Source organism: Poromitra crassiceps, assembly GCF_964638095.1.
Source record: "Poromitra crassiceps genome assembly, chromosome: 30".
Lineage (NCBI taxonomy): Eukaryota > Metazoa > Chordata > Actinopteri > Beryciformes > Melamphaidae > Poromitra > Poromitra crassiceps.
Window position 1 is genome coordinate 6,874,061 of NC_139652.1, and position 72,089 is coordinate 6,946,149.

The 72,089-nt window shown below is 44.0% G+C and overlaps 2 protein-coding genes across 2 annotated transcripts in view; one reads left to right on the forward strand and one right to left on the reverse strand.

Moving 5' to 3' along the window:
• Positions 1-13,273: 13,273 nt before the first annotated feature.
• Positions 13,274-32,156, reverse strand: LOC310800691 (forkhead box protein P2-like; the record flags this gene model as incomplete). The annotated part of the gene is made up of 15 exons (XM_083663306.1): positions 13,274-13,403; positions 14,768-14,913; positions 15,252-15,318; positions 17,437-17,558; positions 17,677-17,778; positions 17,889-17,959; positions 20,027-20,210; positions 21,636-21,776; positions 23,176-23,263; positions 23,409-23,513; positions 23,919-24,078; positions 25,294-25,387; positions 26,400-26,483; positions 28,531-28,635; positions 31,992-32,156. The coding sequence occupies 15 exons, from the start codon at positions 32,154-32,156 to the stop codon at positions 13,274-13,276; spliced, it is 1,764 nt and encodes a 587-aa protein (XP_083519432.1).
• Positions 32,157-65,719: 33,563 nt separating this feature from the next.
• Positions 65,720-72,089, forward strand: part of samtor (S-adenosylmethionine sensor upstream of mTORC1) — a gene marked incomplete at both ends in the record, with an annotated part of 15,309 nt that continues 8,939 nt past the window's right edge. Inside the window, one exon of the mRNA XM_083663182.1 lies at positions 65,720-65,882. Within this exon, the coding sequence (XP_083519308.1) occupies positions 65,720-65,882 (163 nt within the window). The remainder of the gene's footprint in view (positions 65,883-72,089) is intronic.

The following is a 72,089-nucleotide window of genomic DNA, read 5'->3' on the forward strand; positions in this document are numbered from 1 at the left end:
CGCTCCTCCATGGCTCCATCTGCTGCTGTGGGATTACAGCGATATTGTCAGGAGACCCTGCAGCTCTTCTTGCTATTAGCTGTAAGAGGGGGAGCATGATGCTCCCTGCAGGGCATCTATCTCAGTCAGGGTGGTTCGAGTCAAAAGTAGGTCAAAAGTAGAAACTAGGCAGGAGTTGTTGTAGTTAGCGAGCCTGCCTGCATGTAGGTGAGGTGACAGTGAGGTGGAGGAAATAATGTTGCAGTTCTGTCTAAATGGACCGATGAAGCTGATGAAATGCTCTGACTCTGTCCCCCGTCTCACTGACTCTGTTCCACTTGAATGAAGACGATTTGTCGTTCAGTCAAAGCCCCAGTCGAGAGTCACACATTTCATATTGGCCCCTGCTCGGCCGTACAGGTGACTCAAGGTTTCCACTTACTGATAATGAGGTCAGAGGGGACAGCGTTTCCTCTGGAGGCGTGACCATGTGTGGAAAGGATTTCCTCTGCCGAGTTTAAAGACGCACCACCTTGAAACAAATCAAAAGTCATGTTAGTATAAAAGCAACACGATTCAGACATATCAAGTTGATTGAGAAATGATAAGTAGCCTATTAATAACAATGTAATTGTGCGAGGCACAGCGAATGCCCCACATGTAGGGTTAGACTGATATATCGTTTTGTAGTTATATGTAGCATCGGATATCAGCTGCAATGATTCATCGATTAGTCGTCAACTATTAAATGAATCGACAACTATTTTGATCATTGATTAATCTGTTTGAGTACATTTTTAAGGAAAAAAAGTAAAAATTCTCTGATTCAGCTTCTTAAATGTGAACATTTTCTGGCTTCTTTATTCCTGTATGAAACTGAATATATTTATGTTGTGGACAACGCAGGTCATTTGAGGACGCCATCCTGGGCTTTGGGAAACACGTTTTTTTTTCCATTTCATTACATTTTATACACCAAACAACTAATCGATGAACCAGAGAATAATCGGCAGATTAATCAATAATGACAATAATCGTTAGTTGCAGCAGCCCTAATATCAACCAGTCAGTCTCTGACAGGTCAAAGGTCAAAGCTGCATCAAAACAGCCTGTAAACCCTGCAGTGAATTAGTATTTGTCATGATTAGGGTTATATGTATTCCTTTGATTGTGCAATCATGTTCTTCTAAATGAATTCCTCACTTCAAGGCAGTCATGTATCCAAGAATGTATGAATGTGTGTTGAAGGTGCGGCGGGTCCCTGCCTTAAAGAGCTGCTCACCCTAGAACAGGGGTGGGCAACTATTTTTCATGGGGGGCCACATGAGAAATCCAGATTGTTGCCGGGGGCCGAACAAATATTGTCATGCCGTAATGGATGGGCAACTTTGATGATGAGAGGGCCACAAAAAAAGTCCTTGCTACCAGATTTTGCTGAGGGCTGAACGGCGCCAGCGCCCAAAAATTGAGGCATTTGAAGCCAGGTTTAGAGGAATAACTCATTTTAAATTAACAGTTGTGATGTCATTATTCAGTCTTAACCACCAATATTTGATCCTTTTCTCACTCACTCCTATGTCACCACACTCTCCCTGCAGGGCTTGAAATTAACTTTTTTCACCACCTGCCAATATGGCTGCTAGATTTTAAAGTTACCAGCCAATTAGAATTTCCACTATCCGAAATGTTTTTCTTGAAATAAACCAGAATATGAGTGGGTTAATTTAAGCATAAGTATCAGTAAGTGGCCGGGATTCTCAAAGCCTGTGTTGAGGGTCACACGAACATGCACTCTTGAAGCTAAATAAATCCAAAACCAACAAGTTAATTATTTTAATTTCTACCTCAATGTAGAACAGCCATTTCTTACACATGAGATTACTTTTAGCCTTTTAGTCATAAATATTATTGAAAGATATTCCATATTTCAGACTGAAATGCTATAACAGAAGAGTATTTCCCAGAATGACATGAACATTTGGACACTTATTCAGCGGGTATATTGCATGTTGCGTTCAAGTGCACTGTAAAAAAAAAAAAATGTTTTTTGCAATTCCATCGCGGGCCACACAGGGGGCGCCCGCGGGCCGTATGTTGCCCATGTATGCCCTAGAAGAATGTCATGAGTCTGGGCAACTTTGATGACAGAGAGGGCCACAAAAAAATGTCCTCGCTACCAGAGGGCCAGTTTGTGACCGTGCACTTCCACCAGTAGCCTACTGTAACACCATCACTCCCAATTATAGCTACTCATTTGATGAAAAGGACTGGTAATCCAAGTTTATTATACCAACATTTATATTTTTCATATTCAAATTCAGTAATTCTTCCATTCATAATGGTAAAATGGCCTGCATTTATATAGCGCTTTTATCCAAAGCACTTTACAATCAGTAGGTACATTCACCCATTCATACACCGATGGCGGCAGGCTACCACACACAGGGTGCTGGCACACCATCGGGAGCAATTTGGGGTTCAGTATCTTGCCCAAGGACACTTCGACATGCAGACTACAGGAGGCGGGAATCGAACCACCGACCTCTTTTATCTAAAGCGATTAATGGACGACCCGCTCTACCTCCTGAGCTACAGCCGCCCCCGATTCAGATGACACCAGAAACTTTGCTCTAGCTAACAGCCCGCTACAGCAATTTGATGGGGTACATCACCCAAATATGTCATAATGTGCAATGTGCATCCTGGATATAGTTTGTTACAACAGCGTTAGCTCAAATGCTAATGTTAAACAGTATGTGGATGGACAATGCTAACACCATTAGCGCCATGTTCTGGGATGTACAATAAAATAAAAAACACAGATTTGGGTGGTAACCTAACCTAATCCTAACCTAGTCCGCCTTGTAAAAAACAAAAACAAAAAAACAGGGGCCACACTGGGTGAGGTTGGGGGCCGCATGCAGCCCGCGGGCCGCCAGTTGCCCACCCCTGCTCTAAATGCTTCAGAGGCTTTTATACTCTGAAAAGAATACAATTATGCCCCCATACAACTTGGCAACCACTGACTCCTTGCTATTTCTTCACGTGAGAATGGTCCAATTTAAAGATATTTAAAGTCAGCACAAAATATCGGCTATCGGCAACTTCCATTTAAAAATATCCGTCACATTTTGCCTTTACAATAAGGGTACATTAATGAATGGTTAGCTAGTTAATGATCGATAAACATTAACTGACCTGCTTAATGGTTAGTTGATGCATTATAAGCATTAAAGGGATAGTCCACATTTTAGTCTAGCCCGATTTGCTACTTACTAATGATGTTTATTGCTCACTGAAATGTACTTTGTGTGACACTGTGGATGAGATTTTAGTGAGCTTCAGGCAGCTTGTACATGAGCGTGAGCCCATTGACCGTGCATTAGTTTTTGCCCAACTTTCCAGAGCTACTATGAGGAAGAGCATGGAGTGTGCTGAGAAAGAACTCTACCAATCAACACCATCATCGGTAAGTAGCAAATAGGGCTAGACTTTGAAAAAAAGTGAACTATCCCTTTAAGTTGAGTTAATGGTTCAAAGAATGAACTAACCCATAATTAACAGCCTTGACCAGGTAGTTCTAACCTTAACCTCAGTGACTATAAGCCTCAAACGAACCACAATACATTAGTTAACATGAACACCATTAAATTATTACTAGACACACTAATTAATGCACCCTTACTGTGAAGTATTACCAAAATATCTGTATTGATATCAGCCTTCAAAAGCCACGCCCCTATCAGTCAACCCATGAGTACCCAGATAGGCTGTTTTTATTATGCAAGTCATTCTGTGATACCTAAGATGATTAAACGACTTTTACTGCTTTCCCAAAATTGCAGAGTACATCTTAACATATTTACAAATGTTTCGGGGACTCCATTGTAAAACCTACAGCTCATTTCAGGGGAGATGGTTGCCACTTGCCTTTAGCCAGGTCGCTTGCTGCTTCTGTCCCATCCACAGGTAAGCCGTCTCCTGGTAACATCTCTGAAACACATGGCTGTTCAGTGTCCACTCGCACTTCATTCAGCCGCTCACCTCCTCCATCTCCCTGCTTCTGTCCACATCCAGATACACCACCCAACTGACACGCTGCTCAGCACAGCCAGATACACCACCCAACTGACACACTGCTCAGCACATCCAGATACAGCACCCAACTGACACGCTGCTCAGCACATCCAGATACACCACCCAACTGACACACTGCTCAGCACAGCCAGATACACCACCCAACTGACACACTGCTCAGCACATCCAGATACACCACCCAACTGACACGCTGCACAGCCAGATACACCACCCAACTGACACACTGCTCAGCACATCCAGATACACCACCCAACTGACACACTGCTCAGCACAGCCAGATACACCACCCAACTGACACACTGCTCAGCACACACTGAGTTGTGCCTGTGTGTTATTTTGTTGTGACTTAAGAACACTCCCCATCCCAGCAAGCCTCTGTTGGGCGGCTCTAAACAGACTGATCACAGAACAGCGTGGACAGCAAAGGCCCCGTTGTGTGACTTTAGGTTGCCTTCTCTGTTCTGCATTTAGTCACCTAACACAACAGAGACACATACCCCATAAGTGTGTTAGCTGAATATGTATTCCTCTCTCTCTCTCTCACTCTCTCTCACACACACGCACACACACACACACACACACACACACACACACACACACACACACACACACACACACACACACACACACACACACACACACACACACACACACACACACACACACACACACACACACACACACAGTTACACACCCCAACACTGATAACAACCTGTCAAAGCTGTTGCAAGCATTCATTATGCAAATAAATTCAACTACAGAGAAAAGTGTATCATCTTTTTTTTTAAAGTTGTACCAAATGTTTCATAGGCTATAGATGATTTAATGCTGAAGAGCCTGTCTGTATTTCCATAAAACTGACTGGAGGTTAGTAGGTGTTTGGGGGAAAATATGACAATATGATCAGCATCATCATTATTAGAATCATGAATTGCATCGCAGAGCACCGCTGGGTAGACAGAATGTGTAAGTGAATAGTTTTCTCTGGATACACACAGCTCAGCTCGCTGGGCGGTTGCTTCTTCATAAAGGTGTCACTTATTAGCAGAGAAACACAGCATCAAAGCAGAAGAGGCCACATCCCCTCCCTGTTAACAATGCTGCTTAAAGTTTCACAGTTGCTTAATATTTTTGCGCGCATCATGTCAACAATTTATTTGCGACAACAAATGAGGCACAATCCATCGCTGCTGTGGTTCATTTCCAGATGTGACGGCGGCATGAAGGTCCTGTTGACTCACATGATGAGATGTTTCTAATGGAGAGAGGATCTGATGTAAAGCAGGTAGAAAACATTTTCCAGCAAGTTAGTGAAAACTTGCTAATCCCCATCCCCCCCATGTCTAAATGTAGTTTTTGATTGTTGATTGATATTTGAATCTCATGGTTTGGTTATGTCATTACTTTATTTGACCTTGTAACACTATGCTCTTTTTTATCCATTTCATGTAAAGCACTTTGAATTGCTTCTGTACTATACACATCAACTTTCCTTTAAAAAAGGAAGAGGAGCTATAGTATGGTCATGGTCATAATGTACAGTCATTTAAATGGTAACATTTTATAATAACGTTCAGTAGTAAGCAATTTATAAGCTAGTAGTTAATGATGAACTAACGATGTGTAGATGATTAAGTTGTAAGTCATTCAAAGTGTTCATATTCAATCCAGCCTGTCTCTATACACATTTGTTAATCATGAACAAACGATGAGCAAATCATTAGTAAATGAAAAAAATCATGAACTAATAGCTTATAAATGACGTACTACTGAACGTTATTATAAAGTGTTAAAACTGAACCTGCAGATCCACAGTCAGACAAAATCAAAATCTTTCATTAAACCTCTTTCTGTTATCAGAAATAATCAGATTCTGATTCTGATTCTGATTCTGATTATTTCTGATAACAGAAAGAGGTTTAATGAAAGATTTTGATTTGGTCTGACTGTAGATCTGCAGGTTCAGTTTTGAATCCTTTCTCCGTTCAAGCCTCTGTCCTGCTGAAGGGCCCTTGAGCAAGACAGTGAGGATCATTGAAATTGATAGTTCAACACATCATCAATAAACAAAGTATCACCTTTTTATTTGGTGGATGTTGTTTAGTTTATCCAAAGTCCTTTTACAGAACCATGAAGGTGCATTCTTTTTTGCATGGTTCACCCTATAGGGAGTCAAACCACTAATTCCGACAGTTGAGCTATACAGGACCAAAAATATCCGCCACTTAATAAATCAATAGGGGTGTCACGATACACTAATTTCACGATACGATACGATACACGATATTGGGTTCACGATAACGATACGATACTTTAACAATATTTTTTTTAACAAAAGTAAATAATTTTTATGTATTTATTTAACCATGTGAGTCCCGTTGAAATCGAAACCTCTTTTCAAGGGAGCCCTGGGAAAATACTGGAAAAATAGTCTTTCATTTGAAATACACAAAATACAAAACAAATGCTGTTTTTGGAAATTGTTATTATAATAACTAGAAAACAACATGGAAGATAATGCTTCTCTTGCAATAGAATGTGTCACACTGTCACAAACTAAATGTTTGTTGCATGGTGAAAGAAAAATAAAGTATACAATCTATTTCTTAAATAACTCAATGCTCAATGGTCCCTAAACTTATGTAATCTTATGTACCCCTTGAGCTGTTTTGCCATGCCAGTAGTCGTCTACCCCCTCACTCATGCGTGTTGCTTCTGCTAAATCTGTTCTATTATTATTCAGGAGCAAAATTCTTCTTTTTTTTTTTTACGATATCATTTTTTTCTGACCATATCGATATCGTGACGTTTCGATATCGCGATATATCGTGCGACGAAATATCGTGACACCCCTATGAATCAATCATCAGACGTTTATTTTATATTGTTCTCTCAGGAGCAGTTTGGACACAACGCTGCAGTATCATTGTCATCATTACACATTGTGATGAGGAGATGAGCAGAGAGGCTGTTGACTCGGTGCTGTCAGACTACTGTGTTGGAAAACATGTCGAGTATATATGGCACATCAAAGCAACACATGAGCCAAGCTGTTGAAGTTGTCTAGTGAGAGAGAGGCAATCAGGAGACGCCACCTAATGGCCTGACAGCATATCAAAGGAAGCCAAGCTAAAGCTAGAACTCCTTATCAGCGCATGACAATTACTGACATTAGTCAAAACACAGAGCTGAAACTCTGGGGGAGTTGAAACGGCTTGAAAAGCGGAGTCCTTTGTTCTGTGTTTTATAGTTGTGAAATCTTATCTGCTCCTCGTCACGCTGATCATCAGCAGATGTGAGGCTGTTGGAACCGTCTATCCATGTCTTTTCTATTAATATTATTTCTATAGTATTATAGGCTGTTGTAGGCCACTCTGTGATAGAAAGTGGATGAAATTCAACTTGGTTGCATGTTGGGCAATTTGAGTAATTAGCATGATGAGCTAATTAATCGCCAAAACTGTACATTAGCATAGATTATGTAGTAATAGTGAGGCTGAAACCAGGAAATTGTTATACTGTATTGCCAATTTAGAAAGGTGATCTAGAGTCTGACTATATGTTTGGATTCCAGAAATTAATCTCTTGCCATAACTAAGTGTGTTTAACTATTTCTAATTTGACTAAAAACTAAAATATAGGCTTTTCCTCATTTTCACCTATAGCCGAACACTTCAAGAGTCACACGGTGAGAAAGACAGCAGTTCCAATCTGGGCTGCATCACAGAGCCTTGGATCGTGTGTTTGTTGAGGCAGCAAAGTTATTTGTATTGAAATGAAAGTGGATATAGGCTTCACAAACCTCTTTTAGTTTTTTATTATGATTCTAATTAATTTGAGGATATTAAAGTGTTAAAATAAATCACGTCAGAAGAGGCACCCTGGTGGCTCACTGAGTTGAGTGTGTATCACGTAAGTGTCAGTCACACTGAGCACAGTCACAGTGAGCCAGGTTCAAATCCGGCCTGCAGCCATTTGTAGTTTTTCTCTCTCTCCCACACCTCTGTGTCTGTGTGAGAAAGACTGTAGTGACTATGTCTGTTAATAAAGTATAAAATGCCTGATTTTCTTTTTAAGCATGAAGGAAAATCTCTTATTTGCATGTTAAAAAAATCAATAAAACTTTATTATTTACCATTAAAAGTTTTCAGTGACTTTTTGACCCCCTCCCCCCCACACACACACATCTATTTATGTTGATTTACAGCTGAAATGTAAAAAAATAAATAGCCTGGCTTTCCTGTGGGTGAGAGAGAGAGATAGGTGTAAAACAGAGAGAAAACGGTTTGGTGAAGAGCCCGCTGTAAAAGGTTAAACCAGACAGGTCAAACTTTTTACAGTGGGATCTTGGGTCAACTCTGTTTTCCTCTCTCACTCTCTCTCATCTGTCTATGTCTCTCACCCACAGAAAAACCCGGCTATTTTTTGTAATCTTTCAGCTGTTAAAATTTTCTGAATGTTAAACACACAGTCTCTCTGTGAAGTCTCTGAAAATTGTTAATGGTAAAATAAATAAATGACAGTGCAGATAATCATAGTTTTGCAATAATAACATCACTAAATAATAAATTCAATTAAATTCACACTAAAGTCAGGTGCCTTATTCATCACATTCTTTATCGACTATTTTCCTTTAACTTGTGCTTTTTTTTGTCTTCCATCTTTAATTAAAAAAAAAAAAGTATTCTCAGGCATTGTGCCTTATTGACAGCTGTATGAAAGAGATGCTAGGACATGCAGCAACGGGCGGGATTCAAACCCGGGTCTCTGCAGAAAGGACGGAGCCTGATCGCACAACTCTGCAACCAAGCCAATCTCATCTGCTAAACTAATGACTTTCAATAATCCAGGAAACCACATTGTTGGCATTCATAGCTGTAGGCCATAGGGATTTCCAGTAAATATAAGTATCTAATTAGCATACATTTACACATGGTACAGTATTGTAATTGAGTAGCTTTTTGTGTACTTTTCAAAGTCAGTAATTTTACTTTTTTTTTTTTTTATGTAAATGAATACAAGTTAAAGGTGCATTCTAATTTTTTTATTTGGCTTGAATGCTGAAACACTATTTTTTTTTAACATCAAGACAATGTGGTACTGTGTGGACCGATCCATCCATCCATCGACGTCATGGATAAAAAAATATGATATGGCACGTTTAGATTTATTTATTACATTAGATTTATTTATTACATTGTAATAACACATTTGAGAAATACAATTACAAACACATTTTGATAAATACAGTGTTGGATGTTACTGTGTTTAGCATATTGAAAGCCTAAAGCCTCAAAATGTTAGAAAAGTGGATTGTTTTGGTACTTTATTGAAGCTGAAACACATGATGCCAGTTGTATTAAGTTACACACAGGGACGGAGGAAAACACAGAGAAAGACATGAGGGGCTACTGACTGCTTCTTTTTGGAAATGGCTAAAAACTGACTTTAAAGAGCATGGTGCAGGTTGGAGACCACATTGCATTCATATGTGGAAGGGGTATATAGCAATGGGATTTGGGGGATTTTTTTTTCCAATCACACATAGCTGCATTTAGACTAGTTTTTGTAACCTGCAGGGGGCACTGGTCAATTTCATGGAACTCCCACTTGTGATGTCACAGGGATGCAAACTAGTCACCTTTAGGTGACATTCACATTTTCCAGCCCAAAATATGAGGATTTCTGAGTGGTTTTATGTCTGCCCTGGTATCTGTCACCTTTTTTCACTCTCCATGACTTTGCATCCCTGTGTCAGCCCCAGCAGAACATTCTCCTCTTGTGATGTCACTCCTGTTGTTATGTCACACGCCCATTTATAAAATGCCACCTTTTCCTCCATATTTATACCCTGGGGGCCTGTGGGGGAAAACATATTTGTCTTTTTTGAGTATTTTCACTGTAATCATGAGACCAAAATGTACAGTAACTTCAGATTGTTTTTTTTAACCTGCTCCATGCTCTTTAACAAGTTGATGTATCTTACAAGGAACGCCTAAAGCGACGACAACCGAGAAGAGCCACGGCACGAACTGTACACGTTTCCAAATATGTCAAGAACAGAAAAGGTTCACCATACAACACAACACTGTATTACAACTTAGCTGCAACATGACATTCCCCCGCTACACTGTTTAGTTGAGTTTTAGCATTAGCATTAGCTGCAGCAACTGCTGTACTGTAGCTATTCTTACTAGTCTGGGCGGGGTACACTGTCATTTGAGCTTTTAGAGCTTGTAAACTATCACATTCATTCTCTCAATTGTTTCACAACACACATTTCTGCAGTTCATTTATATGAAACGAGTTTAAAAACCCCATCTGGGATATTTTATTTTAATATATCAAACATAACATCTTAAAAGGTAAGATTTGGTCATGATGTTTTAATTTTCAGGTTTTATTTTATTCTTGCCCGTGTACATTATTGTATGTTTGTTATGAGTTTGTTCTTTCTTGGCTAGGTCTTTCTTTAAAAAAAGATTTTTAATGATCTTCAATCTTAAAATCTGGGTAAATTAAGGTTGTGTACAACAAACAAAACCAGGAAACATACCAACTTCCAAGTGTGAACAAAAAAAAATACAGCTTGTTAATACTTAATAAATACTGTACTGTAGCTGTTAGTCCTTGTATCATGGCATCATTCAATTGCTTTGAAAATTAAAAGTTTTCAGGTTGATCAAATTGGCATGAACAAAGTGTGACACTGGAAGCACAGGTGGCACTCTACGTCACCTCCCCCCTTTCTGCTTTAAGGTTGTCAGACCGCTTAAAGGAGAATTTTGGTATTTTTCAACCTGGACCCTATTTTCTTTTGTTTTAATGTATAACTAAGTAATGTGAACAGACATTTTTGAAATTGGTGCAGTATTGACCAAGATCGCTTCAGTTGGCTTCAGTTTGCCTACATGCCCCTAGTGCACTAAACAAGCTTGTTGTTGTTAGGGGTTCAAGCCCTGAAGGGGCTGAAACCCTATTGTTTTTGTGCCGGTTTATTCTTCTTCTTCTTCTTGTTGTTCATCTGCCTCAACGCAAATTCCCGTGAGTTGGTAAATGGTAGAGACCTGAAATTTGGCCCAATGGCAGATATTGTTGGCAGGTAGCTGCTCAAGAAAGATTTTTCGAATCGGCCTGAAGGTGGCGCTATAATCCATGGTTTTACTTTAAAGGCCATAACTTCCACGCCGTTGGTCCGATTTTCAAACTTTTTTTTTCCAGATGTTCAGGTGAACCTGCTCTACAAGTTTGCCATAAGGACCCTCAATGTCCGCCTGGAAAGTTTTTGAGATATTTGGAAAAGTTTGGAAAACACATTTTTGACATCTCCTCCTAGACCGTTGGACCGATTTGCACTAGAATCGACAGGAAGCATCTATGGAGCAAGCTCTACAATCGTGATTTGTGGATTTTTGTAATCTACTTTAGTTTCGGAGATATTGATCGTTAAAGTTGTGAGAGGGCGTGGCCTCACAGCTAAATTGTCATAACTTCATGACCGATTAAGGAATCTTCACGAAACTTGCAGGAGGTCTTCGGAGACCATCCTAGACCATGTGTGTCAAATTTTGTGCAATTCGACCAAAAGGGGGCGCCATAAACGCCAGAAATGGGCGTGGCTTAACATAAAAAAGGCTGTAACTCCACACCTGTTTGTCCAATGATCGCGAAACTTGTCAGATATATCAAGGAGGATGTCCTAGTCAGAATCAGAAGCTTTGTCATCTGCGCAAGGCTTGAACCCCGCCCATCGCCGCTTGCGGCTATATTTGTTGTTGTTGTTGTTTTTACCACAGGATCAGATTATTTCATCATGACATTATTATAGACTAGAGATATATATAAATTACCTTCTACTTGATCCAAGTCTCGTGAGAGTCTCACGAGAGTCACGTTGTTTGCCGGAAGTCAGCTGTGGTTGTGCAAGCTGGGAGCTGCCATGCTTGGTTTAGAGACTAACAGATAGCGTAGCTGAATGAGGCATTTGAATTTGGCCGCCCGTATTTATTTGAGCCGGACGAACCTTATACAGATTACAAACTGAAGAGCGGGGGGGGGGGGGGGACGGGAGCTTCTTTCTCTACAAATGTGATGGACAGCAGGCAGAGAGAGAGTGCACACGCGCTCTCTCTCTCTTTTACAATACTGTAACAATCCAAGCCTGTCCGTTGCAAAAACGGTGCGCGTTTCCCCCGTGTGAGTACACTACATTGTAGCCATTGCAGCTGCTGGCCGACTGATGCGATCTTGCTCAATACTGCACCGATTTCAAAAATGTCTGCTCTGACTAGTCCAGGTAAAAAAATAAAAATAAAATAAAACGAAATTCCCTTTAAAGCAAACTAGTCATTCAGTCTACAGACAAGAAATTAAGACTCACCCACATTGCAGTTTTCAAGTAGGCTATAGAATGTGTTTTGGATTTCATTGTCATCGGTAGTGTATAGTGATAAAATAAACAATGGGTAAACTATTGACTATAAACTGATAGAAATCAGGTGAAAAACTGTCAACACTATAAACCAGGGATACTCAACTTGCTTTGCCCGGGGGCCAGTTTCGTGAAATGATAGGAGGCCAGGGGCCAGTTAATAAACAAACAATATAATTTTTTCTGTAGCAGATTGTAGGTTTTTGGGGTGTCAGCCTGAGTTTAGTCTGACAATGTTGTGCACACCGGATAGTTAGTTAGGTTAAGTTAGTTAGGTTAAGTACATACAGTACATAAGTGCCTGGATAGTGAGCAGATGGCGGTATTTGACAATTTAGCTGGAGCTCAGTCAAACTTTATTTCATGTTAGTTTTTATTGTGAATTAGATTCTAATTCACAATGAAAACTAATGTGAAATTATTAGAGAATGGTCGGGGGGGGCCACTCTGCACCCTGTCGCGGGCCGCATTTGGCCCCCGGGCCGCAAGTTGAGTATCACTGCTATAAACCAAAGATTCTCAGTTTAGTTCCATATTGATGTGTATTTGTCAATCTGGATGAGAATCTTCTCATAAGGCTTGCGAGACACACTGAACACATGTAGATTTACATGAGCTTGAAATGGAAAGTAAATTCTATTTGACAAATAAAAAGATGAATCTGTCTTGTGTGCGCTGCGTCCCTGAATGTCAACATAGGCAAGTCTTTTACTCATCTGCTTCATAACTGTTCTTTTTCAGTCTGAGACCTGTGGGTGTCAGGTGTCATTCAAGATGGAACCACGGCTCCTCATCGTTTTCTCTCTCGTCCTGCTGGAGATCAGCTGGTTCCACCGCTGACATCAGAGACTCTGGGTCATCTAGATTCACTGCTTCTTCCTTAAGAAAGAGACACCTGCAAGAGGTGAAAAGCAGGGGCATTTTTCTGTAGGTAAAACATGTTTTTATTATTTTTTAGCAAAAAGAAGTCGGCAGTACAAAACACTGCAACAATAAGAAACGGCAGATGCTATTTGCACCCGGGTATAAATAGTCGGTGTGACTATTTGCACCCCGATTCAGGAAATGATTGGAATGTATTTTCTATTTTAAAATTATGACTAAATGTTCCTAGAGCACAGGGTCTAAAATCTATTTTGCAAATTAGGGGGTTATTCCCCCCTTATTTCCTTCACATGGGGGGGATTTATAGAATTTGGGGGGATTTTTAAACTGGGGAGAGAGGATCTGGGGGTCCGGTTACCACAGGGATCTTTGAGGGGCTTCGACAGGGCAGGGGTCCCCAAAAAATTATTAAACGTCACCATTATTTCATTTACAAGAAGCTAACAATTAGAGAATGTAGAGAAATGGCTATTTTGATTATAGTTCAGATTTTCAGATTGCCCAAGGGGGCAATTGTAACACTGACTTATTGTCTTAAATTCAATATTATAGTGTTGTCCTTCTCAGTGAAAATATTTCAATTTGCGCACATGGCAGGGTTTTCCATAAGCCCAACGTTGTACTGTAAACAGTCTTCTACACGCCATTTCATCATTTTGATGTTAAATTAATATGACTTTCTGAAACATCCCTGAACTGAATATGGCAGGCAGTGTTATGTCCGGATTTAAATAGTTATGCTCAATTTAAAAAAGTTAAAAAAAAATCAACACAACCGGGAGTTGAACTCAGGCCTCCTGCACAGCAACGCTGTAACTTCCTGGGTGAGCTATCTGTTTGCTATCAATCGGCGCCTTGGATATATATTGCTGCGTTGCCGCGCTAACCTCACCGCCTCTGCAACACCACCACAGGTACATTTTGATTTAATAATGCACAATTGTAATCACATGTGCTTGTTCCACACGCACAAGAGGGAGTCTCTCCCTCCCCCCCTCTCTCTGCTTGTGTGCATACCTGCTCGTCGGTGGCGGTGTGCTTGTAAATAGGGGGTGCAAATAGCATATGCCGCCCGGCGTGTCTATTTATACCCGGGTACGAATAGACACTCCGGGTATAGGGAAGGGGGACAAACAGACAATTACAGGTCAAATATCTTCTACTTGGATGCCATTACCTAGATTCTAGAAGATACAATAAAATCAGAAATATTACATGTAATATGTAGTAATTTCCATGTATCCACAGTTGTTTTGCCTTGTTTAACCAAGATTTACAATGTTTTGAAAAGGGTGTATCCCTATCATTTTCATGCATGTCATTGGTTTTTAATGATGTGTAGTATTTGCTAGAGTTCACTTGAAGGAAACTCACTGCTGGCCTGGAGGAGAGGCGTCTGGGTTAGTGTGGCTGTTGTTGCTGTCTGAGTCCAGTGACCTGCTCTGCTGTATTTGACTCATCAATCTTCTGCTTATGCATTCCTTCTTGAATCCCGGGAGTGATGCCTCAGCCAGCGCCGTCTACAAAGACGATTGTCAAATATCAAATAATATAATAATATCATATAAAAACCTCAACCAGCTCAACCCACTGTGATCAGTAAAGACGTAAGAAGCCTATTCCTGCCGATGAATAAAATAAACAACTGACATTGTCTCTCACAGTTCTTCTGACTTCATGTCTCAGATGTTTTTTCCCCTCACAATTCTGACTTTTTAATCAGATACATCACAACTTTTTATTGATTTTATTAACTTTTTATTATTAAAAAAATAATGAATTCTGAGACACAAAGAATGGGCTTCCATAAACTAGGGGAACACGCTTGAGAACTTGCACTGAGACATCCTCCTCTCACCTGTAAGCTAACGTTCAGAGCCGTGCCGAAAGCCATGGAGGACATGTTCTTCATCAGAGATGGGCTCCTGCAGAATAACAGCCAGAACAGAAAGTGTCAGAATGCACCTCAGCCATTTCAAATTCATGGCAATACAATCAATACCTGGTATGTATTCCAAAACTCTCAACCCCGGGACAACAGGCGTAGTTAGAGGCAAGGTCGGTGCTGCTGCTGACGAATAATACAACCTGATCACTCTTCCATTAAAATGATGGGAATAAAATTTCAGATGAGCTATGGGAGGAGGGTCTGGAAAGAATAAAATTATGCTCTATTAATGCTAGACTCCAACTCATTCAGTTTAAAGTCATACACCGGCTGCACTTTTCTAAGACCAAACTGAACAGAATCTTTCCTTCTGTCTCTGCTCTCTGTGACAAATGTAAATCAGGGGATGGGACCCTGGGTCATCTATTCTGGTTTTGCCCTAAACTCAAACATTTCTGGGAGCGTATTTTTCAGTTGTACAGTGAAATCTACAGTACAGATTTCATTCCAGATGGTCTTGATGTGATACTGGGTTGCTCTGAACACTCTTTGACTCTTCCTCGAGCCTTACAACAAGCCCTCATGTTCGGTATGGTCATAGCAAAAAGGGTTATTCTGAGAGAGTGGAAATCAGTTTCCCCTCCTTGTTTCAAGAAGTGGTTAAATGACATGGTGTCCTGTCTATACCTTGAAGAAATTCGGTATACTCTGTCCAACACTCACCATAAGTTTCTCAGAATATGGGGACCATTTATTGAACATGTTAAAAATGAGAGGAGGAGTCAACCTGTGGCTTAATTTTGCTCTGTTTTGTACTGAAAGTTGAACTGCTGGGATTTAATCTAACCTGAACTTTCCTACCCGGTCTCTGGACTTTTCTCGACTCTGCACGGATATTTGGTTCTGTGGACTCATTCTCTGGTCTTCAACAAATCTGTGGACAAACTGGACTTTGCACTACTCTATGGACTGATATGCATATGAGCACTTTTTTGATATGGCAGTTGTCTTGTTGTTGTTTGTTTGTTTTTTTGTTTTCCTTGTCTTGTCTTCTGTCTGATTTTGTGTTAAACTCAAAAATGCTATAAATAAAATACATAAAAAAAAAAAGATGGGAATAGGACATCCTACTGGAGCCTTGAAACGGTTGGCATATTCAATTCAGCCATATTGATCATACATTCATTCATGTACTCTGATATTCAGGGAACAAATGTGTGTGCAATACTGTAGATGCACTGCTAGGTTCTCCATTTTGTCCTCATGCTACAGTATAATGTGTCTTACGTTTTAACTTAGTTTTGATTCTCACTGCTTTGATTTAGTGTTTTCGTTTCTTTCATTTCTGTTCAGAAAGGAGGATCTGCTTTTGAAATGGCATCCTTGCTTAAATCTGGATCATTTTAAGCCTTTCATTTCAACTTTTTATTTTCATTCCCCATTCGTTTTACGTCTCCACTTTCCTTTTTTTCTTCTTCTTGTGTTTTAAGTTTTGTTTGACCCGTTTGTAATTTTGGCACCAATGAAAAAGAAAGCCCCGCCCTCAATGTGTTTTCTGACAACTAAATAAAAGGTTGTATGAATGAATGAATGGTTATGACCAGTGTTGGGCAAGTTACTTTCAAAATGTAATATACTACATATTACTAGTTACTTTCATTTGAAATTACGGTAATAAGTTACTTTACAATATTACTTTCTGTGTAGAGTAACTCGTTACTTATTACACTACTTTTGCATTACTTTTACCAAAACAACAGCGGCAGCAGAATGACATCGCCGCCCCGGAACCATCTCTAAATATAATTTCAACCACCTTGAAGTCAGTGTAAACAATCCAAAATTCGAAATGTTATTATTTTCCTTTGTTACTGTCATCTATAGTGGTTATTTGCAAAAAAAACAGACAGTTTGATTAGGAAATTATTGTATCTTTTTTAAATATGTGCTTTGATTTAATAAAATGTAACTTAATTTGTAACTTGAGTTACTTGACAAAGTAACTGGTATAATATTACTCAAATCCTATAAGTAATAAGTTATATTACTGAGTTACTGCTAAAAGTAATATATTACATGTAATATGTTACTTTTGTAATGAGTTACCCCCCAACACTGGTTATGACATATAGCAAAGCCGGCTGACATCCCGCACCCTGTGATCTTCTGGGACCTCCTCCTCTGGTATTCCACCTCGTCCACGGTCCACACGGCGCCCTTCACGTTCTCCACGCGCACAAAACACTTGTGCAGGCTCAGGTTGTGGCGCACCGCGTTCTGCTCCGGAGAAAATCAGATTGAAGGACATCAACTGAACACAACGTTGTAACGTTCCGAGTGTGTGAAATGCACTGGGAGCAGGAAGTGAATTGGTGGGCGGGGCGGTGATTGATACCTTCCAAGTCGCAGCGTTGCGTCTGAAATAAGCAAACGTGCGCGTGAACCAGCTGTAGATCTCGTTGAGCGTGAGCTGCATGTCCGACGCTTCCATTATAGCCTGGACAGGTGGGACAGAAGACAAAAGAGTGGCACATTGTGGGGGTCAAATTGAAGTCCCGACTGCGAGAGACAAAACCATTCGGTTGTAATCCGAGTCACTGATCATACCTGTCTTATCAGCGTTGCATAGGTAAACGGTGGTCTGATATCAGTGTTCCTGTAGAGCGCATATTCACTTTCTAAAACAAAGTAAAACATCATCAGTGGAACATGGAATGTCTAGTGTCCAATTAGCACTTCAGTCTGTCTTTCCCCGTTTATATCTGTCTACCAGACCAGGTCGACCTTGCTCCGGTCCCAAGTCAGTCTCAACTCAAGTCTTCAGGTACAAGTCTCAAGTCCAAGTTAAGTCAGAACAAGTATCAATTTAATATCTTGAAAGAAAACAAAAAGATATTGGATTTTTCAATGCAATATGGTTTTACTTAGAATAAAATGTACACGTCAAGTCCCGGGTCACCAGAATCCACCAGAAAGTCAAGAAATCAGAATCCACCAGAAAGTCAAGAAATCAGAATCCACCAGAAAGTCAAGCCGAGTCTCAAGTATTCTCTTCATGCGTCAAGTCAAGTCTCAAGTCATTACATCTCTGACTCCAGTCCAAGTCATGTGACCTTGAGCCCCCACCGTTGCTATCTGCTGTATGGGCGTATTCTAAAAGTGTCTGTAATATAAGGTTTACCTGGGGACAGAGAGTAGACTAAACGTGTCTGTAGTATAAGGTTTACCCGGGGACAGAGAGTAGACTAAACGTGTCTGTAGTGTAAGGTTTACCCGGGGACAGAGAGTAGACTAAACGTGTCTGTAGTATAAGGTTTACCCGGGGACAGAGAGTAGACTAAACGTGTCTGTAGTATAAGGTTTACCTGGGGACAGAGAGTAGACTAAACGTGTCTGTAGTGTAAGGTTTACCTGGGGACAGAGAGTAGACTAAACGTGTCTGTAGTGTAAGGTTTACCCGGGGACAGAGAGTAGACTAAACGTGTCTGTAGTGTAAGGTTTACCTGGGGACAGAGAGTAGACTAAACGTGTCTGTAGTATAAGGTTTACCTGGGGTCAGAGAGTAGACTAAACGTGTCTGTAGTATAAGGTTTACCTGGGGTCAGAGAGTAGACTAAACGTATCTGTAGTATAAGGTTTACCTGGGGTCAGAGAGTAGACTAAACGTGTCTGTAGTATAAGGTTTACCTGGGGACAGAGAGTAGACTAAACGTGTCTGTAGTATAAGGTTTACCTGGGGTCAGAGAGTAGACTAAACGTGTCTGTAGTATAAGGTTTACCTGGGGACAGAGAGTAGACTAAACGTGTCTGTAGTATAAGGTTTACCTGGGGACAGAGAGTAGACTAAACGTGTCTGTAGTATAAGGTTTACCTGGGGACAGAGAGTAGACTAAACGTGTCTGTAGTATAAGGTTTACCTGGGGACAGAGAGTAGACTAAACGTGTCTGTAGTATCAGGTTTACCTGGGGACAGAGAGTAGACTAAACGTGTCTGTAGTATAAGGTTTACCTGGGGACAGAGAGTAGACTAAACGTGTCTGTAGTATAAGGTTTACCTGGGGACAGAGAGTAGACTAAACGTGTCTGTAGTGTAAGGTTTACCTGGGGACAGAGAGTAGACTAAACGTGTCTGTAGTATAAGGTTTACCTGGGGACAGAGAGTAGACTAAACGTGTCTGTAGTATAAGGTTTACCTGGGGACAGAGAGTAGACTAAACGTGTCTGTAGTATCAGGTTTACCTGGGGACAGAGAGTAGACTAAACGTGTCTGTAGTATAAGGTTTACCTGGGGACAGAGAGTAGACTAAACGTGTCTGTAGTATAAGGTTTACCTGGGGACAGAGAGTAGACTAAACGTGTCTGTAGTGTAAGGTTTACCTGGGGACAGAGAGTAGACTAAACGTGTCTGTAGTATAAGGTTTACCTGGGGACAGAGAGTAGACTAAACGTGTCTGTAGTATAAGGTTTACCTGGGGACAGAGAGTAGACTAAACGTGTCTGTAGTATAAGGTTTACCTGGGGACAGAGAGTAGACTAAACGTGTCTGTAGTATAAGGTTTACCTGGGGACAGAGAGTAGACTAAACGTGTCTGTAGTATAAGGTTTACCTGGGGACAGAGAGTAGACTAAACGTGTCTGTAGTATCAGGTTTACCTGGGGACAGAGAGTAGACTAAACGTGTCTGTAGTATAAGGTTTACCTGGGGACAGAGAGTAGACTAAACGTGTCTGTAGTATAAGGTTTACCTGGGGACAGAGAGTAGACCGAGGGGGGATGTTGTCGTCTTATGGCCCCGGCACATGAAGTTCGACTGGGTGAACCTCCTCCAAATCCCTGGGCCTGGGCCTGGGATGGGGGGCTGACGGGGGACATCTGGACTGAGTCTGGGGGACTCCGCGAAGGCAGGGCCACACCCGGCGCTGAGCTGAGCTGCGCGGCGCACAAAGAGACGATCCACGTTAACAAAAGGAACGAGAGGGGATAGGGAACGCAAAGGAAACACACAGAGGGAGAGATATTCAACAACAAGAGTGTAACGGAGCGATTCGATTCGCCTCCTCCAGAGGTGATTCCACTAATATCGCAAGAGGGGAGGAAGCCAATTATGGTTCATTATAGGGTGAAATTGTTTGGCGAGTGCTGCGATTATGGCGCAATATTTGCCAGATTAACAAATGATTAGCGTCCCCAATTATCAGCAGTGGCGTGTCGGTTGTCTGACAGCCACTGGCGGGCGTCTGGTGCCAACAGCTGGGCGCCGAGAGAGGAGAGGAGAGGAGAGGAGAGGAGAGGAGAGGAGAGGGGAGGAGAGGAGAGGAGAGGAGAGGAGAGGAGAGGAGAGGGGAGGAGAGGAGAGGAGAGGAGAGGAGGGGAGAGGAGAGGAGAGGAGAGGAGAGGAGAGGAGAGGGGAGGAGAGGAGAGGAGAGGAGAGGAGAGGAGGGGAGGGGAGAGGAGAGGGAGGGGAGAGGGGAGGAGAGGAGAGGGGAGGAGAGAGGAGGGGAGGAGAGGAGAGGAGAGGAGAGGGGAGGAGAGGAGAGGAGAGGAGAGGAGAGGGGAGGAGAGGGAGAGGAGAGGGGAGGAGAGGAGAGGAGAGGAGAGGAGAGGAGAGGAGGGGAGGGGAGGGGAGAGGAGAGGAGAGGGAGAGGAGAGGGGAGGAGAGGAGAGGAGAGGAGAGAGGAGGGGAGGAGAGGAGAGGAGAGGAGAGGAGGGGAGGGGAGAGGAGAGGAGAGGGAGAGCAGAGGGGAGGAGAGGAGAGGAGAGGAGAGAGGAGGGGAGGAGAGGAGAGGAGAGGAGAGGAGAGGAGAGGGGAGGAGAGGAGAGGAGAGGAGAGGGGAGGAGAGGAGAGGAGAGGAGAGGAAGAACTCAGTGAGTCACACAGCAGGGCTTTTCAAACTGGGCTTCAGAGGAGGGACGTCATCTACATCAAATAATAGTGTAAAAAAAAAACACACCTTTGGTCTTCATTTGAGAAGGACGGTAAAAAAAAACGTTCAACCATATTTTCGCCAGAAATGCATTTGTGATGGGATATGAAAGCATCATTTATCTGACCCTTATCCCGCGCAGGTGTGCCATGATCCCAGTAATCTCTGTGACGTTACCATGACGATTCTTTGTTTCTCAGAAAATGACTTTTGCGGCTCATCCAACTGTAAGTGCTCGACAGGTCACAGTGCTAACCTCCAATCACAGGCCAACAGCATCTTCATGGCTGCACAAGTGAGCTAGAGAAGATGAGGAGGCGCGCGCGAGAGAGCGGTTATCTTCTGTCGTGTTGCTTACAGCTATAAAGCGCCGTGCAATTTACAACTGATTTGGCTCTGTTGTTCACACAGCTATGGCGGCGCACGCTACCTGCGGTCCGCACGGGTCAGTGGGCGCGTCGGGCCGGGGCGACTGGACGCCCGCGGGGGGAGAGGGGGCCTGAGCGGCTTGTGAAGGTGGCAGATGCAGGTGAGCCATCATCGCTTGTAGACGCTCCCGTTCTTTAGAGAGCTGTTAGAGAGGAGAGATGGAAGCAGGAGATGCTTTTAGAGGCGAGAGGCCGTGTGAGCGTCGCTTCCTGCTTCAGCACTGTACCAGAGATTTTGTTCCTCGATTCGTTTTCCCGTAGACATTTCGTAAAATGCTCATAAAAAATAGTTTTACTCGGTCCAACCCAAACGGTTCGGCTATATTTAGAATCGGGAGAGACCATCGAATATTTCACTAGGACCAAAGCTAAAAAAATATATAAATTTTCTTTTCTTCTTTTTTTTTTAACGTTTTGGTCTGAGTGAAATGTTATGCGATCTCTCCGGTTTCTAAATATATCTGAACCGTTTGGTTTGAACAAGTCAATTCTTTTTTATAAGCATTTTAGGAAATGTCTATGGGAAAATAAATTGCAGATGAAAATCTCTGGTACAGTGCTGATGAAGCAGGAAGTGACGTTCCACTTTGGCGCTCTCTATAAAACCGTGGAACACAGCTTACTGAAATGAAGTTCTGGGGACCAGGCAAAGTTTATACAGTTTATACCGTGTCAATGCATGAACCACGAGCTAGGAGAATTCAAGAAATGAGCATCCAATGTTGCAAAATTGCTTCTATGGAATTTTTGGGGGCATTTTTGCCGCATGAGAGAAGGGAAGGACAAGGGGCTGATGTCACACTTCACACGGTACACACCACTAAGATGCCCCAGAGGAGATGCTGCTCTATTCTCCCAATTCTGAAATTAACCTCAATTAAATTAAGTCAATTAAATTCTGAGATTTAAATCAGAACCGCCCCCCCCCCCCGCCCCCCCCCCCCCCTTCCCGGGTTTTCTCCCCAATTGTACTTCGCCAATTCCTCTTGCCAAGCTGTCCTGGCCGTTGCTCCACCCCCAATTCTGAGAAGAAAGTTAGAATTCTGACTTTAAACTTAGAGGGCCCGATCTCACGCCTGGTGCAAGGGCAAGCATTGTCATTGCTAGTGTCTGGCACTCAAAATCAATTTTTCTTATTCTTTTAATTACCACCAAAGGACGTGTTTCAGACCGGGTCAGTACATCACAGGGCGTGTTTCAGACCGGGTCAGTACATCACAGGGCGTGTTTCAGACCGGGTCAGTACATCACAGGGCGTGTTTCAGACCGGGTCAGTACATCACAGGGCGTGTTTCAGAACGGTTCAGTACATCACAGGACGTGTTTTAAGCGATTCCGATTTTGAGTGCTAGAAACTAGCAATGACAACGCTTGCCCTCCCTTGCACCGGCCCGTAAGCTAGGGCCCAGAGTTCTTTTGCCAGCTCCCCATATTGTATCGCGGTGTCCGGAGGAGCTGAAGTTTGCCTGGTTGCTAACACCGATCCAAACCTGCGCCTCAAACTTTTCTGCCACCTGACATCTTCATAGGAAGCACGCCTACCTGAAGGTTTAGTTGCTGAACCACCTGCATCTGGACTCTGCACTGCGCTGTGCTCCTGTCATCCAGAGTGTGTTCACTGTCCATGTGCCTGACAACACGGGTAGCAGTGGTCAACTCACAAGCACAAACATTCACACAGTAAATACTCACACATACACACACACAGGGTACGAAAATATGCCTTTCTGGGGAAGATTTTTTTTTTTTTTTTTTTTTTTTTTTGGAAACCTTACTTGATAAATTGGCTGACGTTTTCGCAGACAGACTCACATCCTGGCCAATTACACACGCCATGACTGTGGAGAACGTGCGTCGCTGCACGATCGGCTTCAACAGCACTGGAGGAGGAGGAGACATGATTATAAACCACAGCAGCAAGAGAACACCAGAAGAGGAGGAGAACAACAACAACTAACAACACAGATATAAGGTTGTTTTCACAGAATGACAGAGAGAGAGAGAGGTGGAGGGGAGCACTGATAAACAAATGAAGACCTATTCACTTTTGATTTGGGACATGAAGTCATGTAAACTTTCCCTTTAGCAAACAAACAAAACAAATCTATATTCTCCCGAGGGGAATCAGAAGTGAAGCGTCGCTGCGAAAGCAAACACCTCGCGCGCCCCGAGAGAGAAGAATCAACGCCTACAGAGATGACATAACTCTTTGATGTTGACGAAAAGACAATATCGTCTGAGGCTTCACACGACCGCACAAACGGAGAGAGAGAGAGAGAGCGCACCATTGTGTCTTGTGAGGAGAGGGAGACTGGTCACTCGTCTGTCCTCCTGTGACTTTAGCTGGGCTCATGTTGGTCGAAGCAGAGTCCAGGAACTCCTTTGTTGTGCTTTGGTCTTCTGTGATTCCGTTCGTCAGCTCGTTCCACACCTGCTGCACCTCAGCTACAACACACATGAAAACATACAGCGTGTCAACGTCTATGTCAGCACCTGCTCAAGGGCCAATACCTGGTTTCGCAAGTGGGGGGGGGGGGGGGGGGGGGGGCGGGGGCACAATAGAATTAGGAGCGGCGACCCTCTAGGGGGGCCCGGGGGCATGCACCCTCGGAAGATTTTTCTTTTACATTTTAAAGTAAAATGCATCAATTTGGTGCACTCTGAGGGCAAAATTAAGAGGCTAGATCTATGAAGAACTACACACATCACTAAATACATGCCTTTTAGACACCACCTCCTCCAACTCATCAGAGCTCTGATATGAAAGCAGGTGACATGAACAAGGCATAGAACAATACTGATGTGAAAGCCAGAGCCATATCGAAATCACGTTGGTTGTATTATTATTATTATTATTATTATTATTATTATTATTATTATTAGTGTACTTTATTTTAAATTCAACCATGTTCACTGCTTACCATGTTAACCTCCTCTCATTATCAATAAAGAAAAATCACCTAACCCTTTATACAGCAGCACCATTTATTATTATTATAATTATTATTATTATCTTTTGGAGTAGCCTATACCTTATAATCAGCAACTCAATTCACATTCTCAGCCAGAATATGATGGCTGGTCAAATAGTAGGATATTAAGCATGATTTTTTCAGTTTAAAAAGTGGGGGGGACAGAATCTAGGTTTTGAAAAGTGGGAGGGACCCCCTGTCCCCAGTGGAAAATACGCCCCTGCACCTGCTGCACCTCTGCGGTGCTAGAGCCAGTTACAACACACATGAAAACATACATACCGACCAAATCAAATATTACAATATTTTAAACTGAACTTCAATATCAATACTGTGACAATGTTTTTGGGATGAGTATCTGTGCTTTCATAAGATATTTGCAGGCCTTTTATTATTATTATTATTTTATCATTAGTAACGGTGAGTATTCAGTAATGTGTAATCAGCAATAAGTAATGTGGATGGATGTGTGATGGGCAGACTGTAAAGCCAATCATCCGAGCAACATTTAAGTTATTTCACAATATTACGATTCTAAATATACTGTAGCTGAATCGCTTGGTTTGACCAAGTAAAACTATTTTTATAAGCATTTTACGAAATAGATATGGAAAATAAAACGGCGGATGAAATCCCTTGGTTGGTATGCCTAACCCTTTGGCTCTCTATGAAGTGATGGAGGAGTGACCTGGAGAGGACAGGGCAGGTCTCTGCACCCTGAGGAGCTGCTGCTGCTGCTGGAGCTGGAGGAGCTGCTGGAACACATGCTGCTGTGGAGAGAGCTGGGAGGCAGGAGGAGAGGAGAGGAGAGGAGGAGAGGGGAGGAGATGAGAGGATAAGAGGGGAAGAGAAGAGGGGAGAGGGGAGCAGAGAGGACAGAAAAGGAGAGGAGAAGAGAGGAGAGGGGTGGAGAGGAGAGAGGACAGAAAAGGAGAGGAGAGGGGTGGAGAGGAGAAGAGGAGAAGAGAGGAAAGGAGAGGAGCAGAGATGGAGGAGAAGAGAGGGGAGGAGAGGAGAGCAAGAAGATGTTGAAATCCTCTTTTCAGCTGGTGCGTCTAAGGAGCTGCTAGGGAGTCAGTTTCTTGCTCAAGGACACTTCAGCTGGGCGGATGCTTGCTCTCATGAGGTCTTGGTCCCTGGCCTTTTGGCTGAAGATCATTACAGCTGGAAGACTAAACTACACTCTAAACTACACTGTAAACTGCACTGTAAACTACACTGTAAACTGCACTGTAAACTACACTGTAAACTACACTGTACACTGAAGAATTTAAGTGTCATTCCACATTGAGATACAGCGTCGGCCTTTAAAAAGATGTGACACCTACTTTCACAACATTGTTGCTGGCTTGACGGTAAGGTTGACTATAGAACGTAATTCAAGTTATTAGCAAAATGAAGACCTTTGCTTCTATATGAATATTAAAAGGTTAATGAATATTAACAGGGGCTGATATGGATGTAAATCAATGCCAACGACTGACTTTGTCAGGTGCCACTCTAAATAGCTGCTTTAGCCTACTCATCTCAATTGTGAAAATGTGAGTCTTATTTGTCTAAATTACACTGTAGGCCTAAGCTGTGCCAGAGAGTTTGTTGCAATCCCCTTGTTGCTGATAGAGCTCTATAAAAGTCTTTGACTACAATAACATCAGACATTTTCTTTGACTGATCAGTAAATGATATAGACAATTTTAATCACATGAATTGTCTAGATCAATAAACATCAAGACACTTTCCTCCTCGCAAATAGATGTAGCATTTCAAATAAAAATCAAGACCCACATAGCCTACCTCTTTGACTTTCTTTACTGGCTGTTGAAACAGCTGTATGTGGAGCTGTTGCTGGTGCTTCTTGTAAAACTCTTTCAGGTGTTGCTGGAACAAAAAGGAGATGCAGCATTATACATGTTCACTTATAATATAGACATTTAGCTGACTGTCGTACAGAGCGACATAAAGTAATGAAGTGAGGTCTCTAGACCATATTTCAAGCAGAAGGCCATTCGTGCATAATCTAATCCGATCACCCCCTGACTTCAGTCAAGGTCTAGTATGACGTGGTCAGTCAAAGTCTTAGTATGACGTCTGTAATGACGTCAGATATGACGTCAGATAATTCTCATATATATAGCAAGGGTTCTACGTCACCTCTCTCTCTCTGGCCGATCATAGCAGCAGCTAGCTTCACGGCAGTCCATCTCCCCTGAAGCCATCCTCCGAAGCGTTGTTTTGCCCCACCCACCTCCCCAGTCCGCCACCAACGAGTTGTGACTCCTGATCCCCCACGGGGGGGGGGGGGGGGGGGGATCTCCTAGCCTATGCAGATGCCCTCCTCTTGCCTCAAGAGCAGCGCCACTGGCTAATGGAGTCATGCGCCAAAGTATTTGCCATGCATGCCGATTGCTAAATAAAGTTTGTTAAATCCTACCAACTGGCCTCTCATGATTGAAGTACAGTTACAATATGCTAAATTCGATCAACAGCAGCACCTGTCCGTCTGGCCTAATGTGTATCTGGAGGGCCTGGATATGAAAGCATGTGGGGACCGTCGTGGGAGCTAGGCTACAGTGAAGTGCTTCAAATTAGACTTTCAGTTTTTCCAAAGTGTCTCCAAAGGCAAAGCTGCCCTGGAGACAGAGTGGGCGGGGCCAAACAACGATGGTTTTTAAGAGCGAAAGTTAGCAAACTGGCGACCTTGAATAACAAAGAACAAACTCTGTTTCAAATGTAAATAGAAATGGCAATGAATCTTTTTTTCATTTCATAGATGACCATGGCATTGTTGATGTTGGAAGGTGAGCAGGCTAACGTTAGCTACTAGCTTAAAGGAACACTCCGCCCATTTTCAACCAGCTTTGTATCATTAGAACATCAGTAGTATATCAGAAAACTGTAAACTGTTTTGAAGTCTGTCATTTAATTTGACAGTTATTGAGTGTTAAAGTGTGGACCAGTAATGTCACTGGTCCACATTTCAGTGTGTATTCTGATATACTACTGATGTTCTAATGATACAAAGCTTGTTGAAAATGGGCAGAGTGTTCCTTTAACTTAACATTACTCAGAATGATAACTACAGGCTAACGTTAGTATGGCTATTTTGAACTTGGGAGGTGTCGGCTGAACTGCTAACCAAGACAACAAAATAACTTTTCTCTCTCTCTCTCCAGTTAGTAGCAAGAGTGCTAGCTTGATAACAGCTACCTCCTCTCCACTCCTTTGTGGCTTAATTTCTAACATTGCTTAGCCAGAAAATCTCTCTGTGATTATTTTACTCCACACATTGAGGTTTAACTATGTTTGCCTCTAAGAAATGTTTGTAACTAAAATGGCAGTTTAGCCAGGCCCGGTTTTACACGGGTGCAAAAGCACGCATTGCACCCTCATTTTAATTGTCAGTTGAAAAGAGTGGTAAAAAAAAAGAAGTCATAATAATAAAAAATAATGTAGCCTAGTAGAGTGTTGTATGTTCTGAAAGACTTATGTTGCAATATTCTTTGCTAAAACACTTTACAGCATTTAAAGAGATGATTTGGTCTTAACCAAAGGTACAATGAAATCTCCATGCTGCAGCTGCACACTTACTGTTTAAACTTGAATTATAATTGTTGTTTTTCTTTGTTCTTTGATGAGAATGTATGGCTTTTTGGCACCTATATGTAACCTTTTAAGGTTGAGATAATTGTATTATCATTATATGGTCCAAATATTTCAGTAAGGCACTTGAAACACTTGAAATATTCTTGCTTGGCTGGTATCATTCTACCTGAAATGATGGTAAAATGCATTATTTTTAGTAAAATAACATGTCAAGTTTTTCGGGGCGGCCCGTGCATGTGCGCCCCTTCCTATCTAGGATGCATCCGTAGTCATCTTGTTCTGGAACCGGCCCTGCAGTTTAGCAGGTGCAGCGGTGTCTTACCTGCTGGAGCAGAAGGGCTTGTTGCTGCTGGTGGATCAGAGCCTGCAGCTGGCCGGGCGACAGGAGCTGCTGCATCTGCTGAGGAGCCATCATGGCCAGGAAGAGCTGCAGCAGAGAAGAGCGAGGGAACATGAGAGACGTTGACTGAGTCCACAGAGCCACAGGGGGGGGGGGGGGGGGCGAGAGAGAGAGAGAGAGAGAGAGAGAGAAGAGAGAGAGAGAGAGAGAGAGAGAGAGAGGTCAAGTGTTAAACAGTAATAACCATCAAATGGGAAGTCTTCCAATCCAATTGCAACACAACGCTGTCAACCCTTTGTGAACATCATCAGGACAGATTGTGTCATTGACCCTAAATGAGATGGGAGAGAGGTTGACCAGTTAATTAGCAAAACAATTACATGCTTGTTGTGATTCCTAATAGCAGTGGATGGATATTAATAAAGGCAAACACTTGCAGAATAATAACTGATCTGTAACTGTCACCGATTGAGAGACAAATAACTGAATGGTATTGCAGCAGAGGCTATATGGCAATTTGCCATGACTGAATTATTCCAAACAAGTCCATTTAGTCTGAAAGAATATCAAAAGCCAGTAATAAATTCAAATAATACCCTACGAACAATACTATACAACAAACGTGACTGTTGCAGATTGATTATTGCAAAGAAAATACAATTGAGCAATTGAAGAGTTTTCACATGCTCTATAGACGGTTTTAACCTGACAACAAAAACATTATAAATTGAACCCCAGCTCACTTCCTGTTGCAGTGTTTGCTATGGACGGCGGGAGCAGAGGAGGACTGACAATTATGTGAAAACCATCTATAGTTTGGGGGGGGGAGGGGGAAGGTCATTACCTATAGTTTATCATTCACTATGGGCCATATCTTGCACCCAAGTGCAAGGGCAAGTATTATCTTTGGTAGTTTCTAGCACTCAGAATCCCCCCCCCCCCCCTCTCTTCTAATCATTACCACTGGGTCGCTGAAACATGTCCCTTGATGTTTGATTTGATATTGCAATTGCGAATGGTCATTTTTGAATTTCATTTTCATTGGGATTTTTTTCTTGGTGATGTGATTTTTACTGGGGTCTATAAGTTATGTATATGTTCCCTTACGTCTCTGGGGAATATGATTTGTAGGCTGAGGCATCTCTGTAGCACCACAATGACTCATTTAATGCTACTGTATGTTGTTGTTGTGACATATTTTAAACTTGCAGCATAAAGCATAACTTGCAGCGTAAAGCATAACTTGCAGCGTAAAGCATAAATTGCAGCGTAAAGCATAACTTGCAGCGTAAAGCATAACTTGCAGCGTAAAGCATAAATTGCAGCGTAAAGCATAAATTGCAGCGTAAAGCATAACTTGCAGCGTAAAGCATAACTTGCAGCGTAAAGCATAAATTGCAGCGTAAAGCATAACTTGCAGCGTAAAGCATAAATTGCAGTGTAAAGCATAAATTGCAGCGTAAAGCATAAATTGCAGCGTAAAGCATAACTTGCAGCGTAAAGCATAACTTGCAGCGTAAAGCATAAATTGCAGCGTAAAGCATAACTTGCAGCATAAAGCATAACTTGCAGCGTAAAGCATAAATTGCAGCGTAAAGCATAAATTGCAGCGATTTGGATGTTGCACTTGGCCATATTGCAATTTCGACAATATTTTATAATTGCGCAGCCCTAATCTCAACTGCTGCACTGTCACCCTACTGTACAGGCATGTATGTGCAGGGGGCTGTGACTAGATGTTCCTCTTGGTGGGTTTCAGAATGCCCCCGTGTGTCTGTGCTGGAGTAATATCTCAGCTGCTTGCAGGATGTAATGAAAGAATAACACATCTGGGACCTCAGGTTTGTCATCCTCATCACCACCACCACAGTCCTTTGAGATAATCCCTTCACGATTTCCACCACGCTCATCCATGAGAACTCAAGTTTTCCGATTGAAAAGTTAAGAAGGAACAGAAACATCAACGTGAAGGAAGGGTTTTCTGTTTGGCACAGGCTCTATAATGAGTTGCTTTTTCAGCCGCGATTTTGGTCTCACACTTGATGCGTCCTCGATTCACTTCGATTCACTGATTATAAAGACGCCATTGATGGCCGGCTTCATTATCGTGCTATTCAAACTACTGGCTGAGCATTTTGTGCATCGTTGATTGGATGCTGCAATCACAAAAGAAATGCATCCTTCTCTTGTATTATGAGAGAAAAACAGTCCTCACCATCAATAGTCTTCATTTGATTATTAAATTAAAATTATTAAAATTATTATTTTGAATGGAGTGGCACACTGGCAGCCAGGCTGCACGGATGCAGCGGTAGTGTCGTTGACATTAGTACTTGTTGTAATCACTTTGTTAATAGAAGGTTACACCAAAAAAAAGAGCGCTTGACATTATTGACCTCTCACACTAGTGCAGCACTATAGAGCCTTTTCACTGTGGGAGGTAGTGATGCACATTTTTATCAATTTCCTTACTGACCCATCAGTCACGTCATCAATTCATTGATCATCATTATGTAAAAAAAAAAAAAACAGCTTTTGACATAGAAAATACAAAATGCTGTCTCCACGTCCAAATCAACAAGTCAATCAACCAAGCAAACTTGTGTTGTATTTCAACATTCTATTACAATGTTATTACAATGTTATTACAATGTTTACAATGAACATTGTTGTCTTTTTGTGTGTAATTCTCCTACACTAGAGTTTTTTTTTACCTGCTTGCTCGCTTGGCTTTCTTTTTCCTCTGTATATGTAAGCAGTGAAAGTTAAATTGCGCCCCTTGTGGTGGTAAATAATTTCAGCCAAAATCATTACTGTAACATCTCGAGTGGGGGGGGGGGATCACTTTTCCCTTCATTCTGACATGATTCTGCAGGCTCACAAGCTGAAGGCCAGATGTAGGTTTTGAAATCGAACGAAGAAAAACAAGAAAGTCTGAGGAGATGAGATAACAGAGCGAAGGAGAGGCGGGGGGTGGGGGGGCTTTGGGGTGACCATGCATCCATAATCTCAGTCGTTCCATTGATCCCCTACATTAAGATCCCCAGCGAGGGAATTGTAACAGACGAGCATAACATGATGTTGGGCCATGCTTATTTGCCTTCCGCTTGCATCTATTTGGCCTTCGTCTTGTGGACAATTATTTCTCCCCGGCCCCTCAACTCACAAACTAATAATGAAGGACAAACAAGAGTCCTGTGTGTCAACTCCCAACCCGGATCAGATCTCATATGAAATCGCTGGCTACTGTGTCAACAGAGCTGCAGGCACTGGGGGGGGTTCGCTGTCCTGTCAGAGGGACGTCCAATGTGGAGTTGACGTGCAGTATTTCTCCTGACATCTGTTTACCTAACGCTGTTCTATTTCCCGCTTGTGAAGAGGAGGAAGAGAGGAAGGACGAAGAGGAGGGTGAGGGGGAGGACGGAGGAGGAGGATGAAGATACCTGTTTATGCCGGAGACTCTGCCAGTTTTCGGCACTCACTCCGCTGCAGGAGTCCCCATTAGCCGGTGTCTCTCCTGCGCCGGTGGCGTCTGTGTGACTGAGGAGGCTGCTGGCTGCTGCCGGGGTTTGACGGGCTGCTGCGGGACTGAGAGGAGACTCAGGCATTCCCGGCTCTCAGGTCCTGTAGGGGGGGAGAAAAACAGTCATCACGCACGCCCCCAAACGAGCCGTAAAAGACTCCCAGGAACAGTCAAGTTTCAGCATTAGGAGACACTGATTACATCCTGTTGGAGCGTTGCGGTGAAGACGCGACAAGGCAACAAATAAAGTATGAACATGTTATGAATGAGGAGAATAAAAGAAAAGAGGCATGCTGGACGAGGCGCCCGGCTAATAGGACACCAAGAGTGACAAAAGAGAGTAAAAAAAAAATACAGTTGCAATGCAATTCCTATAAACACAATGTACGGTAGTTCATATATTGGGCCCGGATTGTAAGTTGTAAGATTTCCCATGTAAGAGGTTATTTGCATGCAAATGAAAATGATGGATACAGTGTGTTCAAACATAAACACGTACAAATACACGTACAAGAGTAAATCAAATAAAAAGCACAAATAATGCTATTGTCTGGATCATTAATGCCATATAGACCTCTGTACAAATAATTATGTGCAGTGTATATTATAAAATGTCACAATCAAATCATCATAATTTAATCAATCTTGTAAATAAAACAAAGTTTTTTGGACATGTTCAATCACCATGTCGTGCAGTATTCTTTTCTGTGATTTGACACCATCACCATTTTAGTTAAAAATCGATCCATTTTGACTTACTAAGAATTAGTAATATGATCAATGACGTCTAATGCAGATCCATGGCAGCTTTGGTCTGCAAAATAATGACTTTTGTTTTACATGCTTCACACCTAAACGAACAATTTATTTACGCACATGACTGAACTTTTCTCGGCACTGCATGAAGTGAAAACCATAATGTATAACAAAAGTATCGTACAGATAACGGAGAGGAGCGTACACATAACAAGAGTACACTGGCATCACAGAGTATAAAACACAATTAACAACCTCTAAAACGGCACAAAATAGGAATTTCAACGGCGAAGCATTAACTTTCCTAAAAAGAAGAGGAAGAAAATATACAAAAATACCTCAAGGTATAATCTGACAGGCATAATGGAAAGTCTGCTGACGTTAACGACAGTAAAAGTCTTTCTGTCAGGACAGTATATTAAAGCCACATACCTGGTACGGTGGAGTAGAGTGTATTCAGGGCAGCCAGGCAGGCAGTGTTGATGTCTCCAAGTCATGCAGTTTGGAGTGAGGATGGGAGAGAACTGACAAGAGTTGTGTTTTCTACCTGACGGGGAGGAGCCATAGTGACAGTCAGTAAACTAGACAGTGAGAACAGCGGTTGATTACAGGGCTGTGGGAAAGAGAAACATAGCAGTAGCAGAGCTTCGGCTAATTTGTATTTTAGCCTGAAAATGACAAGCGTCCGACATATCGCTGTGTATGAGCCATCCACACGAAAGGCTCATGTGCCGATCTAAAAGTGAGATGAAAAATGAAACACGCTGCTCACCTGGTATTTGTCTCCATTTGCGTTCAGATTTTACCGCGTTTGTCACCCACAACACAAGCCCCTCCTACAAATGTGCATTACTTATTGATTGATCATTAATAATAATAAATTAATAAATTAATAAAGGAGAACTTAACTTACACTGTATGTTGCTCTCCTGAAAGTTAATCTAATTCTGATGGATACAGCGTGCCATTTTGTCTACGACAGGGGTTTTCAAAGTGGGAGGTGGGCCTCGCCAGGGGGGCTCCAAGCAGTTTCAGGGGAGGCTCAGTGAATGGAAGTGGAAAAAACATGACTTAATATTAGTTATTAAAAGAAAATCTCATAGAATAGGCTAAATGTGTGTGATAGGGAGACAGTTTTTCCACTTTCCCAAATAAATGCCTTCTTTGGATGCATTTGGTGTAGTCTGAAGTGTGTCAAATATAAATATCAGTCTATCTTGGCTCAATTGTTGAGTGTCTATGGGATCAAATAACATAATCAGGATCCCATAGACATCCAGGAATTTAGCGAGGGGGGGGGCTCCTTTTTCCAAGCTTTGCCTGGGGGGGGGGGGGGGGGGGGAGGCCCACAGTCTCAGACTTTGAAAACCCCTGGTCTATGACTAAACAAAACAAAATATATTTACAAATCTTTCACATATGATTTTGTTTGATGTTGATTTCTCAATGTTTCTATTAAGTATGCATTACTCCTCTTAGTGGATATGAATAGACCATGTGCAAATCAACAAAAGCCCCAAGGGGAGTTAGAGAATAAAATGCTTCTAAAGCATAAAACAGGGGTAATTCAATCTCTCTTATGATTAAAACAAGGTACTGTCCTTTGAAAAAAGAAGACAAGTACAGTCCACTCCTGCGTGACTTCGATGCACAGTGTCTAAATACCCAACAAGTCTTCAACATTAACGACAAACAGAGCTGTCAAAGCATTGTCAAAGTGATTTTTACAGTAGTGCCTTCACTTTTATTTGAATAGGATATCAGATACATCTATTAAAGACAAACACAAGCGTTTTGATTTGGACTATTATTAAATGCAGCTTAACCTGGGGTGAATAAGTTCACCACAAACGCCTTGAAATGACTCCTGAGAGACACTGTTGCTTTGCGGAAGAATATTTACAACATCCTTTTATTTTATTTTCTTTTCTGTCAATGTACAGAACTAGGCTTTAGCACACTCGCTGCTGCTTTCACATTTTGTGCACTGTTTATTGAAAAAAGTGTTTCACAGAGTGAAAGTAGACATGCTGAAGGAAGGTGATGGTGGGGAACAGATGCCGGGCCAGTGGGGCCACCACACCTCTTTCAGGGCAGGAGGTATGCTCTGCGAGGGAACCAACATGTCTGTAGGTGAGCAGAGATATATCTTGTTAAGGCCCCAAACGCATCCATATACAGAAAGGGTTGTTTCCTTGTCATGAAATAAAAAATAAAATATAATAAAAAGAAATAACACAAAAATAATGCAGCTTTAAAATGTGAAAGTTGGAGCTACATACGGCATCTATAGATTACTGTCAGACATTTAGAAGTCCTGCTTTTTTTAGAAGAAACATTCAAGCAGATACTGTAGGATAATATATATATATATATATACACACACATATATATATATATATACATACACACACATATATATATACACACACACACACACACACACACACACACACACACACACACACACGTATACTATATATATATATATATATATAACTATAATATACTGTTCTAAGCCCTCTGCTTACTATCACATTATACTGTTCCAAGCCCTCTGCTTACTATCACAGCACATGTCTTAACCAAAGACAGGCCTGAGAGCTATTCATGATTCAGTTGTACATTTTGTTACCAAGGTAACTTTCTGCCACCTACTGGATTATTATTTACCTGCTTTCTCTTGTATTATGAGGAAAAAGTCATGGGAATCAATTTGGGAGTACAACAGTCCCAGAAAAGCACAACGTTTTGTGTGGTGGCCTGCAAAAAACCGTGACATGATGGAAACTTGACATTTTCAGTATTTTAATCCGTCATGTGTCTAAAAGTAAAACGTGAGAAACATGGGTTGAAACATTACACGACATTCTATTTTCTACAGTGGCATTCCACCAAAACCAATAGAATGAAATACTGTATAATAATTATTTATGTAGGCTAATACGGAGACCAAATCACTCAAAATCTCAAACGACCTGCAAAACTCATTTTTGATTTTTGATTTGATTTTTTTGCCAACAATGTGTAGCAGCGACATGTGAACAACATGTGAAGGCTTCTCCCAGCAGGCCACCACACATGTAGACGCAGCGGGCCACCATCTTCTACTTGTCATTGATACGGTTTCCAGAGAGTTCCGGGCTCAAAAGAACAGTTGACTTTGTAGGGCAAAGGTTTTGTTAAGTCTGTGAAGACTGGGGTCACACAGCAGCCAGCAGGCAGACTGAACGCTGGTGTCATGAAAATGCCGTCATACGACTCCACGCCTCTCTCATGCATGTCCCAACCATGCAGTGCAGGGTTCAGGGGCTGACCGTGGTGCCATCTCCCAACTAGATCACCCTGCAAGCAGCAACACCTCGCCCAGCTAGGAGACTCTGCCCAGCCTGGGTTGAAAGTCCAAGGTTGATAGTGTGCTTCTGCCCAGTCCAGAGAGGAACTCCTCGGTTCCTGCGGGAAGTGGCATTGTGGCTCCACCACCCAGGCCAAAGAAGACCCGGGTGTCTTCTCACAGAAGCATCCCAGGGGGCAGCTGGTCTCCAGCCAAGCCAGACAGCCCGCCATGCCGTCGTACTGCTCCCGCTCCCTCCTCCCCTTGGCCCTCCTGTACTGCCTGAAGTTCCCCCGCTGGAAGTCTCTCAGGTGAGCCGGGTGAACGCCCCAGTAATGCCCCCTGCCGTCCTCGCAGCGGCTCGCCTTCACGAAGCAGTCGTTCACGGACAGGTTGTGGCGGACGCTGTTCCTCCAGCCCTGACCCCGGCTCCTGAGGTGAGGAAAGCGCTCCTCCATGGCTCTGTAGATGGACGCCAGGTTGAGTTTGTGAGAGGCGGACGACAGGATGACTTTGGCGATCAGGGCGATGTAGGAGAGCGAGGGCTTTGTGTCCTCAGATGAGGGCTTATCCGAGGAGTTGGGCTGAGAGCAGGTGTTATTTTGAGGAGGTGTTGGTTCGCTGTGGATGTTCTCACGCGTACTGACAGCATCTGCCATTATTCCAGCCTTTCCTTGTGCAGTAATAGTTTCTCTGCTGCTCTCCTTGGATACGTCACACCCTGCTTCTTCCTCTTCCATATTTGAAGCGTTCCTCGTCCTTCCGTCCTCCTCATTCATATTTCTTATTTCATTTTATTTAGAAAAACCGCCGCCGTCATCCAAGTCCCATTTGTGTGAAATCCCCCATGCCTTTACAGTTGGGTCCGTCACTATTGGAGAGCATGTCTGTCTTATCATTTTTCAGCTTTTATACTCCATGCAGACTATGGGAGGGCTTACACCATTCTTCAGTTAAGACGCATTCCCCCTTACTCACAGTTAAAACATGTCTTTTATTTACACAGCAAGACTCAGGACTTGCCATTCTTGTCATAACTGGGGTGGTGGGCATGACACATTCTCACAGATGGAAGATAAACACTGAAGAAACAGTACAAACAATGCATAACTGTAAAGTATAATTTTGGTAACCGCAGATAAATCTTGATATGGGATAAGCTCAAAACAGATGACATAATAAGTCAATGTGGATTCGTTTTGTTTGTTTTTCATAGTTCCTACCACGTTTTCACTGTTATTCTGACAATTCATCAGTATTACACCATCGCAGACTCAGGGGTTGGTCAGTGGAATAGTTTTGGAGGACCAGAATAATACGCAAAGGCACAAATTTGATCTATTTTGGACCTCATGTGACCCGGTATTGACCAAAAGCAGCATCATTGTTGCCATGGCGAATCTCGTAAAATAGCATTACAACTCTCCAGGGGAACAATTACCCAAGAGAGAACGGATCAGGGTTATACAGATGAATAAACGTTTACAGGTGTTGGGGGTATTCTTGAATATTCTTATAGGAGAGTTACAAAACTTTTTTTACAATACCGATACGCCAAATATCATACAAATGTATCAAAGAAGCATGACAATGATATTTCAACAGTCTTCGCCTGAGCATAGACGACTGTACTGTACATAGTTTAACTCCCTTCTGGCCTATTTATAGTGTTGGCCCTCGCAACAATGTCATGTGTAACTCGACTCCATCAGGGAAGTCAGTGAGTCACATGCTGAATGTCAGGAGCCAGGACAGGAGCAGAAGCACTGCACACTTCCCCGCTGACGTTCTCGCAGAGAGAACCATGGAATCAGCGGGAGAGCTGAGAGCCTGTGGGGCCTGTAACCTCTTGGAGGTGCCGGGCCTCATCAGCTGCTGCTCGGACGTGGACAATGACGAAGGTGAGGAGGTGATCGGCATCAGGCCCAAGTCCTCTCCCCGCCTGCGGAGAAGGAGCTCTGCCTCGGACGAGGACCTGGAGGCCGAACCTCCCCATTGTGGCTCCAGGAGAGTGTCTTTTGCGGACTCCAAGGGCCTCAGCTTGGTGCGGGTCAAGGAGTTTGACACGTGGGATTTATTAGCCAAGCTGCCGTATGACTCCCTGGAGGGCGAACATAAAGAAGCGGAGGAATACTACCTGTCTCCTCTGTTCTCCTTACTCCTGTCTCCTGACGAGATGTTAGTCAAAGTTCAGGAGCATAAAGTGGAGCTGGAGGCCATCGAGTTACTTCCGGAGACCACGATGGTGAAAGGTCTGATCCGCGTTCTCAACATCTCCTTCGATAAGGCGGTGTACGTCCGTACCAGTTTGGACGCTTGGTCGAGCCACTTTGACCTACTGGCAGAGCATATCCCCAGTTCCAGTGACGGGGTGACAGACTGTTTCTCATTTAAGATCACCCTGGTTCCCCCCTTTGGGGAGCAGGGGGCCAGGGTTGACTTCTGTCTGCGTTATGAGACTCCTGTCGGGACGTTCTGGTCCAACAACGACAACAGCAACTACGTGCTGTTCTGCCACCAGAGAGTGAAAGAACCGAAAGAGAAACCACAGAGAGAAAATGCGAGCAGGAAAAGCTGCCTCAAGGCTGTCAGGTGAGGATATTGTATAGTTCGGGATTGACTGCTATTGGGTTTTTGGAGGCCGATAGTGATTCTGATATTTTCAGACTTAAGTCGCCGTTATTTTGTGCCATTAAAATATTTGAAAATGATTTTCATGCCAATAAAACTTCAAGTATTAAGTGTTGGGACACGAATACTCTCCACTGAAAGCCAGACTAACGCAATATACCGCGGGCTCGCCTGCCCTGCAACTCGCATACGCAGCTCGGCCGCTGCACGGCCTCGCCCGCCCTGCAGCTCGCCCGGCTGACTTGCTGTTATGACATCGCCGATGATGTCACAAACTGATGATGTCACAACTTCGCGTCACTGATGACATCATAATTGCTCTTATGACATCACTGATGTGGTCACAATGCCTATGACATAATCAGTGATGTCACAATGCACAATTGCTCAAGTGACATCACTGATGACATCACTTCCGGGACAAAATTGAAACAGATGCCACACATGTCCACATGCTCCCTTTTATAATAGAAGATATAACATCCCTTAGGTGACTCAAACAATTAAATGAATAAATCAAATCTGCCAAAAAGAAAAGAAAAATGTTGTCATTATTTTGGACTTACAGTTGAGGAGGAGAAGATTGTCAAATGTTTTTAAATTTTTCCAAGATGGTGGACAATCTACCGTGACTGACCTTTATGGGTCTCATTTGCAAAATTGTTTGCCATACCATATGACAGCTACATACCCTAGTTTCAAGTGTCTAGGTCAAACAGGGCGGCTAGGAGGACCGTTTACGTTTAACTGCATGTTATAGCCCCCCCCGCCCCCCAGGATACATAAAGCTTGGTTACTGCACTAAGGAAGGTCAAACTATGCCAACCTCTTGTATTAAGCTTAAGTAGAAGGAAAAGTGTTATAATTAATTTAATTTAATTAATTTAGGTGGATTTGATAATGCACACGTCTATAATCTCTAAATTGCAACATGCCATTGATTCCACAGAGTCTAACTGAGAAGATGATTGTCTATTTTGTGAAGTCGTTCACTAGTATATCATGACTGATACATTGACAGAAAAGTGTGGATAGATGATACTAATGAGACTTCTTTGGGAATGGGGTGGTGCTCAAAGATGGAAAAATCCAATAGGCAAGGTCAGATTTGGCATAGTTAGGCATTATGTGTTTATCTGACCTATCATGATTTCATTAATTCACAGTCAGGACTTCCCCAATGTGGAAAATGTATCATCACTGGAAACTTTACCATCGCTGGAAAATGTTTCAACAGGTGTATATTTCTTTAACTAACTGAGAAATTGAATATAGCTGTAATAGTGTAACTACAAGTTAAATGACAAATTACTTTTCTTCCCCATCCAGGTGCTTCAAAACATGGAGAAAAATTGGATAGTATAAAAGCGCAGCAAATCTCAGATTCTCAATCAGCAACTTCAGGGGAAGATGGTCAGAAAGTACTGGTGAGTAAAAATCCATCAATAGTTTATACATTCTCTTTCATTTGCAGAATGAAATAGGCTTAAACCAAGACAATAGCATTGCGATGTTTAGAAGTAAACCTTGGATTTGCAAACACGTTTTTATGGTTTGCTTTAGCCTATCTAGTCTAGCCTATGGTTTGCATATATAGGACAATTCAACAAGTCAAGTGTGGACGAATTACATTTAGGTATTTGGAAGTTATTTTAGCATACTACATATTTAGCAGCTTACCTAACCTGACACTATCTGAATTGTCCCACTCATCTGGTACCCCAAGCATTTTTTGCATGTCTTCTCACATGCATTTGTTGCATGATGATCTTTGTGAGGAGTGAAATGTTTGGAACCTGTAACATGAAGATATCACGCTGTGTGTCTGTGAGATACGTGAGGAACACAAGACTTAAAATAACCCCCAGTGCTCTTTCTGGATGTCACATGATGAATACTGGAGCTCCGACTATAGAACCAGTGTAACATACTGTACTGGTTACATGTAAAGGACTATAGAACCAGTGTAACATACTGTACTGGTTACATGTAAAGGACTATAGAACCAGTGTAACATACTGTACTGGTTACATGTAAAGGACTATAGAACCAGTGTAACATACTGTACTGGTTACATGTAAAGGACTATAGAACCAGTGTAACATACTGTACTGGTTACATGTAAAGGACTATAGAACCAGTGTACCATACTGTACTGGTTACATGTAAAGGACTATAGAACCAGTGTAACATACTGTACTGGTTACATGTAAAGGACTATAGAACCAGTGTAACATACTGTACTGGTTACATGTAAAGGACTATAGAACCAGTGTAACATACTGTACTGGTTACATGTAAAGGACTATAGAACCAGTGTAACATACTGTACTGGTTACATGTAAAGGACTAGAGAACCGGTGTAACACACTGTACTGGTTACATGTAAAGGACTATAGAACCAGTGTAACACACTGTACTGGTTACATGTAAAGGACTATAGAACCGGTGTAACATACTGTACTGGTTACATGTAAAGGACTATAGAACCAGTGTAACATACTGTACTGGTTACATGTAAAGGACTATAGAACCAGTGTAAAATACTGTACTGGTTACATGTAAAGGACTATAGAACCAGTGTATGACATGACATTGCGTCATTTGGCTTTTATCCAAAGTGACTTACAATTTGTCAACAGTAGTGAAATCAAACACAGTCTGCATCAGCTAAGAAAGACCTTTTAAAAGGATTAAGCAGCATGTGTCAATACTTGAAGTAGCATTTGTTAATATGTGTTACATACATGACATACATGTGTCCTACAATATGTAACTTTACAATCGCCTAGTCATCCTGAATGTAAACAGAAAACTCTTTAGTCATAAATTTAGATTTATTTAATCTGAGCATGATATTGTGTGACTTGCTGTTTTAAATGCAGTATTCAACACAGCATTAGCTATTGTGTGAGCAAGCTGAAATTAATCTATCCCCTTTGACGGACAGAATGAGAGGAGCCGGGACTGCAGCCGAAGGCGTCGACGGAGGACAGCACGGCTGGCACGGGTGAAGGACTACTTTGCTCAAAGGGATGGAAGCCCCAATGAGGACCAAAGTGACGTATCACTCCAAGAAACATCGCAGGGACAAAACCCACTGGAAATGCACTCAAATGGTTCAGAAATGCCAACGATTTCTGAGACACACAGCAAATCAGGAGGTGTCCAGTTTGTTTCAGAACCTGTGGCAACATCCAGAAACACCTCTCCTGGTGTTCAGTATGAGACATACCTCCAGGACAGCACGTCCAACAACACCTCTCCTGGTGTTCAGTATGAGACGTACCTCCAGGACAGCACGTCCAACAACACCTCTCCTGGTGTTCAGTATGAGACGTACCTCCAGGACAGCACGTCCAACAACACCTCTCCTGGTGTTCAGTATGAGACGTACCTCCAGGATAGCACGTCCAACAACACCTCTCCTGGTGTTCAGTATGAGACGTACCTCCAGGACAGCACGTCCAACAACACCTCTCCTGGTGTTCAGTATGAGACGTACCTCCAGGACAACACCTCTCCTGGTGTTCAGTATGATACGTACCTCCAGGACAACACCTCTCCTGATGTTCAGCATGAGACGTACCTCCAGGACAACACCTCTCCTGGTGTTCAGTATGATACGTACCTCCAGGACAACACCTCTCCTGGTGTTCAGTATGATACGTACCTCCAGGACAACACCTCTCCTGATGTTCAGCATGAGACGTACCTCCAGGACAACACCTCTCCTGATGTTCAGCATGAGACGTACCTCCAGGACAACACCTCTCCTGGTGTTCAGTATGATACGTACCTCCAGGACAACACCTCTCCTGGTGTTCAGTATGATACGTACCTCCAGGACAACACCTCTCCTGGTGTTCAGTATGATACGTACCTCCAGGACAACACCTCTCCTGATGTTCAGCATGAGACGTACCTCCAGGACAACACCTCTCCTGGTGTTCAGCATGAGACGTACCTCCAGGACAGCACGTCCAACAACAAGCCAGACAAATCCGAGAGCATCTGCTTGGCCAACACGGTCTCTTTACAAACAGGAGGGAAAGACACCGCAGATATCCCAAACGATCCATTGCATCCAAATGACGCGCCTGATGATCCTACAAACCACCAGAAGATCAACAAGCCTGTCTCCAGAGCTGAGGACAACAGACACAAGCCTGTCTCCAGAGCTGAGGACAACAGACACAAGCCTGTCTCCAGAGCTGAGGATGTCTCCAGAGCTGAGGACAACAGACAGAGGCAAATGGAAAGTAGTGAGGAAGGCGTGAATGATGAATGGACTAGCAACACTGCAGCTGAATCAGACGGCAATGTCATTCCAGCAGAGAGTGTTGAAGGCCTCGTCAGTCTGGCCAACAGCTTCACATTTGGGACTGTGGTGGCTCCTCTCTATCATCAGGTGTTTGGCAAGGTGGGAAGTGGAAGTCACAGGATAGTTGAGTGTGGAAATGCAATGAGGGGGAGATTGAACACGGGAGACTCGTCAACAACTCCGAATTATCCCCACATGGAAAGAAGAGAGACTAGCTCAAGTGTTTCAGCAGATGCCTGTGGGAATTATCCCAAAGTTCTCAGGGATACAACCAAGACTCCAGAATCAGACCAAGAATGCATAGACATGGCTCTGAGTCCTCCTCTAGCGGGAGGAAGAGAGACTAGCTGGATTGGATCCGATGATGCCAGCTGGAGCCGTGCAGGAATTCTGCAGGATCTGGATGAGATTCAAGAATCAAACCAAAGATGTACAGATACACCTGAAGATCCAAAACTGTCGTCAGAAGAAGTTGTCCATCCCAGGATGCTAAATGTGTTTAGCACTGACGTCTCAAACACTCGTATCCCTGGAGAGAGTGTGCATCTCCAGAGGACATCTCAGGGAGACAATTTGACCCATGACCTGGAGTGCAACTATCTAGTCCAAAAACAAACCACAGCAGAAGTGGCACAGGCCCAACTGCCAGAAGAAGACGCATGTTCACAAATTAAAATACTTCTACCAGATGCAACACTTTCACAAGCACAAACCGAGGCAGACACAACCAGTGTAAAGCCATCTTTTTTGCCGCCTCGCCTTTCTCCAATTGTGTCAGTGCTCGTCGATGCTGAGATGGACCAACAGATCAGTAGTGGTGGAGCAACTGAGTGTGTTCATGAGTCAAACAAAGATGATGACACTGGCACACCTGATGCATCACCCACCACCAATGCATATTCAGAACAGAATAAACCATCAGAAGCTTTACATAATTTGGATCGTAACTCATCAAACGATCCAACGACAACAGAAGCTAATAATAGCTCTATAAGGGATGACAATATCCCTGAGTCTAATGTGGAAATTGTGGAAGAAGAATTTGTAGAAAAGGATCTCCGCAGCACGACACATGAGACACTATTGGAGACTGCAGAAGAACCAAAGAACGTAGAAGAGAGCAATGAAGTGACGGACAACTCGCGTAAAGATGAAACAAAGCTCTCGGAGGCTGAAAATGTTGGTGGTGACGTAGCTGAATCAGTGACAAAAGCAACAGCAAGTAGCTATCACATACACAGTGAGGTGTTTGTGGAGTTCAAAGGTGAACACACTCAGAAGGAGAAACCAGAGAAGGAAGAGCATTGTGAAATTAAAGATATAGTCACAAAACAGGAGCATGCCAATCCAGGAGTGACTACTGAGGACAGAGATTGGGAAATGATGGTTGAGGAAGAGGAAGAGAACGTATTAAGAGATGAAGAGGGAAGCGAGGAGATATGTGTCAAAGACTCTGAAGCGGTGGAGAAGGTAGAAGGAGAAGTGTTGGAGGACACCGGGATAGAGGAGGTAGAGATGCAGTTTGAAGGGATGGAGGAGGAGGAGGAGGAGGAAGAGGAGGGTGAAGATATTATAGCGATAGACATCAAGGAATTGATAGACAAGGAAGAAATGGAGGAGGCTGTGGCCTGGGAAGAGAAGGACATTGACGAGGAACTAGAAGAACATGTTGAGGAAAAGATAGATGAGGAAGAGATAGCACGGGAGATCGTAGATGAAGAGGAGGAGGAAGAGGTGGACGCAGAGCTAGAGGAAGAAGGAGACGTTGGTGTGATGCAGGAGGTTGATATTGAAGGGCTAGAGATCCAGGGAGAAGAGGAGGGGGAGGAAGGAATGGAGATAGACATGAAAGAGGAGGATGAAGCGGGTGTGGAGTGGGAGGACGAGGCACAATCACAGGAGGGAAACGCGCAAGGGGAGATTTCACACGACGAGGAGGAGGAGATGCTCGTTGATGATGAGGCAGCGGAGGAAGAGATTGCAGTTGCAGAGGCGGAGGAGGGCAGCGGTGAGGGCACAGCGAGAGAGGAGAGGGAAGATGAGGGCGGTTTAGAAGAGAGATCAGACGTGACACAAAACAAGGTGGAGGTTGATTTATCCACACCGGTGAGCAATGTGCACCAGGGTGTAGGTGAGAGAGTAATCGACAAGGAAAATACAGGGGAAGGGGAAAACGCTCAAATCTACTCCGAGCAGTTTGATCAAAGCAACACCGAGGCTCCGTGTGACCGATCTAAAGCCGCGAGAGACGAGGGCGATTTCTCCACCGCCGCGGAGCGAGAGTCGTGCCTTTTAACGGATGAACCCGAAAGTGACCGAACGAGCGACGGGTCCACGGAGTCTCTGTCGGACGACGAGGTGGAGCTGTACATGCACTGCCTGAGGGCCGTGCACGGGCAGCGGCGCAGCCTCGCGCCGGCCAGCAGGGGGCGCAACACAGACGCAGGCTCTGGTGTGAGCAAAAGGCCCAAACAGCTGCCCTCGCCCATGCCGTCCATCAGCGAGTCTGTGGATGAGGAACAGCAGCACCCCAGCAGCTTTCAGGACAGTCGGCAAGACGTGGAGACAGAGGATTTCCAACCCAGCGCTGCACCTCACCCGGTGGCAAGTGGACAGGAAAGCGTCAACAGAAAAGTTGCATGGTGGAAAGAGACATTTTCCTGGAGCAATATCTCAAAAACATTGTTATACACCACCTTGTTAGTGGTATTTTTAGTTGTGGCGTACCATTATGATTTCCTCGCCTGTTTTGGCCTGTACTTGATATCTGTGTTCTGGCTCTGCTGTCAAGGAGAGAAGCAGCCAGTTAAAAACAACAATAGAATAGGTATGAAATAAAATGGTAAATAGTGGGAACTTGATTTGATTCTAATGTCGCCCATGGACCACTGAAGTCTATGACAATGTGCTCACCGAGGTCTCGAGTCGAAAACCATGTGCCCTTGGATTTAAACTCTCCCTTATTTTGCTCTTTATAGTGTTCCACCTTTTTGACGTTTCCCTCAATCTGAAGGTTTTAAGAAGACCTTTAAGATTTAATAACAGCAAAAGATAATAAATAAGAAAGAAAGAAAGAAAGAAAGAAAGAAAGAAAGAAAGAAAGAAAGAAAGAAAGAAAGAAAGAAAACTGATTAGATTTATAGCCGCGATCTGAAAAAAACTGAGATGTTGCGGTTTTCAACTTCATGTTCTTGACAACTTTAAACGATGGTGAATGATGACGGGCATTAAGTAAATATGAAAACATATCAAGTATAAAGTGCTGTATATTCCCTATGGGAGGATGTTAACAGTGTTCTGTTGCCTTCTGACATTTCAACACACACTGTACAACAATGAGCTCTGTCTTTTCCACATTATCATTCATGCTACTGTACTATTGCATTGTCACTCTGTTGTTAGAGTATGAACCCATTTTCTTTGTATAAACGGATCATTTCTACGGAGCTTTAGCACATTACTGGGGCGGAAATGAAACTCATTAGGTTGTTTGTACGGATTCCACCCAAAAAAACGATTTCATGTTTGTGTATTGCTACATTTACTTTGATATATATAAAATAAATACATTGTATCATTAACAAACTATTGGATCATCATCAGTCTGTGTTTTGCACTTGAAATCTGTCAAATCATTCCTGCAGCACTGACAGTCAGGAACTAACAGACAGCAGATTATCTATGATGATTTACACCAGAGGTTTTCAAAGTGGGCCTCCAAACAGTTTCAGGGGAGGCTCAGTGAATGGAAGTGGAAAAAAATGTTACATTTGGTTATCAAAATGAGATCACATAGAATAGCCTAATGTGTGTGATTTGGTTCAAGAGATAGTTCAGAGATACAGTAGTTTGGGGGGGGATTTGACTGTTTTTCCCACTTTCCCAGAGTCAGAAACAAATAAATACCTTCAGACAGACCTTTTTTATCAGTGTAGTCTGAAGTATGTCAAACAGAAATATCAGGCTAGCATGTCTCAATTGTGGAGTGTCTATGGGATCAAATAACAGTCATGATCCCTTAGGCATCCAGGAATATAGCGAAACTACATTAAGCGAGTTAACTGGGGATGGGGGGGGGGGGGGGGGCTTTGTTCCCAAGCTTTGTCTGGGGGGAGGCCCACTTTCTCAGACTTATGAAAACCCCTGATTTACACAATATGTGGCTCACACAGGCTGCTGCATGCAGAATGTTCACGCACCTCCAATATACTGTAATCTTCCACCATTCACTCAGTTAAATTCAATTCAAAATGTGTTGTCTTCCCAGGGAAAAACACGATTCACATATCTCAAAACAATGAGGGCAAAAAAAACGCATAACTAATCACAATGTATAGAATAATAATGGACAAACATCAGTTGCTAAGATCAGACAGCAAACTGCATCGTACAATTTCTGCAATCTAAGTCCAGCGGGTGAAAATGAGTCTCTTCGTACTTGAGTTATGGTGAAATAACATAATCATCAAATACACCTTCTAGGTTTTTGTCAGTAATACATTAAGCAGAACGGTGACAGAATGAAGAGTTAATAGGCTTGGAATAGATTTTATCCTCCCAAATTCTCCAGAAGAAAAAAAAACAACCCAAAACGTTATGTGGGTCAGTAACAGATTATCAGGGCTTTGGAAACTAAACATGACTGGCATCAGTGGTATGTTATGTCAGAGATTTGTGGTCATAACCCTGAAACTCCATAAGAACACAGAAACTGGATTCCGATCTGACAGTTTGGAGTTCTATTTGTCTCTATTGTGCTTTTATAATCTCGGGCTCTGCTCTGGTCCATTCAGGTATCCGGTTATCACTGTAGAAATATGTTTGCCGTTCAGCTGAATAATGTGAACATGAAACCCATAAAACATTCCATTTCATATCATTGAGACACCATACTGTATATGTTTTTCAAGGTGCAGTCCACACATCCACAAAGTCAGTATTTAGCCACGGACAAATGCAGGCTAGTGGAATGAAATTTGTGAAGTTTCTGAGGATTACTCAGACACACACTCGGTCTCCTCCTTCTCCCTGGGAAGGAATGGCAGGCTTACTTTCCAAGATGAAGCTGTTCCCAAATAGACAACTCTTGGGACTCAGCCAAGACCGTGTGCTACATTTCTGACACTCTCTTACATGTGACTCCCCATCATTAAATCTATAGCTAAGCAGATGTCTCTTCTGTTTATAGCCGCTCTTCAGCTCTTCGATGCCGGCGCCCCAAACTAGCTGTAGCAGTTATTTTGTCTCATTTCCACAACAAAGAATGGATGGTCAGGTTCTTGAGGCTGCAGCCTTCTCAAATGAAGTTGTAGCTGCAGCCTGAAGTGCCTGCTCTGGTTGAACTTTGGCTGTGCCGTCATCTGCACGTAGGCTACACAGCTGCGAGTACGCCAGGGGATCTCAGGGAGGATTTAACTGCACTCTCCGTAGCCAGACCAACATGATCATTTTTAGCCACCGGGACAAGTATAATAGCATTTTTGACAAGGCCTGTCTGTCCCTGATCGTTCAAATTAGCCTTTGAGGACACAGGTTTGTATCTAGAGCTGCAACGATTAATCGATGAATCGATTAGTCGATCGACAGAAAGATAATCGACAACTATTTTGATAATCGATTAATCGTTTTAATTTTTTTTTTTAAGAAAAAAGTCAAAATTCTCTGATTCCAGCTTTTTAAAATTTAAGAAGCTGGAATCAGAGAATTTTGACTGTTTTCTTTAAAAAAATACTCACATTTAAATATTCACATTTAATGTGAATATTTTCTGGTTTCTTTACTCCTCTATGACAGTAAACTAAATATATTTGGGTTGCTCTAATGTCTTGTTTTGTCCACAAACCAAATATATTTAGTCTAATGACTAAATATATGATTAGAGGATGTCATCTTGGGCTTTGGGAAACACTGATCTACATTTTTTCACCATTTTCTGACATTTCATGGATCAAACAACTAATCGATTAATCGAGAAAATAATCAACAGATTAATCGATGACGAAAATAATCATTAGTTCCAGTCCTATTTGTATCCAGAGGCTACAATCCTCTCCTGACCAACTGAAAATCTGCGGGTCGAGCCCTGCAAATTCAAAAATTCAGCCTATGATCTCTTTGTTGTTTGATTTGGTCTAAATGAGATCATCATGTTTGAATAAGGAGCGATGTGTAACACGACGCCAGGCCAGACACACTTCTTCACTCAACATCATGTCATTGCTTTTCATTCAAAGTGAAACACTATCATGGATCATCAAACTCTGTCTCGGTGACAATCGTCGCTATTTATTAGCTGTGCAACTGTGGTTTATTTTGGCCGAGTATCATCAGCTGGTCGACCCACATACCTGTCAGGCTACATATTCTGATGGTGACCACAATGCTAAATGGCTACTGTCAGCCAACTGTCTTCATTTCCTCACTAATAGACAGTGTTGGGGGTAACTCATTACAAAAGTAACATATGTAATATATTACTTTTAGCAGTAACTCAGTAATACAACTGATTACCAATAGGATTTCAGTAATATTATACCAGCAGTTACTTTGTCAAGTAACACAAGTTACAAATTGAATAGCTATATATATATATTTTTTTTTATCAAAGCACATATTTAAAGCCCCATTCAGTAAGTTTTCCACTGCGCCCTCTGCGTGCAATAGTATCGATAACGATATCGCCGTTCAAAGTCAACAAAACACAGCGCCAGAAAGCTCTATGTACATGTTGTGACATCGGGTACTCACCACGTGATGAAATAATAATGCATAGTCCCGTGAAACATCATTTTCGTAGAAAATCCGAATCGAGTTACTTCCTTGTATTCATTCAGACAGCGCTTCCGCTGTACAGCGCATGCGCGCGTCCTGTTTTTTTTTCTTTTTTCTTGCTACGGGACGTGACAGACAAACTGCTTAGTCCCAGTGCTGGCCAATGGAGGGCGGTGTGGGATAAATAAAGACGAGGGTCTCCCTATTACAAGTCAATCTACCATTTCCTGTGATTAAAAAGCTCTTATATTACTGTAAAAAATGTCAAAAATCTTACTGATTGGGGCTTTAAATTAAGATACAATCATTTCCTAATCAAATTGTGTGTTTTATGCAAATAACCACTATAGATGACTATAACAAAGGAAAACGATAACATTTCGAATTTTTGACGGTTTACACTGACTTCAAGACGGTTTCAATTATTTTTCGGGATGGTTCCGGGTCAGCGATGTCATTCTGCTACTGCTGTTATTTTGGTGAAAGTAATGCAAAGGTAGTGTAATAACTAATGAGTTACTCTACACAGACAGTAATATTGTAAAGTAACGTATTACTTTCAATTGAAAGTAACTAGTAATATGTAGTATATTACATTTTGAAAGTAACTTGTCCAACACTGCTAATAGATGCCTGTCTGACCTCTTTCTAGGCCTTTTTTTTTTAAACTTCTCAGCGTCGGTAGATCAATCATCACAAGTAGCCCAGATGGATCAAGGTTTGAAACAAGGAATGTTTTTTACTAAAGAGGAATGCACTGGTTTCAAAGTTGTGCTAAATAAAAGGCTCTTGCCCCGATGAAGGCCTTAAAGGAACACTCTGCCCATTTTCAACTAGCTTTGTATCATTAGAACATCAGTAGTATATCAGAAAACTGTAAACTGTTTTAAAGTCTGTCATTTAATTTGACAGTTATTGAGTGTTAACGTGTGGACCAGTGACATCACTGGTCCACACTAACTCAAATTAATAACTCATTAACTCAAATCAACTCTCAATAACTGTCAAACTAGATGAATGACTTCAAAACCGTTTACAGTTTGAGAGTTGATTTGAGTTAATGAGTTATTCATTCGAGTTAGTGTGGACCAGTGATGTCACTGGTCCACACTTTAACACTCAATAACTGTCAAATTAAATGACAGACTTCAAAACCGTTTACAGTTTTCTGATATACTACTGATGTTCTAATGATACAAAGCTGGTTGAAAATGGGCGGAGTGAAGGAACGGCTAGGCATGTTTTATGACTAAGCAGCCATTACAGCCATACATAAGTATTAAATGGCTTTTTAAATGTAATCACCTTGTTGAGTGCCAGATGTTTGAAATGTATCACCTTGTTGAGTGCCAGATGGTAACTCTTAGTAGGATCCCAAACTGAAGAGCACCAGAGGGACACCTTCCTTCACCCAAGCAGCCCTCCATGGATCTGTTTCTGGACTGAGGAAAAGGCATGTTGCCGAAAACAGCAGAGCACGCATGTTAGGCAATGTGAAGAAGTCTTCAATGAACCAAGTACTCACCTCTTAAAACATGTAATGAAGTAAAAAAATGTAATCAACCAATTTATCAATCAATCAATCAATCAATCAATCAATCAATCAATCAATCAATCAAGGGTGTTCCCCCACCCCCAGTTGGGTTGCCTTGGATTCATTCAAGATATTATTTTCAAATATTCATAATTCCTACATTTATGTCATCGCTGGCATGACGTCACTGTTGCTGTTGGCTATATGCTTGATGTAAGCCCTCACATGATGCTGATGCATGTAATATGTGTATTTCATCAGCACGATGTGAAAGAGATATGTGTTGATGACACCTAAATAGCAGCGGCACTAGAGTGCGTCAGCAGGTGTTTCTGCAGGCTAAATAAACAGTGCAGTTAGCATCATGTGCTGGTTATTTTTAGGAGAGTGTAGCAGTCCCGTTTCCCACGAGGGATCTGAAGGAGAAATTAGAACTACCGTGTGGGTCTCATGCCTATATATAGGATACCGATGTGATTGTCTTTACTTTACTTCAAATTCGGGCAAAAGCAATGTAGCAATTTGCAAATGTATTTATTTATCGCGACATTCTTCACTCTGGTGACAGCTGAACTCCCCTAGAAGTAATCCTGTCGACATCTATGTGACCATGACAAACTCGTTGCAGCAAGGTGTGTATTAACTTTTTCACACAGGCGGCTGGCGGTCAGCCAAGTGCAGGAGTTTTCACATGGTCAAGAGTCAAGATCTGTGTAAGCTCCCTCAAGACACATACCTTTGGAACCATTAGGTGGCGCTATGTACACAGCTAATGCTAAAAGCCTATCAGGAGCCACAGTTTACAGTTACAGTATGCAGATAGAAATGTTCACTCTAAGTAGTCTACCACTTTTACAAAGGTAAAAAAAACGACCTTAAAGACTTAAACCAGTGTTTGCTAGCCAACTTACAAGTTCAAATCAACCAAACATGTGATTGTTATTGCAAATGGAGGCTCCAAGCGCCTTCATTTTCAGTGAAGGTCTACAAGTAACCAAACGCATCAACACTTTCCCCTCAAAGCAGCAAGTGGGATTTAGATGAAGTTTCACACTCTTGCACATGGTTACAGTACACTTTTAGGAATCATGGTGTACTCTTGATATTTGATGATAATAATAATAATAATAATAATAATAATTATTATTATTATTATTATTACGAGGCATCTCGCTACGCGCGCTCGATTCCTAGGCTCGCCTGCTGCGTGGGCTTGCCCGCTCTGCAGCTCACCGAACTGGCCCTTGATGGCATCATACTTCAGGGATGCTGGATCACCTGTCCTAATGGCAACATACAGTTGTCCATGGCTGAAGACGGGGGTCTGAACGAAGCCAGACTCCCACTTCTTTCAGTGTCTGCCCCTGGTACTTGATTTTGCTCTTATGACATCACTGATGACATCATCAGTGGTACTTTTACAGTAACTGCTTTTAAAACATAAAAATATCTTACACAAAAGTTACTTAAAGTGTAACTTACCCCAAAACACTTTTTTCAGCTTTTAACCAATATATATGACTTTGGGGGTGGTGTGTGAAGAATTCTGGTCAAAATTTCCACATTTGAGACCAAACTGTTGCCATTCTACCATTTGTATCATTTTTCAGCAGCATAACTGGCATAAGTGCCCTCTATGGGTGGAACACTGCTTTTTTTTTGCCCTCAAATGAATGGGAGATTATATATGTCCCAGACCCCCCACACATTGAAGAGGAACAGGAGGGACTCTGCATCAGTCATGGGGGAGAGCAGCTTCAGGAGGACCCAGAGCCCCCACACATTAAAGAGGAACAGGAGGAACTCTGGACCAGTCAGGGGGGAGAGCAGCTTCAAGGGCCAGAGGAGGCTGATATCACAAAGTTCCCATTCACTCCTGTCCCTGTGAAGGGTGAAGATGAAGAGAAACCTCAGTTCTCACAGCTTCATCAAAGCCAAACTGAGGAGAACAGAGAGGCAGAGCCTCTAGCCAGCAGCTCAACTGAACAGATGAAAACAGAAGCTGGTGGAGAGGACTGTGGAGTATCAGATCCAGCTAGTAGTTTATAACCAGCTAGTGATGACAAGACTTCCAACTCTTCTGAACCTGAGACTAATGACAGTGATGAAGAATGGATGGAAACTAGTGAACCTCAGTCAGGTTTAGACTCGCAGAGAAACAGCAAAGTTCTTGGGAGGAAACACTTGAGTCGCTCAGTTTGTGCTAAAAGATTTGGTAATAAAGCACATATGATAGTACACACAGGTGAGACACAGTTTCTTTGCTCAGTCTGTGGAAAAGGTTTTGGTCATAAAGGACATTTGAAGACACACATGATAGACCACACAGGTGAGAAACAATGTATTTGCTCAGTCTGTGGTAAAGGTTTTGGTCATAAAGCAAACTTGAAGTCACATAATCCACACAGGTGAGAAACAATTTAATTGCTCAGTCTGTGGTAAATGTTTTGGTCGTAAAGCAGACTCGAAGACACATGATAATCCACACAGGTGAGAAACAATTTAAGTGTTCAGTCTGTGGCAAATGTTTTGATCGTAAAGCAGACTTGAAGACACACATGATAATCCACACAGGTGAGAAACAATTTAAGTGTTCAGTCTGTGGCAAATGTTTTGGTCATAAAGCAGACTTGAAGACACATATGATAATCCACACAGGTGAGAAACAATTTAAGTGTTCAGTCTGTGGCAAATGTTTTGGTCATAAAGCAGACTTGAAGACACATATGATAATCCACACAGGTGAGAAACAATTTAATTGCTCAGTCTGTGATCAATGTTTTGGTCGTAAAGCAGACTTGGCAGACATGGTAGTCCACACAGGTGAGAAACAATTTAAATGCTCAGTCTGTGGTCAAGCCTTTGGTCAGAAAGCACATGAAGACACACATGATAGTCCACACAGGTGAGAAACAATTTAATTGCTCAGTCTGTGGTAAAGGTTTTGGTCATAAAGCACACTTGAAGACACACATGATAGTCCACACAGGAGAGAAACAATTTAATTGCTCAGTCTGTGGTCAAGGTTTTGGTCATAAAACAAGCTTGAAGTCGCACATGATAATCCACACAAGAGAGTAAACATTGAAATGCTATCATTAACTGGGTTTCCATCCAAATGTATCGCATAATTCAAGCGAATTTTGTGAAAATCCGCAAAATAAAATGCGAATTTATGCATGTTTCCATTCAGTTTTGTTTAGCGAGTTTTGGGAGTCGGCAGGTTGAGCAGTCGGTGGCGCTTCTCGTCAGGAGGAGGCATAACGTGCTGCCTGTAAGAGATCTCTATCAGCGGAGACCTGCTTTGATTGAGTCATCACCCGGTGATGGTGATGATCACCGTCCTCATCGTCGTAAAGTCGCCTTCAAAGCATGATGTTAGATTATAACTAACTAGTTGTGTGGCTTAGCCTTCCCAAATGTTGAGGGTCGTTTTTTAGAATTTAATACATAGAATTGCGAACGTTACATTCAATTTCATTCAGACTGCCTGGCGCTAATCGCCACCATTTCCCCCTGGAGTAGCATGAAGCGGAAGTGAAGTCACATCTGGTACGTCATCGTTAATTTGCAAAATCTGTTTCCATTGCAAAAGTTTGCATCTTCCTACTGTCGATACGCTGATAAATCCACCCCCTCCAAGCGTAAAAACATTTATGCGATATTTCGACCTTTATTCGAATTTCTGGTGTTTCCATTCAAGTTTATATTCGCATTTTGGGTAAATGCGAATATCCAGAGGTGGATGGAAACCCAGTTTGTGGTGGAGGGGGGATTTGAGTGTATGCGAGTATGTAGCCTTGTGTGTGTGTGTGTGTCTGTGTGTGTGTGTGTGTGTGTGTGTGTTCTTTGTTGTGTTATCCTGGAAGTAGTCTCTCCCCAGACTCAAATATTACATTGAATCGCTGCGCTCCGCATACTATTAAGTGAGTCTGTGCCAGTTAACAGCCACTGCTGGTTTTGAAGGCGGGTTGAAATTGAGTGAGTGACAGGTCGTAGCACCGATGAGAGGTTCGAAAAATGGGCTGCGCCTCCCGTGTCGTCTGATCGCAAAGTCCTTACTGATTGGAGAGGACTGAAGCCATTACTGGCATATGACTGGCCAAGTGAACGGTTCCCTCCCATAACCAGCCCTCTGAGGGAAAGTGTCCCAGACCCAGAGAGAGATCTGGAGCATGCAGTAACGTAGTGTATCAGCGTAAGAACTCTCATGGGTCTGGCGTTGAGACTATCCTGGAAGCAATAGCCCTGTTCGAGACCGTTCCCTATACATACAGTATATATTATACATCAAACTCTTGAGCTACTTCTGCTCTCACTCAGAATGTCAAAACATAAGCGATCTGATGTATAGTTTTTGAGATATTAACGTTTGTTTGGCACATACTCATACTAGTTAACTGATGCGATTCCGCATTTCCGGGTGGTCTATTGCCTTATCCTTGCCATCAGTCTTTATGAGCAGTAGCCTAAACATGCCACAATAGGAAACGCCAGCACACAAAAAAGTATTTTGGAAGGTTTAACACCTGTAGTCTGGGTAGGGCAGCAGGACAGTAGTCTGGGTAGGGCAGCAGCACAGTAGTCTGGGTAGGGCAGCAGCACAGTAGTCTGGGTAGGGCAGCAGCACTGTAGTCTGGGTAGGGCAGCAGGACAGTAGTCTGGGTAGGGCAGCAGCACAGTAGTCTGGGTAGGGCAGCAGCACTGTAGTCTGGGTAGGGCAGCAGCACAGTAGTCTGGGTAGGGCAGCAGCACAGTAGTCTGGGTAGGGCAGCAGCACAGTAGTCTGGGTAGGGCAGCAGCACAGTAGTCTGGGTAGGGCAGCAGCACAGTAGTCTGGGTAGGGCAGCAGCACAGTAGTCTGGGTAGGGCAGCAGCACTGTAGTCTGGGTAGGGCAGCAGCACTGTAGTCTGGGTAGGGCAGCAGGACAGTAGTCTGGGTAGGGCAGCAGGACAGTAGTCTGGGTAGGGCAGCAGGACAGTAGTCTGGGTAGGGCAGCAGGACAGTAGTCTGGGTAGGGCAGCAGGACAGTAGTCTGGGTAGGGCAGCAGCACTGTAGTCTGGGTAGGGCAGCAGCACTGTAGTCTGGGTAGGGCAGCAGGACAGTAGTCTGGGTAGGGCAGCAGCACTGTAGTCTGGGTAGGGCAGCAGCACTGTAGTCTGGGTAGGGCAGCAGCACTGTAGTCTGGGTAGGGCAGCAGGACAGTAGTCTGGGTAGGGCAGCAGCACTGTAGTCTGGGTAGGGCAGCAGCACTGTAGTCTGGGTAGGGCAGCAGCACTGTAGTCTGGGTAGGGCAGCAGGACAGTAGTCTGGGTAGGGCAGCAGCACAGTAGTCTGGGTAGGGCAGCAGCACTGTAGTCTGGGTAGGGCAGCAGCACTGTAGTCTGGGTAGGGCAGCAGGACAGTAGTCTGGGTAGGGCAGCAGCACTGTAGTCTGGGTAGGGCAGCAGCACTGTAGTCTGGGTAGGGCAGCAGCACTGTAGTCTGGGTAGGGCAGCAGGACAGTAGTCTGGGTAGGGCAGCAGCACTGTAGTCTGGGTAGGGCAGCAGCACTGTAGTCTGGGTAGGGCAGCAGCACTGTAGTCTGGGTAGGGCAGCAGGACAGTAGTCTGGGTAGGGCAGCAGCACTGTAGTCTGGGTAGGGCAGCAGCACTGTAGTCTGGGTAGGGCAGCAGCACTGTAGTCTGGGTAGGGCAGCAGGACAGTAGTCTGGGTAGGGCAGCAGCACTGTAGTCTGGGTAGGGCAGCAGCACTGTAGTCTGGGTAGGGCAGCAGCACTGTAGTCTGGGTAGGGCAGCAGGACAGTAGTCTGGGTAGGGCAGCAGCACTGTAGTCTGGGTAGGGCAGCAGCACTGTAGTCTGGGTAGGGCAGCAGCACTGTAGTCTGGGTAGGGCAGCAGCACTGTAGTCTGGGTAGGGCAGCAGCACTGTAGTCTGGGTAGGGCAGCAGGACAGTAGTCTGGGTAGGGCAGCAGCACTGTAGTCTGGGTAGGGCAGCAGCACTGTAGTCTGGGTAGGGCAGCAGCACTGTAGTCTGGGTAGGGCAGCAGGACAGTAGTCTGGGTAGGGCAGCAGCACTGTAGTCTGGGTAGGGCAGCAGCACTGTAGTCTGGGTAGGGCAGCAGCACTGTAGTCTGGGTAGGGCAGCAGCACTGTAGTCTGGGTAGGGCAGCAGGACAGTAGTCTGGGTAGGGCAGCAGCACTGTAGTCTGGGTAGGGCAGCAGCACTGTAGTCTGGGTAGGGCAGCAGCACTGTAGTCTGGGTAGGGCAGCAGCACAGTAGTCTGGGTAGGGCAGCAGCACTGTAGTCTGGGTAGGGCAGCAGCACAGTAGTCTGGGTAGGGCAGCAGCACTGTAGTCTGGGTAGGGCAGCAGGACAGTAGTCTGGGTAGGGCAGCAGCACTGTAGTCTGGGTAGGGCAGCAGCACTGTAGTCTGGGTAGGGCAGCAGCACTGTAGTCTGGGTAGGGCAGCAGCACTGTAGTCTGGGTAGGGCAGCAGCACTGTAGTCTGGGTAGGGCAGCAGCACTGTAGTCTGGGTAGGGCAGCAGCACTGTAGTCTGGGTAGGGCAGCAGCACTGTAGTCTGGGTAGGGCAGCAGCACTGTAGTCTGGGTAGGGCAGCAGCACTGTAGTCTGGGTAGGGCAGCAGCACTGTAGTCTGGGTAGGGCAGCAGCACTGTAGTCTGGGTAGGGCAGCAGCACTGTAGTCTGGGTAGGGCAGCAGCACTGTAGTCTGGGTAGGGCAGCAGGACTGTAGTCTGGGTAGGGCAGCAGCACTGTAGTCTGGGTAGGGCAGCAGCACTGTAGTCTGGGTAGGGCAGCAGCACTGTAGTCTGGGTAGGGCAGCAGCACTGTAGTCTGGGTAGGGCAGCAGCACAGTAGTCTGGGTAGGGCAGCAGCACTGTAGTCTGGGTAGGGCAGCAGCACTGTAGTCTGGGTAGGGCAGCAGCACTGTAGTCTGGGTAGGGCAGCAGCACAGTAGTCTGGGTAGGGCAGCAGCACTGTAGTCTGGGTAGGGCAGCAGCACTGTAGTCTGGGTAGGGCAGCAGCACAGTAGTCTGGGTAGGGCAGCAGGACAGTAGTCTGGGTAGGGCAGCAGGACAGTAGTCTGGGTAGGGCAGCAGCACTGTAGTCTGGGTAGGGCAGCAGGACAGTAGTCTGGGTAGGGCAGCAGGACAGTAGTCTGGGTAGGGCAGCAGCACTGTAGTCTGGGTAGGGCAGCAGCACTGTAGTCTGGGTAGGGCAGCAGCACTGTAGTCTGGGTAGGGCAGCAGCACAGTAGTCTGGGTAGGGCAGCAGCACTGTAGTCTGGGTAGGGCAGCAGCACAGTAGTCTGGGTAGGGCAGCAGCACTGTAGTCTGGGTAGGGCAGCAGGACAGTAGTCTGGGTAGGGCAGCAGCACTGTAGTCTGGGTAGGGCAGCAGCACTGTAGTCTGGGTAGGGCAGCAGCACTGTAGTCTGGGTAGGGCAGCAGCACTGTAGTCTGGGTAGGGCAGCAGCACTGTAGTCTGGGTAGGGCAGCAGCACTGTAGTCTGGGTAGGGCAGCAGCACTGTAGTCTGGGTAGGGCAGCAGCACTGTAGTCTGGGTAGGGCAGCAGCACTGTAGTCTGGGTAGGGCAGCAGCACTGTAGTCTGGGTAGGGCAGCAGCACTGTAGTCTGGGTAGGGCAGCAGCACTGTAGTCTGGGTAGGGCAGCAGCACTGTAGTCTGGGTAGGGCAGCAGCACTGTAGTCTGGGTAGGGCAGCAGCACTGTAGTCTGGGTAGGGCAGCAGCACTGTAGTCTGGGTAGGGCAGCAGCACAGTAGTCTGGGTAGGGCAGCAGCACTGTAGTCTGGGTAGGGCAGCAGCACTGTAGTCTGGGTAGGGCAGCAGCACTGTAGTCTGGGTAGGGCAGCAGCACAGTAGTCTGGGTAGGGCAGCAGCACTGTAGTCTGGGTAGGGCAGCAGCACTGTAGTCTGGGTAGGGCAGCAGCACAGTAGTCTGGGTAGGGCAGCAGGACAGTAGTCTGGGTAGGGCAGCAGGACAGTAGTCTGGGTAGGGCAGCAGCACTGTAGTCTGGGTAGGGCAGCAGGACAGTAGTCTGGGTAGGGCAGCAGGACAGTAGTCTGGGTAGGGCAGCAGCACTGTAGTCTGGGTAGGGCAGCAGCACTGTAGTCTGGGTAGGGCAGCAGCACTGTAGTCTGGGTAGGGCAGCAGCACAGTAGTCTGGGTAGGGCAGCAGCACTGTAGTCTGGGTAGGGCAGCAGCACAGTAGTCTGGGTAGGGCAGCAGCACTGTAGTCTGGGTAGGGCAGCAGGACAGTAGTCTGGGTAGGGCAGCAGCACTGTAGTCTGGGTAGGGCAGCAGCACTGTAGTCTGGGTAGGGCAGCAGCACTGTAGTCTGGGTAGGGCAGCAGCACTGTAGTCTGGGTAGGGCAGCAGCACTGTAGTCTGGGTAGGGCAGCAGCACTGTAGTCTGGGTAGGGCAGCAGCACTGTAGTCTGGGTAGGGCAGCAGCACTGTAGTCTGGGTAGGGCAGCAGCACTGTAGTCTGGGTAGGGCAGCAGCACTGTAGTCTGGGTAGGGCAGCAGCACTGTAGTCTGGGTAGGGCAGCAGCACTGTAGTCTGGGTAGGGCAGCAGCACTGTAGTCTGGGTAGGGCAGCAGGACTGTAGTCTGGGTAGGGCAGCAGCACTGTAGTCTGGGTAGGGCAGCAGCACTGTAGTCTGGGTAGGGCAGCAGCACTGTAGTCTGGGTAGGGCAGCAGCACTGTAGTCTGGGTAGGGCAGCAGCACAGTAGTCTGGGTAGGGCAGCAGCACTGTAGTCTGGGTAGGGCAGCAGCACTGTAGTCTGGGTAGGGCAGCAGCACTGTAGTCTGGGTAGGGCAGCAGCACAGTAGTCTGGGTAGGGCAGCAGCACTGTAGTCTGGGTAGGGCAGCAGCACTGTAGTCTGGGTAGGGCAGCAGCACAGTAGTCTGGGTAGGGCAGCAGGACAGTAGTCTGGGTAGGGCAGCAGGACAGTAGTCTGGGTAGGGCAGCAGCACTGTAGTCTGGGTAGGGCAGCAGGACAGTAGTCTGGGTAGGGCAGCAGGACAGTAGTCTGGGTAGGGCAGCAGCACAGTAGTCTGGGTAGGGCAGCAGGACAGTAGTCTGGGTAGGGCAGCAGGACAGTAGTCTGGGTAGGGCAGCAGCACTGTAGTCTGGGTAGGGCAGCAGGACAGTAGTCTGGGTAGGGCAGCAGCACTGTAGTCTGGGTAGGGCAGCAGGACAGTAGTCTGGGTAGGGCAGCAGGACAGTAGTCTGGGTAGGGCAGCAGCACAGTAGTCTGGGTAGGGCAGCAGGACAGTAGTCTGGGTAGGGCAGCAGGACAGTAGTCTGGGTAGGGCAGCAGCACTGTAGTCTGGGTAGGGCAGCAGGACAGTAGTCTGGGTAGGGCAGCAGGACAGTAGTCTGGGTAGGGCAGCAGCACTGTAGTCTGGGTAGGGCAGCAGGACAGTAGTCTGGGTAGGGCAGCAGGACAGTAGTCTGGGTAGGGCAGCAGCACTGTAGTCTGGGTAGGGCAGCAGGACAGTAGTCTGGGTAGGGCAGCAGGACAGTAGTCTGGGTAGGGCAGCAGCACAGTAGTCTGGGTAGGGCAGCAGGACAGTAGTCTGGGTAGGGCAGCAGGACAGTAGTCTGGGTAGGGCAGCAGCACTGTAGTCTGGGTAGGGCAGCAGGACAGTAGTCTGGGTAGGGCAGCAGGACAGTAGTCTGGGTAGGGCAGCAGCACTGTAGTCTGGGTAGGGCAGCAGGACAGTAGTCTGGGTAGGGCAGCAGGACAGTAGTCTGGGTAGGGCAGCAGCACTGTAGTCTGGGTAGGGCAGCAGGACAGTAGTCTGGGTAGGGCAGCAGCACAGTAGTCTGGGTAGGGCAGCAGCACTGTAGTCTGGGTAGGGCAGCAGCACAGTAGTCTGGGTAGGGCAGCAGGACAGTAGTCTGGGTAGGGCAGCAGGACAGTAGTCTGGGTAGGGCAGCAGGACAGTAGTCTGGGTAGGGCAGCAGCACTGTAGTCTGGGTAGGGCAGCAGGACAGTAGTCTGGGTAGGGCAGCAGGACAGTAGTCTGGGTAGGGCAGCAGCACTGTAGTCTGGGTAGGGCAGCAGGACAGTAGTCTGGGTAGGGCAGCAGGACAGTAGTCTGGGTAGGGCAGCAGCACTGTAGTCTGGGTAGGGCAGCAGCACTGTAGTCTGGGTAGGGCAGCAGGACTGTAGTCTGGGTAGGGCAGCAGCACTGTAGTCTGGGTAGGGCAGCAGGACTGTAGTCTGGGTAGGGCAGCAGCACAGTAGTCTGGGTAGGGCAGCAGCACAGTAGTCTGGGTAGGGCAGCAGCACAGTAGTCTGGGTAGGGCAGCAGCACTGTAGTCTGGGTAGGGCAGCAGGACTGTAGTCTGGGTAGGGCAGCAGCACCACAGCACAGACAGTTTTTTGTGTGCTGGCGTTTCCTACTGTGACTTGATATTGTTTGTGCCCTGCACCGAAGTTATATCTTTTTTTTGGGAGTGTGCTCACTGTTCACTTTTTCACCAGTAGCCTAAACATGTCACAACTTGCCGCTTGTTGTATTTAGTGTGTATAGTTATATATATATCGTGTTTACTTTTAGTATTTACGTTTAGACTTCTTTTAATGTATCACTCTTCAAGATTCAAGATTCAAGATTCAAGATTTTTATTGTCACTCCATGGTACAAGTATCACGTGTGAAATTCTTGTGCTGTGGACTCCGTTTACAACATAGTACAAATATAACAGGGCATATGAGTGCAAAAACAACAAGAGACACAACAAGCAATAAGGCAGTATTAAGGCTGACTTGTATAGTGATAAGACAAGTCAGAGACAGTGGCATATTCACTGCACATAGGTGCACATGTCATGTGCATACTTTAGACGTGCTTAAACATTTTAAATTCGGCGTATTTGACATACAGGTGCAAATAGAATATTCCTTATTAAACATACAATTAAACTCGGCGTTTTAAATTCGGCGTATTTGACATACAGGTGCAAATAGCATATTCCTTATTAAACATACTTCTACTTGTTTGAGCTGCTTAACGAGTGAATTTGCCACTTGTCAGATGAATAAAGGCTATCCTATCCTTGTGTTATGTATATCTGCATTAAGTAATACGCACAGGACGGAGAGCTTTCAGAACACAACACCTCGTTTTATGGAATGTGTAAAAACTGAGATATAAAATATTGTTGAAATTGCACTTGTTTTTTCTGAAGACATCCCAGGCTGTTCATCTGGGTTGTAAATCAATGGGCCATTCATTCATTCACTGTGAAGGTTTTCACATTTCTTCTCAAAGAAAGGTGTTGTTATTTAGAGGTTATTATGATGCAATGCTGGTCTTTGTCTGGCCCGCTTGAATACGAGCAGATTGGGTCGCATGGGGCCCGTGAACTAAAAAGAGTTTTGACGCCCCTGGTCTACTCTAATGTGTGTCTGCGTGTGTATGACACCCTAGAAATAAAAGATCCTGCTTCTGGTGGGTCGCAGAGAGGACCAGGGGGTGTAGTGCTGCCGGAACGCACCGGGGCGGTGCTCCACCACTTTTCTCTCCAAGAGAAAAGAGGCGAGGAGCAGGTACGCACACAAGCAGAGAGAGAGAGAGAGAGAGAGAGAGAGAGAGAGAGAGAGAGAGAGAGAGAGAGAGAGAGAGAGAGAGAGAGAGAGAGAGAGAGAGACACTTGTGACCCTTCAAATGTTCACTTATTTTTTCTAGTAAAGTACAAAAAAACTTCACAAACATACTTTGGCTTTTATAGAGCATTTTGCCTCAGAACCCAACTGGGCCCTCAGGCAGTCGAAAGGCCTCAGGTATGTCATGATATAAGCTCTGTCATTGGCTCAGGTATGTCATGATATAAGCTCTGTCATTGGCTCAGGTATGTCATGATATAAGCTCTGTCATTGGCTCAGGTATGTCATGATATAAACTCTGTCATTGGCTCAGGTATGTCATGATATAAGCTCTGTCATTGGCTCTCAGGTATGTCATGATATAAGAAGCTCTGTCATTGGCTCCCGAGTAAAGGGAAATCCCTTTCCCTTTCCTGCGTGTCCGCTCTCAAATGCCTCCGTCGCTGTGAAACAAAAAACAAACAACACTGGCTAACAAGCTAGCGTCGCTACACGCACATTTTTTTCCCCTGCTATACCAGAGTGAGAGTAAGAGGAGCCAGACTCCTGCGGTGGTACAGCACAAAACGGAGGTAGTCATGGCAAGCGAGACTGTCTGGGTTGACCATGACTGTTGAGCTGAACAAAGCAGAAAGCGATCTGCCCCCAAAGTGAGACGGGCGAAACTCAGCAGCGAACTTGCTTGAGTTGACATCACACACATGATAGGCCCCTGGGCCTGGATGCATAAAGGGCCCCCCCCTCACAGCGCACATACGTGTAACAGCGTTGTGTTGGTGGTACTTGGTACTTGATTTGGGGGTGGAACACGCCAGGATTGGCCGATGCCAAAGCCAGTCGACAGAATTGTCAAATCAAATCATCGACACCGTGGTCCGCCTCTCAATTTGTTTTCAGTCTGAAACGGACTCAGATGCACGTGACGAACGGGTTCACCTCGACTTTAAGGCCAGAATAACATACATTCACCTGCATCTCAACAGGATTGACAGCAGCACATCCACCTGAACACTTAAAGCCAACAGTACAAGAACAAGAAATAATATTATGTTCTCAATACAGGCTCCAAAATTAACTTTTTTGTCCACCAGCCAAATGGCTAGTCAATGTTCAAATTTGACCAGCCACTCAATAGATTACCATTGTTTTTGTAGTTTTTGCTGGTGAGTGAATCAAGTCAATTAAAGCCAAAAGCACAATAACCCTCCAATTGACCATAAACGTATGGAACATAAAGGGTTGGGGGCCTATAGGGATCATTTGGTCCCAGGCCCGGGACAAGATACGCGTTGGCCCTGTGAAGAGGCTCTGGGTTATATGGGCCCTCTGAGCTACTGGGCCCCTGGGCCAGGGCCCGGTAGGCCCGTTCGGTAATACATCACTGATCTCATCATCACTGATTAAACCACTCACTGATGACATCACAATTGCTCGAGTGACATCACTGATGAGTTGACATCATCGGTGATGTCAGTCGTGAACTCAACGCTTTCGGAAAGATTTCCACTTACCAAGTCATGAATACCACATGGGATTGGGGGGGGGGGGGGGGGGCGCGTTCATCAGAGACATCACCAATGCTGCAGTAGTCTCTTAGAACAGACGAGTTGGCTTCCGCAATTTTCAAATGCTCTCGCCATACCGTCTGTACGTCAGACCCCCAGAACATGCACAAGGAAGTAGTGAAAAAAACCTTCAGACCGGAAGGAAGTTCGACGGAATCTGACCAATCACGACACGCGTGTCCACGAAAAATATGTTCCCCCCGGAAACTTAAACCGATGCAGGTTGCTAATGCTAGCAGTGCTTTAGAATTACCATGGAAGCTACGCCGACGAAACCGGTGAAATAAGACCCTGATAGACGTAAACGATGTATCCGCGGCTTGGAGGAACCTCGTGCAAGACGTGCACTTATTCCAGAGTTAAACGAAAGTGATGAGGTAAGTTGCTAACGTTACTGAGCTTATCGTTCGTCTTACTAATCAGCGTTAGCTAACGATAGCTACAGCAGTATACAGCTAGTTAGCTAATGTTAAATTCTGATTGGACGAATGAGCGGAAGTCCCGCCTTTCAACTTCCTCTTCCGTTTCGTGCATGATTCTCCCCCACGAAGTACAGACTGTATATAGCTGCATCTGCCGGATGTAGATAAGACAGTCTGTTTTAAGAGACTAATGCTGCAGCAACTTCCAGTCACTCACTTCCTGTATCTGTGTGTCACGTGGGTTTCGCTCTGGGCCTGGTTTCGCCACCGCCACGCCACCGTAGTACTAGTAGGAGACTTGCGGCCGCAGGGCCCATCATCAGATAGCTTTTCTTTTTTTTGACCAACACAAACAGCTGTGACTTGAGAGAGCCTGGTGTCACGAGCCGAGGAGCCTGTGTGTGACTCTGCGACCAAGGAGGAGGTGGCTCGAAGAAGGCGTTAACGCTTCCGGGCCTGTGATTGGATGCTGGGCTGTCATTTGTGAAGCACGTTTGTCAAAAAGAACCAATCCGTTTACGCGATGTTGGGGGGAGGGGTAAGGGGGGGTGTGTCCACCAGTTCTTGCTCGCCGGTCGGAGTGCAGTGTGATAAGGGGGAAGCAGGCAGCAGCAGCGGCGGCGGTGCAGCGGTGCTATGGACCCGACGAACAATGCCGAGACAGGAGAGACAGAAAACAACCTGGAGCCGTTATTAACGTTAAACACGCCGATAGAAGCACCGCACAAGGAGGACCAGGAGAAGCTGTCGGGGGTCGTTAAAAACGTCCACAGAAAACTGCGCAGAAAATACAGAGAAGGTGAGCTGCGTTACTTCAATGGGCCCTCTATGCTATGCTGTGGCCCTGGACTCTGGAGCCCGCTAACGTTAACGAGCTAACGTTGTTAGCCAACATACCCTTCTTACAGTAGCTAGAATGCCCCACACTAGTAGGGAGGACAAACGCGTTTGTGTGATTTGCCATACGTAATAATAACGTTTTGCTTTGAAGGCAAACTGGTCAGCCTGGTTGCGTTCAGCAAGCAAGGCCTGGGATTCATTGCAATTGCAAATCTTATTAGCTTGACTGTTTTCAAAGGCAGTTCAATCCATATCGTCAACATGGATAAGAATATTTAGAGCAGACAGGCAGGCATGTTGTGATATTATTATTAACAAGAGAGAGAAACTGACACTGTATAATATATTTCCCGTGCACGAGCTCAGAGCTGGACAGGGAAATCCTAAATTGACAGACCCAGCTGAATCGTTTAGTTCGATTGCGATTGTCTGATCAAGATGTACAGATCCTGGATCTGTTTATGTCCAATCGTGGTCCAGGCTCCGGGGGGGGGGGGGGGGGGGCGTGTTACAGAAACTCCCTAATTTAAGATGGGAAACGTCTAGATAGGATTTTTCCTGATTTCGTATTCCAGAAGCAAATTCTAACTAACTTTAGGAATCCTATCTTATCTTACTAAATCATCATGGTTAGGAGATCCTAAATACTCAATCCAATATCGGTTATCAACTTTTATGTCTGTAACCATAGCAACTGTCACTAGTTTTCTCAACTGGTGGAGCTATATTACTGGGAATAATAACCTACAATAAAGACATCTCATACACATAACAATGGGGCAAAAATGTGTGTTTTATCATGCCAAATAGGAGAGACAGTTAGACTAGCTGGAATAAACTCGAAAAATGAGAACTGAGAAACTAAAGATGAAGGGTGCATTGTATCATTGTCTGACTGCATTGCTAACTTAGCTAGCTACTTGATGTTGTTACCCTGTGCTACCTGTTTAGCTGTTAGCTAGCTAGCAAAGTTTCTTTGTCTGCTCTGATAGGCTATAGTTGCTGTTCAGTTAGGAGGAATTTGTTGAAACAGCATGTCCAAACTATTTTTTTAGTGGTGCTATTAGCTCTAAGAAACTCAGAATCAAAGTAGTGGGCTACATGGTATAGGCTAGCTAAACTAAATAAGGCTGGGCAGTTGGTGAGAGTTGACAAGTTAGGACAGCCTAACAGTTAACCTAAAGTTAGGACAGTATTTTTACGATTTTGGGAAGTGAGGATGCTTCTGTAATACACTTTTACCATCTTAAATTAGGATAAGAAGAACAATGACTTAGGAACTGTTAATCTGTAATGGCTATTTTCCTATATCAGGTTCTAACTCTAATCACCATGGTTACCAAACAGATAGGATTTGCAAGTTAGGAAGTTTCTGTAATGTGGCCCCTGGCCTGGACAGTAAAATGCCAAACTCCAGGGAAGGAAGCAAAACAAAAATGGCTGATATGGTGGGAGTTGAGGTAACGTTAGATTGTAATTAAAATGATTGGGGCGACATTACAGAAACTTCCTAAATTCCAAATCCTATCCTAAATGATTGGTGACCATGGTAATTAGAGTTAGGACTTGATTTAGGAAAACACCCATTACAGAACAACAGTTCCTAAGTCAATATTCTCATCCTAATTTAAAATGGGAAAAGCGTATTACATAAGCGTCCCAACTCCCCAAAATCTTAAAAAAGCTCTCCTAACTTTAAGATGCCAGCTATGCTGTCCTAACTAATTTACGCTATTTTCAACTGGAACAACAGCCATCTTGCATCTCGTTATAATTTATAGCCTACCTACCTACGTTATGGCTGCGCTGTTATTACATTTGCAAAACCAACAAAATGTCAACAGGCGCAATGTATTTGCCGAAAGGCTCATGCGGGACCCGAATGACGTTTTGCGTTTTGATGACAGAACGCTCGTTAATCCATACAGACTGCCCCCCCGGGACAGGATACTGCAGCTAGCCGAGGAGCTGAGACCTGTGTTGGAGAGACTGACTAGGCGACACGGGGCTCTGCCGGTTGTAGTACAACTTACAAATGCACTTCAGTTTTTTGCGAAGGGAGATTTTCAAACTGAAGTGGCCGACATATCCAAAATATCTCAGCCTGCTATGTCACGTAATTTAACTGAGGTAGCAACAGCCATCAGCAATTTGGCTCCTCGGTACATACAGTTTCCAAGGGGGAAGGAATGCCTGATGCGGCAGAGACGGTTTCTGCTATTTTCGCCCATTCCCTCTCTTTCACCTCCCGCGTGAGGGTGGCTGAAAACTTTCAGAAAAGCATGTCTTTAACCTTTTCTACGGCGTTCACTAAGACCTCCAACTCATCTGCCTTGAAGTTAAATGCCATTAGTTTTTGGTCCATTGCCCCACAATCTCAAAAATATTCGACAACAACAACAAACAACGTTAGCCTACTAGCTAATAGCAGGCTACTAGCGCTCCTACTTCCCCTGCGAGTTGAGAAAGGAGGTGTCTGTTGCTAGTGGTTGCTAGGGTAACAGACAGAAAAGTTGATAACCGATGCTGGATGAATATTTAGGATTTCCTAACAAGACATAAGATAGGATTTAGCAAGATAAGATAGGATTCCTAAAGTTAGTTAGGATTTGCTTCTGTAATACAAAATCAGAAAAAATCCTATCTTAAACTAGTCCCATCCTAACTTAAGACATAAGATAGGGAGTTTCTGTAATGTGGCCCCTGAAGGATCTTAATACTAAAGAATGTGATAACTTAAGGTTGTCAGAGAGCTACTTTAATACAGGGGGCCCCTGATAAGGCTCTGCTCCCAGCTGTTGTCTTTCAAATACATGGGATGGCAGAGTGAAGAGTTTGCATAGGTTTATAATAGAGAGTAACTCAATCACGCCCCCTATCTATCGTATGCCTTGCATGGAAAGTCACATTGGCATCATGTCCACAAAGTTGGTTATATACTCAGGAGAGACGGGTCTAGAAAGTGTTTTGGCCTTGGTCTTTAAATAGACACCCCCTTGTACTGTACACACATATTGAACTATTGTCCAAATACAGTAGGATTTATGTGGATTCTATTTTAAGATGCATTATTTTTCTTGTGGGATTTGGGAGGTTACAAAAAGGCAGCAAACTTTTGCTAACTAGCAAGTGACAACTTAATACAGTGTTTCTCAACTGGTCTAGCTTCACCACCCACATTTTTCCTTAGTCATTAAAGGAACACTCTGCCCATTTTCAACCAGCTTTGTATCATTAGAACATCAGTAGTATATCTGTAAACTGTTTTGAAGTCTGTCATTTAATTTGATAGTTATTGAGTGTTAAAGTGTGGACCAGTGACATCACTGGTCCACACTAACTCAAATTAATAACTCATTAACTCAAATCAACTCTCAATAACTGTCAAACTAGATGATTGATGAATAGTTTGACAGTTATTGAGAGTTGATTTGAGTTAATGAGTTATTAATTTGAGTTAGTGTGGACCAGTGGTGTCACTGGTCCACACTTTAACACTCAATAACTGTCAAATTAAATGACAGACTTCAAAACCGTTTACAGTTTTCTGATATACTACTGATGTTCTAATGATACAAAGCTGGTTGAAAATGGGCGGAGTGTTCCTTTAAGTCGCGACCCAATTTTCAGAATTTAGCCAAACTTTGTAGCATCATTTAGTCCCCATTGCAAGACGCTAGCATGGCAAGTTAAGTTGGTACCAATGGATGCCTTAGGTCAGGGATACTCAACTTGCTTTGCCCGGGGGCCACTTTCGTGAAATGATAGAAGCCCAGGGGCCAGTTAATAAACAAACAATATACATCTTTCTGTAGCAGATTGTAGGTTTTTGGGGTGTCAGCCGGCGTTTAGTCTGACAATGTTGTGCACACCGGATAGTTAGTTAGGTTACGTTAGTTATGTTAAGTACATGCATAAGTACCTGGGAAGTGAGCAGACGGCGGTATTTGACAATTTAGCAGCTAAATCATAGATTATTGAAAGATAATCCATATTCCAGACTGAAATGCTATAACAGAAGTGGAGTATTGGCCAGAATGACATGAACATTTGGACACTTATTCAGCGGGTATCTTGCGTTCAGGTGGACTGTAAAAAAAGAAAAATGCAATTCCATCGCGGGCCGCAAGTTGAGTATCACTGCCTTATGTCTTCTAATTTCATATGGTACCAGTATCTTCATTCTTGCTTTAAAAATGAGCACGCTGCAGCCTCTGAAAGACAGTAATGTTGGCCGCAGATGCCAGCGTCCTCAATGAGAAAATTAACTTTTTTTCCCTCATGCACACATCCTCGACCCACTCAAAACGGCCCCGCGACCCACTTTTGGGTCCCAACCCACCAGTTGAGAAACACTGACTTAATAGGAGCTAATGATATCTGTCAGACTGATTTCTCACATTTACTGTTAACTAGATTGTGACAAATGCTGAGTGATTGTTCTCACTCAAAGCAAGAAGCCAATATCACTTGGTTAACTAGCAAGGCTGTAATCAACATTGACAGATGCACACAAACACCACTGAATGAAGATTTGTTCTTTGTGTGTTTTTTTATTTTGAATTATTACAGTCACAAAAACAAAGCAGGCTTTAGGTCAGGATTGTTGCGCAGGCTTGGCCTAGTGGTTTGAGACTTTTGATAGGCAAACGGTCAGAGGTTGGTTTTCCACACTGACCAAAGAAAATATGGACAGAGCTATCCCATTGATTTTGGCCTCCCGTTTTGAGTTGAAGTGGTGGCCGTCGCCATCTTGATTTTTCGTCAGCAGAGTGGGAGGGAATGGGTTGAGTCCTTGCGTAGCTGTCAAACTGCGCGGCACACAGCCTATAATATTATAGCTTATGTTTATTTATTTTTTATTTTTTATTTTTTTGGGGAACGGGCTCGCTGCCCGGTACCTTAATGCGTTGCAGCCCGGTCCGCGGCCCGGTGGTTGGGGACCACTGTTAGCGCTTTCAGACAGACACGGCTCTGGTTCTGGCTCTGGCTCTGTTCTGGAGTCTCAGAACCTTGGTGCTTTCTGGCGAACCAGCCCGTGTTCACACCAGTTTAAGCAGAACCAAAGTGGGAGGACATTATTCGGTAGTCCTTCTTCAGTTTATTTTTATTTTTTTAAGTTTATTAATTATTTGGTCTGGCGTTCGAGTGAACCCAGCCTTGGCCATCTCTTCTGCAAGTTTGGCATATGACTTGCTCTTTATTGTACTGCATTCTAGCTTTTCTTGAGATTCGGTAGATGCCCAAATCGCCACTAAACATTTGGTTTCCTCAGGAGACCACTGCAAATTATTTTTCTCTGTGTTGTCACTGCCTTCTTCTCCTTCCTGCTCGTTTTCACAGCCTAGAATGAGACACGCCCACTGATGATGTCACGGTTCCCAAGGAAAACCAACAATTTTTTGGTTCCGCTGAGAACCAACTTTTCAGGTTCCGAACCAATTATTTTTTCGGTCTGAACGCGCCGGCCGGTTCAGATTAGGGTTCTGGAACCGGAACCGGCACGGAGCCCTGCCGGTGTGAAAGCCCTATGTATTAGATGAGTTGTAATGTAGCTTTATCATAGCATGTTACAACAGGGACATGAGTCTATTAGATAGATGAGTTGTAATGTAGCTTTATCATAGCATGTTACAACAGGGACATGAGTCTATTAGATGAGTTGTAATGTAGCTTTATCAGAGCATGTTACAACAGGGACATGAGTCTATTAGATGAGTTGTAATGTAGCTTTATCATAGCATGTTACAACAGGGACATGAGTCTATTAGATAGATGAGTTGTAATGTAGCTTTATCAGAGCATGTTACAACAGGGACATGAGTCTATTAGATAGATGAGTTGTAATGTAGCTTTATCATAGCATGTTACAACAGGGACATGAGTCTATTAGATGAGTTGTAATGTAGCTTTATCAGAGCATGTTACAACAGGGACATGAGTCTATTAGATGAGTTGTAATGTAGCTTTATCATAGCATGTTACAACAGGGACATGAGTCTATTAGATAGATGAGTTGTAATGTAGCTTTATCATAGCATGTTACAACAGGGACATGAGTCTATTAGATAGATGAGTTGTAATGTAGCTTTATCATAGCATGTTACAACAGGGACATGAGTCTATTAGATGAGTTGTAATGTAGCTTTATCATAGCATGTTACAA